General features: G+C 33.4%; 6 protein-coding genes and 1 long non-coding RNA gene across 9 annotated transcripts; 4 read left to right on the forward strand and 3 right to left on the reverse strand.

Moving 5' to 3' along the window:
* Positions 1-273: 273 nt before the first annotated feature.
* On the forward strand, positions 274-4018 carry LOC115962445 (E3 ubiquitin-protein ligase BOI-like). 2 transcript variants are annotated; one of them, XM_031081282.1, is made up of 4 exons: positions 274-649; positions 1493-1602; positions 2733-3118; positions 3346-4018. In XM_031081282.1, exons 2-4 carry the CDS (start codon positions 1497-1499, stop codon positions 3877-3879), a joined length of 1026 nt encoding a protein of 341 aa, XP_030937142.1. In that variant the 5' UTR covers positions 274-649; positions 1493-1496; the 3' UTR covers positions 3880-4018. The 2 variants fall into 2 exon arrangements, with proteins under 2 accessions (XP_030937142.1, XP_030937143.1); XM_031081283.1 differs by having other exon boundaries at positions 276-649; positions 2754-3118.
* Positions 4019-7684: 3666 nt separating this feature from the next.
* On the forward strand, positions 7685-13196 carry LOC115965623 (phosphoenolpyruvate/phosphate translocator 1, chloroplastic-like). Its single transcript, XM_031084885.1, has 9 exons — positions 7685-8230; positions 9516-9638; positions 9728-9880; positions 10242-10327; positions 10812-10896; positions 11069-11188; positions 11312-11380; positions 12562-12691; positions 12821-13196. Exons 1-9 carry the CDS (start codon positions 7820-7822, stop codon positions 12889-12891), a joined length of 1248 nt encoding a protein of 415 aa, XP_030940745.1. The 5' UTR covers positions 7685-7819; the 3' UTR covers positions 12892-13196.
* Positions 13197-16236: 3040 nt separating this feature from the next.
* Positions 16237-18388, reverse strand: LOC115964334 (transcription factor MYB98-like). Its single transcript, XM_031083668.1, has 3 exons — positions 17766-18388; positions 17141-17267; positions 16237-16971 (listed from the first exon to the last, which is right to left on the reverse strand). Exons 1-3 carry the CDS (start codon positions 18386-18388, stop codon positions 16294-16296), a joined length of 1428 nt encoding a protein of 475 aa, XP_030939528.1. The 3' UTR covers positions 16237-16293.
* A 13374-nt stretch (positions 18389-31762) lies between these two features.
* Positions 31763-35508, reverse strand: LOC115964335 (transcription factor MYB98-like). Its single transcript, XM_031083669.1, has 5 exons — positions 35484-35508; positions 33336-33621; positions 32698-32824; positions 32083-32527; positions 31763-32001 (listed from the first exon to the last, which is right to left on the reverse strand). The coding sequence occupies exons 1-5, from the start codon at positions 35506-35508 to the stop codon at positions 31850-31852; spliced, it is 1035 nt and encodes a 344-aa protein (XP_030939529.1). The 3' UTR covers positions 31763-31849.
* A 7213-nt stretch (positions 35509-42721) lies between these two features.
* On the forward strand, positions 42722-48826 carry LOC115966011 (basic blue protein-like). Its single transcript, XM_031085343.1, has 2 exons — positions 42722-43995; positions 48292-48826. The coding sequence occupies exons 1-2, from the start codon at positions 43821-43823 to the stop codon at positions 48528-48530; spliced, it is 414 nt and encodes a 137-aa protein (XP_030941203.1). The 5' UTR covers positions 42722-43820; the 3' UTR covers positions 48531-48826.
* Positions 44095-48186, forward strand: LOC115966010. The gene is made up of 4 exons (XM_031085342.1): positions 44095-46019; positions 46144-46956; positions 47105-47223; positions 47332-48186. Exons 1-4 carry the CDS (start codon positions 45083-45085, stop codon positions 47776-47778), a joined length of 2316 nt encoding a protein of 771 aa, XP_030941202.1. The 5' UTR covers positions 44095-45082; the 3' UTR covers positions 47779-48186.
* On the reverse strand, positions 48604-54689 carry LOC115966012. Of its 2 annotated transcripts, XR_004086254.1 has the most exons (4): positions 54417-54689; positions 52126-52542; positions 50184-50327; positions 48604-48770 (listed from the first exon to the last, which is right to left on the reverse strand). It is a non-coding gene; the product is annotated as an uncharacterized LOC115966012 (long non-coding RNA). The 2 variants fall into 2 exon arrangements; XR_004086253.1 differs by lacking the exon at positions 50184-50327 and having other exon boundaries at positions 54417-54683.
* Positions 54690-70999: the final 16310 nt, after the last annotated feature.

Below are 70999 nucleotides of genomic sequence, written 5' to 3' on the forward strand. Positions count from 1 at the left end.
ACCACAATTTTTTTTTTTTACAAACGCTCATTCTAAACTCAAAGAATCATTTTCTAATAGTTTATACAAATACACATTACACACAAATATAAAATTAAAAAGGGCAAATTCCAACACACACTAATAAGTTTCTCAAACTATTTCACCTCCCATTTTAGCCAAAAATTAATATGGGGCACGTTATACGCCAGACATAGGCCCAACAAAACAAGAGGTCCACAACAAAAGAAGGATACCAAAGTAAATTTAGGCACACTGAGCCGACGCATCAGTAACCAGAGAAATTAAGAAATGAAAAAAATTACTGGTGGGAAAACGAAAAGAAAAAAAGCTGATGAAGGCGATGAAGATTACAACACCAACAACAACAACAACACCAATACCAACACCAACAATTTCTCTTCGTACAAATGGAATCATCGGTTTTCTTAACCTTAACCACTCACCCCAATACAATCATCTTTTTCCACGAACCATTGTCCCTCCCAATACCATTAATTATTATTGCTACTATTATGCTTCACTTTCTCCTTCTCCTCTCTTAGCAAATATTCTCTCTCCTTTTCTCTCTCTTTCTCTCTCTCTATCTCTCTCACCCTCTCATTCTCACCACTCAGATCCGCCTTTGCCTCCATTTCAAGTTTTTTAGGTACTGATTCTGCGAACAATAGTAAAAGAAACTGATTTAAAAAAAAAAAAAAAAAAACTTATTTTTAGTTGTTTTTTCCATTTCTTCTTTGATATTGCTGATCTGGGTATTGCTTCTTTTTTTGTTTTGGATGCTATGATGGGATAAAGATTGGAACTTTTTTTTTTTTTTTTTTTTTTTTTTTTTTTTTTTATGGTTACCCAGAAATATATGGATGATTGTTGTTGTTATGCTCAAGTTGGAATTTTTATTTTATTTTTATATTAATGGGGGTGGAATCGATGACTTGTTCTGATGTGATGGGGTTGTTGAATCGAAATAGAGGCTTGCTATGGGTTTTGAGTTGTTGATATGTTAGGTTTTGAATTTGATTTTCATTTACATACGCTGTGGCTGATGTGAATGGTGTGGATATGAGGAAATTTGGAAAACTTCCTTGAAATGAGTTTTAAGGGGTTGTCTGTCACTCAGCCGAGTTGAATTTATTGTATTTTTTAGGTCCAAAATAATGAATGGTTGAACATTTCAATTTGAAGTTCTTGTCCCTTTGTGCTAGTATCTCTCTGTAACAAAATGCAGCATAGTGTATCTAGTTATTGGTGATGCTGTTTGTGATGTTCTAAAAGGTTCTATATATTTTTTTTTAAGTGGGTGCTCTTCAATTTGCTTGATCATCCGGTTCCCCTCATAACTATTGATATTTTGAGGTGCTTCATTGTGCATGATTTGGATTTTTTAGGAGATTCTTGAGCTTAGGTGCTTAATCATTGGTACCCATCATAATTAGTTTGGTAAGTTTGGTTAGTTTATGGAATGATAGTTGCCTGCCTTGGTTTCTTATAGGAATATGTTTGGAGGAGATAGTAGCAATCCTGTGTTTCCCACGTTCATTGAGGAAGGTCGGTTTCAATATGATACCAGTGGATTGCCTCAGCTGCAATTATTTGGAGATTGTGAGTTTTTCCTAAGAATTTATTACTCATTTATGCTATTTGATTTTCTTCTAGTTACAGATTTAGATTTTCTAATTCTGTTGTTTTGTTGTCCTAAAATGTTATTTTGATATTGATGTAGCTTTTGTACATGGTTCTACTCTTATTGTCTGGTCCTGTTATTGCTTCTGGACGGTTGTTATGTGCTTGGTCTCTCTATATTTTACAACTTTGATCAATTAGGATTTTGGACTAGGTTTCTCATTCAGTTTGTGCATTTAAGACTTTATTATTGCATAAATTAAGGATGATGTCTTTGTTGCCTGTGCCATAATTTGAACAAATAATTTGATTGTTTTAACTTAATACATGTTTGTAAGTCCAGGTAATTTCAATATATAAGCGGATTAGAGTTACTTAACAGATAATGATGAGAGGAGAAAATGGGCTATATATGCTTAAGGAATATGCATTTTCTTAACTCTTCCATTTTTGTATGAGTAGTTGGAGCTGGCATCATATGTTTTTGTGTACATATTATTGAAGATCAATTATCAGAAATGTGCAAGTAATTATGATTGAATGATGACTGGTTATTGGTAAATAAGCCAGTGTAGTTAGATTAATTTTTCTAGTGTTTTCAATGGGTCACCATATACTTATGTTTAGATGTGGGATGTAATGCTACAGCGCTGCTAGCACACAAGTTTGAATTCTATGCAACATTTGTAAAACATAACCACAAACGACAGTGGTCATTAAGCACCTGAACTTTGAGCATTTTACATCAGGATTAATAATTTTGACATTGTCCTGGACAGAAGAAAACATAACATATTCTCCATGTATCACCTCTTGTGACCCTGTCTCTTTGTCCCTTTCCAGTTTGTCCCATTACAGCAATCTTTATCCTCTACCATTTCTTGTGAGTTGTGACTTATCTTGTCAATACAATACCTCTTTTTTCCCCCACTTTCTTTCTTTATGTTATTAGATGTGATGTGTTATTTATTTTTTGATATACTTACATCTAAATTTAATTTTCTTTCTGTTGCTCTCATTGTTTATGTCGATTTTATATGGTTATAACTTTGTGGCATTTTTCTTTTTCATTTAAAAATATTTTCAGTGTCTTTTGTTTAATCTATAAGGTAACTTTGCAATATGTACAGTCCCAGTTGGATGCAACATTGGTCCTTTAAACTACATTGGAAATGACCAAACGACTCCTATGGAGCAGCCAATCAAAAGAGCCAGGGAAGCAGAATCTATTTCCAGACAGCAGCAAAAACGTCTTTTATCTCTAAATAATAACTTCTCTCAAGATAAAGCTGGTCATTCTGGAAGCATTCTGAATCCTAATCCTGTATCAACTGGGTTGAAACTTTCATATGAGGAGGATGAACACAATTCTTCTGTTACTTCTGCAAGTGAAAGTATGACAGGTGTCCTTCCCGCTATTTTATCCCTTGGCGATAATCTGAAGATAGAGATTGATCGGCAGAAAGAAGAATTTGATCGTTATATTAGACTTCAGGTAATAATCTAATTCCACAAACTAGCTTATGGTGTTGTTGTGTCAACATCTAACATCTTAACAATACCTGCAATTCTTTTTATGGTGAAAGAATCAGAAATAAAATTTTGATCCTTTTTATCACCACTTAGGAGGTTGACACCTAGACATTAGTTTGCGATAGATTTGTTGCTTCTTGTTTTATGATACCCTCTACAACCAATTCTTCATTGGTGTGTTTCAAACAGGAAGAAAACATACTCAAGGGTGTGAGGGAACTGAGGCAAAGACAAACAGTTTCTTTCCTGAGTGCCATAGAAAAGGGAGTTGATAGGAAGTTACGTGAAAAAGAGCTTGAAATAGAGAATATGAACCGCAAGAACAAGGAACTAATGGAGAGAATAAGGCAGGTCGCCATGGAAGTTCAGTCTTGGCACTATAGAGCAAAGTACAATGAGTCTGTAGTCAATGCCTTGAAAAGCAATTTGCAGCAAGTCATGTCTCAGGGTGCTATGCATGGGAAGGAAGGATGTGGGGATAGCGAGGTAGATGATGCAGTCTCTGGGACTAACGTGGATCACCTACGCATTGTAGGTGGGTCTGGAAATTCGGTCTTTACGGAGAAACAGTTGAATTGCAGGGCTTGTAAAGTTAAGGAAGTCTGTGTCTTGTTGTTACCTTGTAGGCATCTGTGTCTCTGTAAGGATTGTGAAGGGTTTATTGATGTATGTCCTGTGTGCCGGGAAATGAAGACTGCAAGTGTTCAAGTATATATGTCTTAAAAAAGTGTAATGGTATCAAGGCATATTTCTAGGCACTTGTATTCCTCATTACCCCTTTACTGCAATCAATTTAATTTATTAATGTTATCATGGTCACTGGATTTATGGGTTGTTAAATGGAGGTAGTGCTTAAGTTAAAGAGTTTTTAAGAAAAATTATAATGGCTCAAGTATCATTAATTTAACTAGTTTAGAAATCTCTGGAAAGGATTTTAAGCATCATCCATGTATAATATTAGTGGGAATTGTGTTTTCTTTTTTGTTGGCTTTTCTAAACAAAGTTAATTTGGTTTCTACTTTCTAATGCCATTTAAAATTGGGTATGTTCTAGACTTATAGTACTGTCATGGACTCATGGTCCCACTCGGATGTGGGATATAAACTGTTCCCAACAGATAAAAAGATGAGTGGAAAAGAGGGGAAAGCATGCTGATATTGGAGATATATAATTACAACTTTGATTTTGATATTGAAGGTAAGTGAGATGAATGAACCAGAATTTGAGATTACTGGGTTAGTTTTTAAAAACTGAAAGGTTTAAACTAGTGGAAAATGATATGCAAGAAAGGTTGTTCAATTTGTACAGATTTATGTAATAAAAATTGTGGTAACTGTCACTTCAAAAGGCCTAAAACGGACTTTAGAATGTACAAGGTTTCTTTCGAAACCTTTCAATACCCAAACCCTTTTATATATTCTAATTAAATGTGAATTTTGAAAATCTAATTATTAGATTACATGATAAGTATGGTAAACTTCCATTTTTAAAAATCTATTTGATGGGATCATTGTAGGTATGGTAAACTTGCATTTTTTACTACTGAATTAGAAAAATTAGAATGCCAACTGAGATCAACATCCCAACAAATGGTCTCAGACTCACTTAACTCAAAATGGCTGATGGGAATTATAGATACTTTCTCTTTGGGAGATCTGGTATCATTGTTTAATGCACCTCTGGGTTCATCTAACTTTGTACATCTTGTCTATCATTGGTGCTATCTATAAATACCATTAGATTCAATAGTCAAGAATATTTCCACTCATATATGCCATAAAAATATTCTGATTCCAGCAAAGTTGGAATGGCAAGCACCATCACCTAAAATTCATTATTGTCAAAAAAAAATTTCACAAATTTTTTTTTTTTGGGGGGTGGGGGTGTATCACTGTCACAGATCTAATCTAGCTACCTGCTAATCAATTTGCCGGTTGTTGGAAATGACAGTCCAAGCCTGGATGATCAAAGCCTTGTTATTTTCTTCCCATCCTTACCAATAAGTCAAAAATTGAATTTAATACACTTCCACTACAGATGGGATATTTTCCTTTCTTTTTTTGGCCGCCAAACAAATGGGACTTCTCCTCTTTTGGTCGTAAAGAAAAATAGATGGGACTTAAAAGAAATATTAAAAAATAAAATAAAACAAAACATCTATGTTACCTACCATTACCAAGACTTGAAAAGGAAATTAAGAAATAATCAAGAAATGTAAATTACATTTATCAAGTTGATATTTTAGTCACTGAATCATGGATTGAAAAATCAATTCGATCCATAAATTATGGATTACATCAATTTATTCCCTACAATTTAAAAAGGGTTCTGTATTATACTAATATGTTTCTGGTTTTACAATTTAATTGTTATAAAATTTTGAAAATGTAATTTTACAAACTTAAGGTTTTCAAGCATAATTATTAAACCTGGACCAAACGTTAATCTGGTCTATGAGCTGAGTCACTGGTTCAACTAGTGAGTCACCGGTTCAACTAGTGAGTCACCGGTCAAATAAAAAAATTAAAAATTAAAAATATATAAATGTAAGATTGAAAAATTATAACATGAATATGTAAATTAACTATTACAACTTACAATAATTAATTATTTAATTTTATACATAAAAAGATTAATATAATAAAAAAATTCTTAATAGTGTTTAATTTATATTTGGCTGTAAAGTTAAGGTCAGTTAAAGTCTAAAGCAATAAACAAATTCAAAGCAATAAAATAGTAAAAAATTCAAAGAAGAAACAATGGTCACGGTGTCACACACTCACATATTACACAGAGAAAAAAAATTAAACAAAAAAAAAAAAGATGCTTAAACTTAAAGGCAATAAACAAATAATGTATTAAAAAAAATCTAAACAAAGGAAGACAAATGAAGTTTTAAATGTTTGATGTGCTCATGTGGCCATCCTTGCCAACTGGTGGCTAACTACTGAAGTGAAAAGTGTTTAGACTTTTTTTTTTTTTTGAGAAAGTGATTTGTTTAGACTTGAGCACAGAAAACTGATGCACAGTAGCAGCCTCGCAGGTTTGGAGAACTGTGAAAAGTGATGGTATAGTGTGAACCAGCAGAGAATATGCACTTTTTTTTTTTTTTAGGGTTTTCTCTAATTTAAATTACTATATTATTACAAATTAAACCGCAAAATAGTCGATAGAGTGAACCTAATAATGTAATTTTATATAATTCACAAACTCAATCAGGTTGCATGGATTGCTTAAAACTCGCTAAATTTTGTCAGTTTTGACCGGGTCATATACTATTCCGATCTAATTGATTATCCAGCCCAAGTTAATAACATTGTTTCCAAGAGCTAAAGATAGAAACTTTTTTTTATCTCATATAAATATTATAAAGATTTAAAAGTTTTCACACTCGCTTCATAATAATTATTTATCATTATATCAAAACATTAATATATGTTCTTTTGGCATAAGCAAGATTCCACGTACCTAGTCTTAATAACAAAAGATTTCTTTTTTTTAAGAACCGAAAGACTTTATCATTTGACTATTTAAAGAAAAATTGACTAATTAAAGAAAAAGAAAAAGAAAAAAAAAGGATTAGGATGAAAATTTGATAGACGAAATTAATAAAATATCTGTTTGAATTTAACATCCAACTGTTAATTTAAAATGTATATATATTTTTAATAATTTATTAATATGTTTTCTTTTGGAATAGACAAGATTGATGTACTTAATCTTATAACAAAATACTCTCTTTTTTTTTCCAGATAGGCAAGATTCGATGTATCTAGTCTTGATAACAAAATAATTTTTTTTTTGGGAATACCAAAAGACTAACAATTGACTAATTAGAAAAGAAAAAAAGAAAAAAGAAAAAAGAAAAAAAGAGAATAGGACGAAAATTTTATTGACTAAATTGATAAAATTACGTGACTGTTTGAGTTTGACATTCTGATTTGAAACTAAGTATATTTTTAAATCTAATTTTTTATTCTAGTTACAAAATTTTAAAGTATTTTTATAAAAAAAAAAAAAACAGGTACACCAAATCAACACAACCCAAAATTTACAAACATCAGGTCAGGATAACAATTCTTCAAAAACCCACATCATTTGCAACAAAAAACTGAAATTGAAGCGGTCAACAATAATTTTATAATTTCACCTCACTACTACTTACAGATAATCATATCAAAGTCTAATAAATTGTAATTTTGTACTTTCACATATAAAACATTTACTCACAATCAATCGTATCAAAAATATGACACTAGTAAAAAATTGTGTAACCTAGACTTTCTCGGTAAGGATATACATCCAAATTCATATCTCATAATTAAAAAAAAATTCTTAAATTAAATATTAAAAAATAAAAATATTAATTAATTAATAATAATAATAATAATAATTTAATACTAATATTAGATACAAAAGAAAGAATCCCCAAGAATATGCGAGACATTTGCGATTCCGTTTATTGTTGTCGTTTATCTTTCTTTCTTTTTTCTTTTTCATATTTTCCACTTTTCTCTCTCACTACTTCGCTTCACCAACCCAACTACCCTCGCTTCCTCGACGGACTTTCCAACGCTTAAATATCTCTCTCTCTCCAAATTTATAAACCCTTTTCTTTCTTTCTCTCTCTCTCTCACACACAAAAGCTTTGAGGCTTTCGAAAATGCAGAGCGCGTCGTTCACACTCGCGTCTCCTGCGCCATCGCTCTCTCTCCTAAAGCCACGGAGGCAGTCTCCGAGCTTGAGCTTCAACCCTAGATTCGATCCCATTCGCGCTTCTTCGTCGTCTTCGAACCTCAACAACGATTATTTCAATGTGAATCTCTCTACTCGCCGATCCTGGTCTCTCTCTCCTTCTTCGTCTTCGTCGCCGATTAAACTTAGGCCTTGGAATGCGCCGCCGCCGAGTTATTCCGATGCGGAAACGAACCGTTTCGAGGTTAAGGCGACTTCGGTGCCCGAAGCCGCCGGGGAGAAACCCGAATCGAGTAGCTTGTTCAAGACCTTGGAGCTCGGTGCCTTGTTTGGCCTCTGGTACCTCTTCAATATCTACTTCAACATCTACAACAAGCAGGTTCGGTTTCGCTTCGATTCGTTTTCCAAACATTTAAGATTGAGAATTTGTGTTTTGTTTTTTTTTTTTTTTTGGCTTTTTTCTTTGAGCGAATGTGTTGCTATTTAATTTGGTTTTGAGCTTTGAGAAAATGTGTTGCTGTTTGTTTTGGTTATTGAAAATTTGAGGTTGAGGATTGTGGATTTGTGTGATTTTGATTAGGTTTTGAGTGTTGAAATTTGTGGAAAATTTATTATTAGATCGTATAGTGAAGGAAATGAAAAGAAACGAATTAAAGTGAGCTTTGTAATATACTGAAAACTCTTGGCCCGTTTGTTAACGTTGATCTAATAACGTTGTTTGTATTTTTTGGAAATATGAAAAAGTGTGTGGAAATTTGCATAATGTTGTATAAAAACTGAAAACATGTGTTTAAACACATGTACCAAAGATTTCTGAGAAAATTCACTTTGAAATCAAAAAGATTATTATTATTATTATAAGTAAAATAATTTATTTGAAGGAGTGATCAAAATGTGATCTTTCACGAACAATTACAAACAAACACCCATATGATCCAAAAAATCAACAATGGTGCGTCTTGGAACTCTGTTTTGGTGGGAAGCTTTCTGAGAAAAGTCACTTTGAAAGCAAAAAATTATTATTATAAGTAAAAGAATTTATTTGAAGGAATGATCAAAATGTGATCTTCCACAAACAATTACAAGTGAAACACTTGTATGATCCAAAAAATCAACAATAGGGCGTCCTCGAATTTTATCTGATATTCATGTCATGTACTTTGGTAGCTTTAATTTTATCGGAAGAATTATAATTAAAGTGAGCTTTGTAATGTGCTGTAAATTTTGTTTTTCTTGGAACTCTGTTGACGTGGGAAAGCTTTTTGAGAAAAATCACCTTGAAAGAAAAAAAAAATATTATAAGTAAAAGAATTTATTTGAAGGAGTGATCAAAATGTGAGCTTTCACAAACAATTACAAATGAAACACTCATATGATCCAAAAAATAAACAATGGTGCATCCTTGAATTTTATAGTTGATACCCTTAGCTGTGTTTATAGTTGACGTTGATTAATAATTAGACTTTGGAAATTACCCCAAAAAAATGCACTTTGGTAACTTTAATTTTATCAGGAAAATTATTATTAGTTTTTACTTGGGTCTTTAGGGTTTAGTTCAAATCAGGCTGCTGATTGTGAGACACTTGAATTTAATGTGTGTTAATACTTGACCAATAATTCAGTATGAGAATGGAGCTGATTTGTGTTACATGTTTTGATCACAGGTTTTGAAGGTGTACCCATACCCAGTAACTGTCACTGCGATTCAGTTTGCTGTTGGGACAGTAATTGTTTTTTTAATGTGGGGTCTTAATCTCTACAAAAAGCCAAAAGTTAGTGGTTCACAGGTATTTGATGTGGTGTGAAAGTTTTAGTATTTAGTGTACAGGTATTGATTTCATGTAGTGATTCTTATTTGTGAGTAACTTCTTGACAGCTTGCAGTAATATTGCCACTGGCAGTGGTGCATACTTTAGGGAATGTTTTCACGAATATGAGTCTTGGAAAAGTTGCAGTGTCATTCACTCACACGATCAAGGCTATGGAGCCCTTCTTCTCTGTTGTCCTATCTGCTATGTTTTTGGGGGAGGTGCGAATTTCCTTTTATATTTTGCCCCATTTTTTATGTCTTTGGATCACCAAGATTGGGTGGAGATGATTTTTTTTTAATAAGTAATGAAAATTTTATTGATATAAAAAAATAGAGTCACTCAAGTATACAACTAGGTACCATGCAATCAATCACAGAAACTGGGTGGAGACTGGAGATGAAACTGATTGAAATATATAATTCTGTAGTATGATGGCATTGATAGCTTTAGTTACCAATAAAGTTTCCTTTGTATTCTTAAGTTTTGTTGAAATGATTTCTATGCAAGAATTTCAATTTTATAATGAGCATCACTCATCAAGTTGTTTCGATTCTAACTATTATTCTCATTCTCATACAGTTGCCCACTTTTTGGGTGGTTGCTTCCCTTGTACCTATTGCTGGAGGAGTGGCACTTGCATCAGTCACCGAGGCCTCTTTCAACTGGTACAACATTATATCTGCATATAACATTATAAATCTTATTTGCTTATCAATATATATATATATATATATATAAATCTTGTTTACACAGATTAAAAGATATCCGCATCATGTAGTTGTTGATTTAGGATTGAATGGTAGTATGATACTCGAGGGGTGGGTTATGAGGTTCGACCCACCATAGATGTGGGATTTGTGGGTTTTATTGGACAAGGGGTATTTTCTATCATTCGGGAAAAAAGGATTCTAAAAATATGGTTGGGCTGTCAGTGAGCTCTAGCATAAATGGCACTTCTTCTAATGAAAAAAATGGATGGAGGGTGAGATTGCGGGTTCAATGCCACTGGGTGTGTTACTTACCAACAAAAAGAAAAAAATGTGACTTCATATAGGCTATTCAGTATCGTTGTAAAACTAAGGACTTTACTTGATTTGGTTTATCAGTGAAAAGAATAACATATGATCGTTCTGTTTTATTTTGGAGAAGGGCTGGATTCTGGAGTGCTATGGCTTCCAATTTGTCAAACCAATCTCGTAATGTCCTTAGCAAAAAGGTCATGGTTAAATCAGAGGTAATCAACATTTTCCAGATTCATATGTTCTTAAATCTTTTTGCCTTTATTTTTTTATTCATGAAAAAAAATTTTGGTGTGTCATACTACATTCTGCTGTTGTTATTTCTTTTCATTTTGTTTTTAGTTTGTATTTGAATTGGCACATAACCGGCATTTTATCCTTTCACAGGAATCTTTGGACAACATCACTCTCTTCTCCATAATAACAGTTATGTCCCTTATCTTGTTAGCCCCTGTGGCTCTCTTCATGGAAGGTGTCAAGTTTACTCCTACATTCCTGCAATCAGCTGTGAGTAACTTTTTTAAGAGCTAAAAGCTGCAACAAATTCTTTATAGTCTTGATTTTACTCAGAAAAGAATCTTTAATGTAGGTGCCTATCTGATTCATTTTATATATTTAATTCCATGACAGGGGTTAAATGTTAATCAAGTATACACCAGGTCTTTTCTAGCTGCACTCTGCTTCCATGCTTATCAGCAGGTGAGGCACTTCGCATGCTCTGGCTTCTCTCATTTCTTTTTCTTAATGTATTTGTTTTTCATATGTGAATTATGACCTTTCAAGAACTGGTCTTGAGCTTCTTATATGTAAAAGCTGCCATCTTTGTTTATCTTAAATAGTGGATATCAATTGTTGGACAAGTAGCTCTCATGAGCAATGAACTCTTGTTTCAAAATAGGTTAAGTTCATTGTTTAAATGATATATGCCTGTTATTCTACCGAACTATGTGACAAAAATTTGAGAAATTTGTACCATCTGTATGGAGACTTTTTGGCTCATTAGAGCCTATTATTAGGTTGTGATACATTGTTTGTCATTTATACTTGCAATGTCTTTATCTTTAAACTTGAAGGAATCTAAATACTGCTTTACTCATCATATATTCTTTTACCTCTCAATGTGATTTTCTTTCACGTGGTTGTACTGACCATGGTCTGGTGTAACCGGAGTTTTGAAGATTTTGAAAGGACCTGATCTTAAACTCTTCTTCAAAAACTTGTTGGATTGGTTGTCTGTAACAGGCAGTCATTCTATTTTTTTTCAGTTTTTTTTTTTTATTTTTTTATTTTATATATATATATATATATATATATGGATGCTTGTAATTTGTGTTTTTGATTGTTTCTTGTCCCTAGTGTATACTTCCTGTATACTTGGGTGATACTTTTTTGATATTTTAATAAAATTTTCTCATTACTTATATATAAAATAAAAAAAACCATGGTCTGGTGTGACTACTTGCAATCTGGTCAAATTGACTAGAAAATGATTATCTCATGAAGCCTTTTACACCTTGTTACACTGCTCACACTTCTGAATTATTGGTTCCATACTTCTTCCAATACTCCCATGGATTCCTTATGGTTGTTGAATTTTGTATTTGATGATAGTCCATTATTACTATGATATATAGGTTCTGATCAACTCAATGCTGAAGTGTCCAATAGAGTTAAACACGAGAGAGGGTAAAAAGTGAAAGTTCTAGTAGGAACAGTGCTAACTTAGGTCTTAAATTAGAAAGAGAAAAAATCATGGGAGGCAGTGTACCATTTTAAAGCATTTGGGACTTTACATAGGCCTGTGCTTCTTATTGTCATCATTTTTAAAACAGTTTTCCTTAGTAGGAACAGTGCTGACATTTATGGATTGAACTTTGCAGGTTTCCTACATGATATTGCAGAGGGTATCTCCCGTTACCCACTCTGTAGGCAATTGTGTGAAGCGGGTGGTGGTCATTGTTAGCTCTGTCCTCTTCTTCAAAACTCCTGTCTCGCCAATCAACACTCTTGGTAATTTACTTGCTTGATCTTTAGTTGAAAAAAAAAAGAAAAAGGTTTACATTGTTTGGTATTAGTTTTATATTACTACAGCCCTTCCTTTCCATTCATAGAGATATTTTTGTCTTGGACTTGATGCAGGCACTGGAGTTGCTCTTTCTGGAGTCTTCTTGTATTCACAGGTGAAGCGCCTTAAGCCAAAGAAAGCTTGAAATTTTGTGGAGAAATTTTTGCTCTTAATTTGATTTTTTAGATCTAAAGTTACGCATTCAAGAATTTGGTTTTAGGTCAGGTTGGTGACTGAATTAGAAATTTGGTTTTCCTTTTATGCTATTTAACTTATTTGGCTATTCTTTTGTGGACCAAGAGTAAATGATGCTGTTCCCCGAACCATCCTTCTATCACCTTTGTACTCTTGGTTGGGTTTATAATTGGAATTTAGAATGTAATTCCTTGTGCTATTTCACGTTTTTTTAATAATTAGATCAACAATACAACAAACACACCCAATTTTACAGCATGATGTGCTCGATTATAAGTGGTTGACCAAAAATGATGGGTCCATGTAAACAAGAGCATGCAGAAAGTGTATAACTCATAGTCAACTATTATAATCTGACTGGATGCATGGAGTACGAAGATTTACAGGAACATGTTAGTTGCCTCTTATATGCAGTATGGGTTGGTTCGGAAAAGGTCGGGTGTGGTAGTGTATCTCTCTATTATACCTGACTGCAAAACATTCACATATTTTGGCTATATCACTATTATTTACATCTTCTAACAAGTTAGGAAGTGTAGAGGGGACAACTTTAATGCTGAGAATCCTTAAAGAGCGAAACAAAAGCACAGAGCAGAAGGTTATTATCACTGAAAGCTTGATCATAGAAGAGATTGTGTTTCCGGAGAGCATCATAAGTATTACAAACATAATATGTAGCTATTGTTGTACTTGCTTTTTATATTAAAAGTAGTTTTGCAAACATTGTCAACATACACCTTGAGGTTTCAAACTTTCAATCATACACAACCCAAGCAGCCGCATCCCACACACCCACCCACTGCTGCCGCCAACCCACCACCCACCACCGACTCATCCATAGGAACCCACCCATAGGCCAACCCACCCACCAAGTTGAGATGCTAGACAATGCAAACCCAATAAGCTGAGATGCTAGACAAAATAGTAATGTTTTGCTCTGAGATGAACTAAACCGAATCAAGTAGCTTCGTTGTATGAGATAGATCAGAGAGGAGAGAGTGAAAAAACATGAAAAAAAAAAAACGGTGAAGGAGATTTTATAGGTTAGTGATGATGGAATTTGTGAGATAGTAGAGAGGAAATTGGGGTGGCTCATGAATGGGAAGAGAAGAGAGGAAAAGGGAAAAGGGGAGAACAAAAGAGTCTATGAGAGTGGAGAGGGTGAAGTAGTGATTCGTGTGGCTCAAAGTGAAAATAAGAAGAGATATTTTATTTGAGATGAGAGAAAAAAATGAATAAAAAATAATAAAAATCAAATGGCATTTCTTTTAGTACCGTCCTAAAGATGAGATTCTACTGTAGAAAATGCCAAAAATTTTTAGCGTTTAACACACCTCATGATAGTTTGATTTTGGTGTTTGGTGTGTCAAATGCTAAATATTTGACATTTGACACACTTGATGGGAATGCTCTTGTACATATGAGTATACGACATTATCATCGGTGTTTAAAATATGTCTTACAATTTCTTTGAAACAATAAAATATTAAAATAATGAACTCTCAAAAAAAAAAAAAAAAAAATTGGTGATAACTAAACAGGGAAAGAAAAAAAGAAGAAGAAGAAGATGAAATCTATAATCTAATCTACTTTCAGTACAGGCTAGTAGATACACAAATTTCTACTATTCTATAGTTTTCAAATGTACCCAGAAACATTTATTTATATGGATGGATTACTTATATAAACCAAATATTATACAGAGAACTTCACCATATAATAACGTTCATCAACATCTAAATTTTAATTGTATCAATAAGTTCATGGCCATCCTATCAGCAACAAAAAAAAAAAGTTTCATGGCTACAGTAAAAACATGCATATAATGCCATTGACCAGCATTTAAAATTTAATTCTTTCTTCTTCTCAAAAAAAAAAAAAAAAAAAGTTGTCTAATAACTCCACGACCACATGAAAAGTTACATGTCTGGTATTAATTAATTAGTAGAATCTGGAAAGGGAAAAGACTCAAAAGAGAAATGGAAAATTTAAAATTTGCAAATTTAGAAACCATACTAGCTCATAGTGCAAGTTATTATAGGCTAATTAAATTTAGTACTAATTAGTAATTACGAAATTTGACCGATATAAACAGAAAGGGTTTTCTAATAACAGTGTGGCTCTATGTTTAACACTTTCCCTTACAACTAGCTAATGAATATTAAACAGTCCACAAATTGTTTTGACTTCCAGCAAATTAACACCAACATGTATTAAGTATAACATCGAGTAAAAACTGTCATTAATGCCTACAGTATCCACTCCGTTACGCTTTTTTCTGAGTATTTATACTCCATTATTTATTACATTAACTTAAGGCTTCAATAGTTTTTTTTTTACTGATGATGAAAGATATACATGAAGCTTTCACATTCCTTGACATAATGTTTCTAAATTCTTCATTTATAGCAAAATTCCAACACGAATTGCTTATTAAGGAGGTACACACATTTATTGTACTTTAATATCATGCATGCTTACTATTAACATGTTGATATACTTGGAGCAAAATAACATAAAAGTTGTATATTAGATGAAGTACTCATACTGAAAAATTACGATCGAGGAGTACTTAATTAATTGCCATCTAAACATGTCCCTACGTATATCATCTATACATATACGTGAGATGCATGGTAATGTGTGGTGCATGCCTGAGTTTGACCTCAAAATGTTACAAAGCACTCTTTTTTTCTTTTTCTTTTTTTTTTTTTTTTTTTTAATTTCAATAATTACAATATGGTACGTATATCATCTATACATATACATGAGATGCATGGTAATGTGTGGTGCATGCCTAAGTTTGACCTCAAAATGTTACAAAGCACTCTTTTTTTATTTTTTATTTTTTTTTAATTTCAATAATTACAATATGGATGAGAGATTTAAATCCTAGAAGTTTTAGTTAAAAATACCAAAAAAGTATCAGTCAAGTTACATGATCATTCTTATCAAAGTCATTCAAATTATGTAAAAGTGATGATACTTAACAATGGACACACTAATAGCAAACAATACAACTCCAAATATATTAGTTGGAAAATAAATAAATAAATGTTCAAAATTTTTGTTCATAATAAGCCTGAAAAGACATTATACACTCAATTCCCTTACAGATAAATACAATTCCATACAAACAGTTTGAGTACATATGTCACAAGAATTCCAATAGTATTATTTATTTTATTATATATTATTATTATTATAATTTTATATGTATGTTTTCCCTTCGTGCATGCGTGTTACCCAACTATTTTCCATTCATTCTTGAATTCTTCCTCTCAAAGTAATTCAAGGAAAAAAACTTTCAGCCAATGGCATAAGAAAAAAAGGGAACTCTGAAGCCAAATTCCTAAGGGCTTACACATTTGGCTTCATTAACTTGAGACATCATCTCCACCAAATCCAGCTCCTTCTTCACATCACAATCTACCACTGGAGTCATATCAACTGGAATATCCATGTCAAAGTCATTCTCATCCACAACTACTGGAGGACAATGCAGCATATTCTCATTAACCACAGGACCACAAGGCATTTGATCATCAAAATTGTTCTCATCCATAATAGGAGCATTGTTAGGTATGTCATCAAGAAGAGAATCGATACTACAGCTCTCCTGAAACATGTTTTCGTCGAAACAAAAGTCCGGAACCTCATTGAAATCATAGTTTGGAACCAACCGAGCATTAGGGGAAAACTGGTCAGTGGACTGTGGCAGCTGAGTTGGTGTTTTAATGGTGGTGTTATTGGCTGTGGCATTACTAGAAGAAGTTTTTCTTCTGTTTTGCACCATGTTTGATGGGTCCAAGTTCAAGCCCTTGATGTATTCTTGTAAAAGAGAGCCTCTAGGGTACTTTGAACGACATTTTCGTTTCGAGTATTGCCTTCTTTTGGTTGCATTCCAATGGTTCTTGATGGAGTTTTCAGTTCTCCCAGGCAACCTCTTTGCAATCTCTGCCCATTTATTTCCAATCTCTGCATGGGCCTGAATTAGTACCTTATCTTCCTCTTCACTCCATGTATCCTTCTGCAAAGTAACGAAAGAATACGAGCAAAAATAAACGACATTTTCATGCATTGGTGTCTAGTGTTAAAAATTGCATATTTGTATCTCCATTTAATCAATGAATTCCATAAAAACATGTAGGGGTAAAGATAGAATAATATAGAATCAATCAAGAAGAAATTAATAAAACCTTGATGTCTGGTCTAAGATGGTTATGCCATCTCTCTCGGCACTGCTTTCCTATCCTCCCAGGCAACATTTGAGCAATATAAGACCATTTTCTCACTCCATATTGCTTAACCAGTTGAATCAAAATCCTGTATTTACATGGATCAATACATGATAAAGACAACCAAACATGGGGAATAACAAAAGAGCAATACTACAGAAACACAAAGTTTGACAACTTTTTCACAACTTGTTAATATGATAAGTTGTGATTGAAGTAATATTACTTTCATATAGGTTTATTACCAATATCACTTTTATTATACACAGATCATAATAAATCAAGTCAACAGTTGTAAAAACACGAAAATTTTGTGTTGCTAGATTTATTGATAACAAAAATACATAATTGATAGGATTTTGATTGTCTCACACTCTTAATATTCACACTCCATACACATTGGACAATCATATACGAAGTGTGGACATCAAGTATCCACATAGAATTCATATTTTCAAACTAATATCCAATGTGTATGGAGTGTGAATATTGAAAGTGTCAGACAATAATTTACCTAGATAATGTAAAAATTATCTATATATATATATATGTATATATATATATTGAGGAATGAAATCTTTTGTACCTGTCTTCTTCAACTGTCCATTGACCCTTAACAACATTAGATTTCTTACGACCTTTTTGTGGTTTTTTAGTTGTTGGCAATGCTCTATTTTTGTTCATGCCAATTTTTTTGTAGTACCCATTTTCCGCTGTTATGCATGAGACTTCATCTGGTACAACAAAATTCAGAGGTTTTATTATGTCTTGGCTAGTAAAGATCACATGACTCCGATCTGATCCCATAATATCAATGGGATTTCTCTGAGGGAGATTCAAGTATCCTCCACTCTCGAAATTGTCCATAACATGACCATGCCCACCATTATCCATAAATGGCTTACACTCGTAAATATCAAAATCAGTTGAGGTGCACCCATATGCCAAATTGTTATTCAATGTATCATAACACTGAGTTTGCACCCCAAAGATGGGATTTGATGAAGACCCAATAGTTTGAAACTGATCAAGATGGTGAAAATCTTGCAAGAAACCCTTTGATGAAGGAGCTTCAAAGGAGAAATCATCTTTCATATAGGACTTTAAGTAATTATCAGACAAAAGCATTGGTTGTGAAGCAAGATTTTCCCTAAATTTTGTGTCAAGCTCCATTAGAGAGAGAGGGAGAGATGAGGAGTGGTCGAACATGACCTTTAAATCTAATGGTGACCAAATTTTGCTTTTTTAAGACTTATTTGGTATTTCTGAGCTTTTGATGGATACTTAACTACTGTAATTAAGAGTTTAATAAATATGTAATAAGTATATTAAATATAATTAAGCAGTTACATATAGCATATGGTCAATGAAGGTCATGGTTTCAGACGTGAGAATAGAATTGAGTACGGTCCTTGTTGGTATAAATACTCTAATCGGACACATGTCATAAAGGCATTGGCTAGATTGATGGGCATTTTTGTCTTTCAAAATTTGTTTTATGGTTTCTTATTTTAAATAAAATGAAATTTACTCCACAAATTAATTCTGAGTGGAAGCAATGTTTTGCTACATGTAGTAAAGTGGTTGAACATATTTATGACCATCTTGACCTTGTTTTTACTTACTATATAATGCGGGAAAAATTAATATGCAATTTGATGAGGATTTAACCAGTAGTCTTTTATCAAGAGTCTTGTAACTAAATTGACACCTCATGTACAAAGTACTCGGGAGGGTTTAAGAGAGAAAGGGTTCAAACTGTGGGATTAGTAGCATGTTGTAATTATCTCTCCAAAAAAAAAAACTAGTTGTATTTAAGAATATGTTTAAGGGCTTCTTATTAAATAAAAAGAAAATTTACTCCACAAATTAATTTCGAGTGAAGGTAACTTTTTTGTAGCATGTAGTCAAATGGTTGAACATATTTATGATGATCATGAACTTTGTTTTTACTTACTACATATGGGACTAGTTAATATCTAATGCTGTGATAATCTTACTTATGTTTTTACTTACTACATATGGGAAAAGTTAATATTCAATGCTGAGGATTTAAAACCGGGATGCATTTGTTGTTTGAGAAATTGGGTCAATGGAAATTATGCAAATGTGTGCTAAGCAAAAATCTCATTTAATTACTTAAATTTGTAAAGAAAAAAACTTTAATTGTTTTAATATTGCAATTTATAAAAAAAATTTACAAGAATAATTTGCAATTGATAAACCTTGTAGAAGATGAGGAAACTGTAAAAATGCTCTTTATGACTTTAAGTTTGTAAACATTGGTTATTACCACACAAATACTTATTAGAGTTTGTGATAATTTATTTCGACACAAAGAAATCATAAGTGAGAATTTTTATTTATTTATTATTTAAGCTCACCCTTACTAAAATAAATAATTTTTATAATCATATCAATATATTATAGTGAAGAAAAACATCCTATATTCCTATAGCTAAAAATAAATTTAGGCTCTTGTTGCTTCAACTATTATTATTTCTTTGCACTTTTCGTTTGATTTTTTTTTTTTCTCTTATATACTTTCTTTCACATAATTTATTTGAAATGATCATATGACCATGCTGGTGTCATTACGCTAATCAAGTTGATTGTTTTTGACAAATATATTCAAGAATAAAGGCATCCTAATAATTTGGACAGCTTAGAGAGAGCTAGCCAATTAGAAGTATCCATCTAGAATAATGCTAATACCTTAACAAAACTTTTGCCACAACCAACCCACGTAGCAAGTTGTGAGCAATGGAATAAAAGTGGTGGGTCTATATAAGTCTACAACTCCACCACTCATAATATCAACACATGGGCAAGTTGTGGATTTTATTGGGGTATTGGATTCATCCATTATTCCATTTATCTTTCGTCGTCTCACCAAAAAAAAAAAAAAAAAAAAAACAACAACAACAACAACAACAAAAATGAATCTAATTCACTCTACAAATATCCCTTCAAACCACTTTGGTTCAATTTAGTTCATTTGGTCCAATTAGATCCATTTCGATCTAGTTTTGACCACTTCAATTCATTCAGTCCACTTTGGTCATTCGCTCTTTTTGGTCCATTCTGGTCCACTTCAGTCCCTTAGGTCTACTTTAGTCCACTGGGTCCATTCAGTCCACATTGGTCATTCACTCTTTTTGGTCCATTTTGGTCTACTTCGGTCCATTAGGTACACTTTAGTCCATTCGGTCATTTTGCTCCATTAGGTCCACTTTGGTCTCTTAGGTCCAATTCATTCGGTCCTTTTGGTCCACTTCGGTCCAATTCAGGTCATTTGGTTCAACTTCGTCCATTTGGTCTAGTTTAGTCCATTTTGTCCACTTTAATCTATTGTTCCCAAACAGACACTTAGCTGTTTTAAGCATGCCTAAGTTAAGTTGAGTCTAGAACAATTTGATTGAATTAGTAAATGATATGAATTTTGTGTTGTTTCATCCTTTTTAATAATAACAAAAAAAGGTGGATAACATATCCAATTTCATCCCTAAATTTTGAAGCAAAGTGCTAGTAAAAGTCATGTTAAAACTGTAGGGTCTCAATTTACAGTCCAAGCCCAAAAAGTATGGGATGTTGGCCCAATGAACCCAATACAATAAATTTATAGAGAGTGGGTTGAAGAACTAGGCCTTAATGAATTGAACAACAGATAGATTTAATTTGAACGACTGTAAAACACAAACAAGAGACTTGATCTTAATATATTTTCAATCCGAGGAGGTACTCCTTGTATAAATTAATCACAATTGGATACAAAAATAATTTAGATTACTACAATATTTTCTCTCCCCTTTTTTCCGATCCCCTCTCCATGAAGAGTCTTTCACATTATATATCCTCCTTTGGACCATCTTCATCCTACACCTGTTGATCATCCGAGCCCTTACTTGAGTACCTGTCCCGTCAGATACTCTCTTTGGTTTTCTGTTAGTTGTGGTAGACAAGGTAGCACTGTTCAGAGGTTTTCTCCACATAAATGTAGCCAGAAAAGTAGCTGCAGTGCATTTAATGCAGTGGTGGTAGCTATCCCTTAGATATTTTTAGGTTTCCTTCTTTCTCGTATGTTCATGAGGCATGTCCCTATCATTGGAGGATCACTCTAATTGCTGGAGTACATACTTTGAACTATATTTATCATGTCCGAGGAGGAGTTCCTCTTTGGACAATCCTTTCATTTGTTCCCAACTTATGAGACTTTAAGTGGGAACATCTAATAATTATTTGCTCCTCCTCGGACCTATTAATGTTCTCGGACAAAACCTAAGGCCCAATATATGATCTTGGGCCCCCACCCCTACAAAAACTATTACTAAAATCTCAAAAATTAAGTTAATATAAATCATAACAGAACAAAATTAAAATAAAATAGTCTTTTAACATAAACACGTAATGCAGGACTCACGTTCTTGATAATTTGGAGAATATATTATTTTTTCTCTAAAGTTTATATGGAATTCGTATAACATGCACGTTATAGAAATAAATAGATAAAAATTATCTAGAAATAAATAGAAAGTTAGAATGTGTAATGTGTAATGTTTTGAATGAACTTCATAAAAATTAAGGATGACAAACTAAATTAGCGTAAATTTTAGGAACTAAGAAGTAAGAACGTTTCACAAATGGTTAGGCCCAAGCAGAATACAATAGAAAAGATCATCCATATATGGTGGTTTGGGATATTGCAAGATCCTAGGAGCTGATGTAGCACTTCTCTGTAGTTGAGTTCAGTAGTTGTTACCAAGTCCTTGGGCTTAGGAAATTCTAACTTCTCAGCTCATGAATTAGAAACTAAGTTTAGGACAAGTATATGTTGTTGTTAAAGGTGCCCATAAATTGAGTTACAAGGCTCTTGACAATCATCTTTAGCCTCGTATTTCTATGCGTCCTTGACCATCCTCTCAATATCTTGATTGGGTATTAATCTTCCTTTTCATACCACAGGTCTTCTCTTCGGTGGAAACATTAAGTATTCCATTACATCAATGGCAGCCTTAATGTCTCTACTGAGGAGAGAATCATTGGTGTATATGAATGAATTACTCACCCTTGTATTAGACTCTCTTTTTGAGAGAAAAAGGAAATTAATCTTTGTTTGGTATTAGAGGAAATGGATGGCTTCCTTTTGTCCATGAAAGATTTTTACTATTACTAGTGACTTGGGGTAGAGTATGAGAAGTGGGTGTTGGAGTTGATGACAAACTCATGTATTGCAAATTATGCCATGCCATACTTATCAGATAGCAAGGGTTAGAGACAAGTCTAGTGGTATTTACTTTTGTGTTTATTTATTAGCAACTCTTTGTTTTGTTGGGTTTTCTATTTAATGTTTATCTAAACTGATAAAAAAATTTCCCCACTGTTTGGCCTGTTACATTTACTCTTCCAGTTCCAGAATGTAGATGCTTTCTTCTCTTCCCCAGTTTGAAAATAGCAAAACATTGAAGTAATAATGGCTGATATGAGTAGCAATAGCTTGGTACTTTTTATTACCTTTTTTGGTGTTTGTTGATGGCATTAGAATAATTTTGTAGTTCAATAATGTTTATTTGGGAAAGTCGAAGGGGTCCGAAAAGTTTGATAAAATTGTGCAGTCAATAGTCATTGGACTTTGGTAGTGGACTAGTTTTCTTGCAAAGGGAACAAGATCGAATAACAACAGCACATAATCTACAATATCAAGATTACACAAACTAATCAAAGTTCTTTTTTGGATGGAATCACACCCTAATTATCTCAAAGAGTTGTGTTTTACTGAGATCTGTCCAACTTACTTGGAGGGGATAAACATTAAACACTTGTAAAGATTAACTTTTTAATTTTAATTTTACATTTTGGATGATAAGCCTTAAGATTGTATATTAAACCCTTGATATAGTTTAGCAAAAATTAAAGAATTCCATGATTTGATGATGCTAATAGTTTTTGGATTTTTTTAGGTACCATCAATTACTCCTGAATGAATGCCTCCTCAACCATCCATGAGAGGGGGAAAAAAATTGTGGAGGTGGTTCTTACAAAAAAACATCAGATTTCACTTACAGTTGGAAAGAGAAGGATTTAATTATATTCACAAGGTTTCTGGCCCTGCATTCCAATTAGATTTCATCATTGTTTCAAAGCATAAGTGACACTAGTTGAATTACAACGCTCTTAATTAGTTAAGGTCTAATTAAGTATGTAAATGAATTTATCCAAAAAAAAAAAAAGTACGTAAATGGGTTCAAGTTATTTTAACCGATAAATATGTTTGAATAATCTATGGGTGATTAAATCCCACCTACATAAAATATAAATCAATTGATATCTTAACATGATGATAATAAATTGTATCCATATATTTCAAATTCTAGTTAATCTGGAATTTTTTTTTTTCTTCAGATACATGCACTCCAATGAAACTCACACCTTTTTAGTGAATACATGCATGAGTATTGAACATCACTCCAATTTTCTTCCTTACCTTTTAAGCATAATTACTTGTCTCTTGTGTAAGCTTAGGAAGGAAAAATTGGTGTGCAATTGAAAAATAATCCATTCAAAGTTGTGAGTTTCAGCTAATTTAGGAAGGTGATATTACAATATCTTTGCAAATATGGAGAATAAATAGGAACAAAGAACAATATAGTTATAGTTGTTGAGCATATCATGTCTTAATGAATAATATTTTACAACTTAGACGTTGCATATGAAAACAAACCTTCAGGCCTATATAAATTTAAGTGCAGCACCCATTTTAAACATTGCACCTAGTGAGTCCTAGAAAAGGAGTTAAACTAGAAAGTGAAAATCATGGAATACCCTTCTTTTTTGAAAATTTTCATCTTCATTTTGAATGCTCAACTTATTCGAAACATTTTTGGTTATAAGGAGTTTTGTACCAAAGCTGATCAAAATCCTAAAAGAAGGTCTTTGTTTATGTTAAGAGTATCAAGAGAGCTTTTTCTCTGAGGGAGAGATTCAAGTATCCTCCACTTTGGGAATTGTCCACAACATGACCGTGCCCACCATTATCCTCCAATTTTGGTTCGTGTTACTTAATAGGTGAGCTTTAGATGTCATTAATTGTAGTGGTCGATCATGACCTTTAAATCTAAATCATCCAATGGTGACCAAAATTTGCTTTGTTAAGACTTAATTTGGTATTTCTTAGCTTTTGATGGATACTTTAACAACTGCAATTTAGAATTTAATAAATATAGCATATGGTCAATGAAGGTCATGGTTTCAGATATGTGAGAATAGAATTGAGTACGGTACGTATCAAAAAAAAAGAAAAAAGAATTGAGTACGGTACTTGTTGGTGTAAATTAATATTAAATACTCTAATCCGACACATGGCATAAAGGCATTCACTAGATTGATGGGCATTTTCGTCTTTTAGAATTTGTTTTGTGGTTTCTTATTTTGAATAAAATGAAATTTACTCCACAAATTAATTCTGAGTGGAAGCAATGTTTTGCAACATCAACATGTAGTAAAATGGTTGAACATATTTATGACCATCTTGACCTTGTTTTTACTTACTATATGCGGGAAAAATTTATATGCAATTTTATGAGGATTTAACTCGTTGCCTATTACAATATGTTTAAGGGCTTTTATTAAATAAAAAGAAAATTTACTCCACAAATTAATTTTGAGTGAAGGTAACTTTTTTGCAGCATGTAGTGAAATGGTTGAACATATTTATGATGATCATGACCTTTGTTTTTACTTACTACATATGGGACCAGTTAATATCTAATGATGTGGTCATCTTACTCATGTTTTTACTTACTACATATGGGACAAGTTAATATTCAATGTTGAGGATTTAAAACCGGGATACATTTTAATAGGCCAAAAATATATTGACCCCTTATGATGATTTAACTAATTAATTTAGCCAAGTTAATTATTTAATCCGATTAACATGCAATACGCGTGGTAGCACAAACAAATCACTAAGTTAATATGCAGCGGAAAATAAAATTGATACTGTGATTTATTTACGAATGAGGAAAACCTCCAAGGCAAAAACCCAACCGGATGAATTTAAGGTCACTACTCCCAAGAATCCACTATTATCATAATAAGCGGTTACAAGTAAAGGAATCCTAATACCATATACCAACCAACAATTGAACCTTTACCCCAATACCCAATTAGACTTGTTTTGTAGTGACAATCTCTCATTTTCAATGCATAGCTCCAAGTGCGTGACTAACTAATCGATGCACGGATTTAAGTACGTGACTAACACACCAACTTGAGAAGGATGTTGGCTGCAAAGTTCTTCAGTTCATCCACATGATGAAGATCATGAAACTCTTTGGTTACACCCTATGGCGTACAAACACAACAGCTTCTTCAAGAGAAAGATGAACTAGGGCAAGTTCTGTCTCTGGTCACAATTTGCTTGAACAAAACCTTTGCATCAAGTTTCATAAACTTGCAACCTGTGTGACAGCCCTTAAAATAAACCTTATATATGTTTAGGGTTGTGAGACAAGAAAGCCTAAATAAGTATACACGGATATGTGTAAAATCAGATATGAAAAACTGATTTTTGTAAATCTTGATAGATAGGTTATCTATCGAGCAGCTGTCGAGCATCGGGCTAAACAGGCCTTTTAAATCTCGATAGATACTATCTGTTGAGCTTTAAAATACAGTACTTCTTCACTTGATTCTTGGACAGATTTGCATGGCTTTAACATTTGGACTTGAACTCTTGTTGCTTGAAGTATTAAACACATCCTAGATCTACCTAATTACAAGTAAAGTGCGTTTTCTCAAATGATTTGACAATTCTAGATGACATATGTTCCTAACATGATTCACATATATCCAAAAAATCTCCCCCTTTAGCAATCTGTGAAAAAACCACAACAAACAAATGAACATATGAGAGAAGTCATAAATCACTCAACTCATACTCACTTGTTGAATACAATAAAATCTATCATAACACAAAATTCTTGAAAAACTTTGCAAGAAGAGAGTTCATGGCAAGAGAGACTTTGACAACCTGTATTTCTAAAACACTTTAAACAAAACTCATCACGGCATCTTAGTGTGAAACAGAAATAGAAGATTGCATACAATTAATAAGAAGCATGTGCATAAAGAGAGAAAAGAAACACCACATGAAGAGATAGGTGAAACTGTAATAACAACCTCAATATATATATATATATATATATATATATCAATAATGAGTACAAGGTTTGCTATCACAATGTAAGAATAGTGTATCTAAAAAGTAAAGAAAAGAAAATATACAAAAAGTCCTCACTACATCTCTCATAAACAAAAACACTCCCCCTAACAGAAATATCTCTTATACTAACACTCCCCCTAAACATTGGTTATTACCACACAAATACTTTTTAGTGTTTGTGATAATTTATTTCGATACAAAGAAATCATAAGTTAGAATTTTTTTTATATATTATTTAAGCTCACCTTTACTAAAATAAATAATTTTTATAATCATATCAATATATTATAGTGAAGAAAAACATCCTATATTCCTATAGCTACAAATAAATTTAGGCTCTTGTTGCTTCAACTATTATTATTTCTTTGCACTTTTCGTTTGATTTTTTTTTTCTCTTATATACGTTCTTTCACATAATTTATTTGATACGATCATATGACCACGCTGGTGTCATTACACTAATCAAGTTGACTATTTTTGAATAATATAATCAAGAATAAAGGCATCCTAATAATTTGGACAGCTTAGAGAGAGCTAGCCAATTAGAAGTATCTGTCTAGAATAATGCTAATACCATAACAAAACTTTTGGAAAAAAATGGCCTTTGCCCTTTTTAAAAAAACAATACAGCATTTTGCCTCATTTCCCAAACTAATTAGGGAAATGCCTCCTTTTTGAAACTCGACTTTCTCAAAATCGAGTTAAGCCCTATAGTGGCGTTTTAAGGAGCCTATAGTGACGTTTTAATAAGCCTATAGTGGCGTTTTGTAACTCGAGCTCCATGAACTCGAGTTATAGGTAAAAAAAAAAAGGGAAAAACTTGCATTGAACTCGAGTTCATGAAGATCGAGTTACAAAACGCCACTATAGGTTCTTAAAACGTCACTATAGGCTCCTTAAAACGCCACTATAGGCCTCTACATTTTTTTTTTTTTTAATTTGATTTTGAGAAAGTCGAGTTTCAAAAGATAGGCATTTTCCTAATTAGTTTGGGAAAGGAGGCAAGATGCTGGATTGTTTTTTTAAAAATGGCAAAAGCCAATTTTGTCCCAAAACTTTTACCACAACTTACCCACGTAGTAAGTTGTGAGCAATGAAATAAAAGTGCTGGGTCTATATAAGTCTACAACTCCACCACTCATAATATCAACAAATGGGCAAGTTGTGGATTTTATTGTGGTATTGGATTCATCCATTATTCCATTTATCTTTCATTGTCTCACCAAATCAAAAAAACAAAAAACAATAATGTATCTAATTCACTCTAAAAATATCCCTTCAAACCACTTCGGTATAATTTAGTTCATTTGGTCCAATTAGATCCATTTCGATCCAATTTTGACCACTTCAGTCCATTCAGTCAACTTTGGTCCACATCGGTCCATTCAGTCCACTTTGGTCATTCGCTCTTTTTGGTCCATTTTGGTCCACTTCAGTCCCTTAGGTCAACTTTAGCCCATTCGGTCCATTCAGTCCACTTCAATCATTTGCTCTTTTTGGTCCACTTTGGTCCCTTAGGTACACTTTAGTCCATTCAGTCCTTTTGCTCCATTAGGTCCACTTTGGTCTCTTAGGTCCAGTCCATTTAGTCCTTTTGGTCCACTTTGGTCCAATTCAGACCATTTGGTTCAACTCAGTCCATTTGGTCTAGTTTAGTCCATTTTGTCCACTTCAGTCTATTGTTCCCAATCAGACACTTAGCTGTTTTAAGCATGGCCGAGTTAAGTTGAGCCTAGAACAATTTGATTGAATTAGTAAATGATATGAATTTTGTGTTGTTTCATCCTTATTAATAATAACAAAAAAAGGTGTATAACATATCCAATTTCATCTGTAAATTTTGAAGCAAAGTGATAGTAAAAGTCATGTCAAAACTATTACTAAAATCTCAAAAATTAAGTTAATATAAATCATAACTAAACAAAATTAAAATAAAATAGTCTTGTAACGTAAACACATAATGCGAGACTCATGTTCTTGATAATTTGGAGCATATATTATTTTTTTCTCTAAATTTTATATGAAATTCATATAACATGCACGCTAGATTCTTTATTAATTGTTAAAAATAAGTTTGACACTTTTCAGTTAAAAATTATCTAGAAATAAATAGAAAGTTAGAATGTGTAATGTTTTGAATAAACTTCATAAAAATTACGGATGACAAACTAAATTAGTGTAAATTTTAGGAACTATGAAGTAAGAACGTTTCACAAATGGTTAGGCCCAAGCAGAATACAATAGAAAAGATCAACCATATATGGTGGTTTGGGATATTGCAAGATCCTAGGAGCTGATGTAGCACTCCTCTGTAGTTGAGTTCAGTAGTTGTTACTGAGTCCTTGGGCTTAGGAAATTCTAGGCCTTATATGGTATACTCACTCAAAAACATGTTTTTAGTTTTCAAACAATATTACATGTATTTCTACACATTTTTCATTTACACGTATTTCCACACATGTTTTCAAGCACATGTTTTCAGTTTTTAAGTGCATGTACCAAACACCCCCCCTAACATCTCAGCTCATGAATAGAAACTAAGTTTAGGACAAGTATATGTTGTTGTTAAAGGTGCCTATAAATTGAGTTACAAGACTCTTAACAATCATCTTTAGCCTCGTATCTCTATGTGTCCTTGACCATCCTCTCAATGTCTTGATTGGGTAGTGATCTTCCTTTTCATACCACAGGTCTTCTCTTTAGTGGAAACATTAAGTATTCCATTACATCAATGGCAGCCTGAATGTCTCTACTGAGGAGAAGATCACTGGTGTATATGAATGAGTTACTCACCCTTGTATTAGACTCTCTTTTTAAGAGAAAAAGGAAATTAATCTTTGTTTGGTATCAGAGGAAATGGATGGCTTCCTTTTGTCCATGAAAGATTTTTACTATTGCTAGTGACTTGGGGTAGAGTATGAGAAGTGGGTGTTGGAGTTGATGACAAACTCATGTATTGCAAATTATGCCATGCCATACTTATCAGATGCTATAGCTCTAATATTAGCAAGGGTTAGAGACAAGTCAAGTGGTATTTACTTTTGTGTTTATTTATGAGCAACTCTTTGTTTTGTTTTTTTTTTTTTTTTTCTTTTTCTTTTTTTTTGAGAATTGTTGTGTTTTCTATTTAATGTTTATCTAAACTGATAAAAAAATTTCCCTACTGTTTAGCATGTTACATTTACTCTTCCAGTTCCTAGAATGTAGATGCTTTCTTCTCTTCCCTAGTTTGAAAATAGCAAAACATTGAAGTAATAATGGCTGATATAAGTAGCAATAGCTTGGTAACTTTTTATTACTTTTTGTGGTGTTTGTTGATGGCATCAAAATAATTTTGTAGTTTAGTAATGTTTATTTGGGAAAGCCAAAGGGGTCCCAAAAGTTTGATAAAATTGTGCAATCAATAGTCATTGGACTTTAGTAGTGGACTAGATTTCTTGCAAAGAGAACAAGATCGAATAACAACAGCGCATAATCTACAATATCAAGATTACACAAACTAATTAAAGTTCTTTTTTGGATGGAATCACACCCTAATTATCTCAAAGAGTTGTGTTGTACTGAAATCTGTCCAACTTACTCGGAGGGGATAAACATTAAACACTTGTAAAGATTAACTTTTTAATTTTAATTTTACATTTTGGATGATAAGCCTTAAGATTGTATATTTAACCCTTGATATAGTTTAGCAAAAATTAAAGAATTCCATGATTTGATGATGCTGATAGTTTTTGGATTTTTTTAGGTACCGTCAATTACTCCTGAATGAATGCCTCCTCAACCGTCCAAGAGAGGGGGAAAAAAATTGTGGAGGTGGCTCTTACAACAAAACATCAGATTTCACTTACAGTTGGAAATAGAAGGATTTAATTATATAGACAAGGTTTCTGACCCTGCATTCCAATTAGATTTCATCATTGCTCCAAAGCCTAAGTGATACTAGTTGAATTACAAAACTCTTAATTAGTTAAGGTCTAATTAAGTATGTAAATGACTTTATCAAAAAAAAAAAAAGTACATAAATGGGTTCAAGTTATTTTAACCGATAAATATGTTTGAATAATCTATGGGTGATTAAATCCCACCTACATAAAATATAAATCAATTGATATCTTAACATGATGATAATAAATTGTATCCATATATTTCAAATTCTAATTAATCTGATTTTTTTTTTCTTTGGATACATGCACTCCAATGAAACTCACACCTACATGCACGAGTATTGAACATCACTCCAATTTTCTTCCTTACCTTTTAAGCATAATTACTTGTCTCTTGCGTAAGCTTAAGAAGGAAAAATTGTTGTGCCGTTGAAAAATAATCCATTCAAAGTTGTGAGTTTCAGCTAATTTAGGAAGGTGATATTACAATATCTTTGCAAATATGGAGAATAAATAGGAACAAAGAACAATATAGTTATAGTTGTTGGGTTAGAATTTTTGAGCATATCTTGTCTTAATGAATAATATTTTACAACTTAGACGTTGCATATGAAAACATACCTTCAAGCCTATATAAATTTAAGTGCAGCACCTATTTTAAACATTGCACTTAGTGAGTTCTAGAAAAGGAGTTAAACAAGAAAGTGAAAATCATGGAGTACCCTTCTTTTTTGAAAATTTTCATTTTCATGATGAATGCTCAATTTGTTAGAAACATTTTTGGTTATAAGGAGTTTTGTATCCTAAAAGGTCTTTGTTTATGTGATAGGTGCTATATGGGTGTAGGTTCTGTTGTGTGTACGAATGTTGATGTGTGTGTAGTGCAAGTGCTGAAGAGGTGCAGGGCTGAAGCTGTGCACGTGCTAAGACTGTGCTGTGCTGAGCTGGAGGCAATTAAAGGCAGAGCTGAGTTGGAGTTAGGTAGTTATGGCAGAGCTGAGTTGGAGTTAGTTAGGTAGTTATTGTGATTAGTTGTTATGCAGTAGTTAGTGGATGAATCAGATTGTATAAATAGATTAGGGAATGAATTGTAAGGACCATATGTGAAATGTATAAACTTGTTCTTCTTTTCCTTTGTTTCTTCCTTATCTCTTTTTCTTCTTCTTTCCTTTAGCTATGTTCTTTAAGTCTTGGAGGCCTAGTTTCCCTCAAAGAAACTACCAAAGTGTTCTTGATTTCAATCATATTAGCAGGATCTTATCATTATGTTAGAGTATCAAGAGAGCTTTTTCTAACTTGGATCTCTCCTAAGCAACAGGTAACCAATCATGTTTTTGTTGTTCATTGTTATTAAAAATAATATTGAATTCTTCTAGTAAAAATGTTAGTTCTTTTGCTTTAAATTTGGTTTAATGTTGTTTCTTTTTCGTCTACTGAATATTGTCTTTTCTTGAATGTGGCAGGAAGTCTCTCCCTCTCTAAATTTGCTTAAAACCCCCTTACTATGAAGGCCAAAATAGTAAATTTATTTTTGTAATTGAAGTATATTGCATATACTGGCTTCTAAGGGCTTACACATTTGGCTTCGTTAAATTGAGACATCATCTCCACCAAATCCAGCTCCTTCTTCACACCACAATCTACCACTGGAGTCATATCAACTGGAATATCCATGTCAAAATCATTCTCATCCACAACTACTGGAGCACAATGCAGCATATTCTCATCAACCACAGGACCACAAGGCATTTGATCATCAAAATTGTTCTCATCCATAATAGGAGCATTATTAGGTATGTCATCAAGAAGAGAATCGATACTACAGCTCTCCTGAAACATGTTTTCGTCGAAACAAAAGTTTGGAACCTCATTGAAATCATAGTTTGGAAACAACCGAGCATTAGGGCAAAACTGATCAGTGTACTGGGGCAGCTGAGTTGGTGTTTTAGTGGTGGTGTTATTGGCTGTGGCATTACTAGAAGAAGTTTTTCTTCTGTTTTGCACCATGTTTGATGGGTCCAAGTTCAAGCCCTTGATGTATTCTTGTAGAAGAGAGCCTCTAGGGTACTTTGAACGACATTTTCGTTTCGAGTATTGCCTTCTTTTGGTTGCATTCCAATGGTTCTTGATGGAGTTTTCAGTTCTCCCTGGCAACCTCTTTGCAATCTCTGCCCATTTATTTCCAATCTCTGCATGTGCCTGAATTAGTACCTTATCTTCCTCTTCACTCCATGTATCCTTCTGCAAAGTAACGAAAGAATATGAGCAAAAATAAAAGGCATTTTCATGCAATGGTTTCTAGTGTTAAAAAATGCATATTTGTATCTCCATTTTAATCAATGAATTCCATAAAAACATGTAGGGATAAAGATAGAATAATATAGAATCAATGAAAAAGAAATTAATAAAACCTTGATGTCTGGTCTAAGATGGTTATGCCATCTCTCTCGGCATTGCTTTCCTATCCTCCCAGGCAACATTTGAGCAATATAAGACCATTTTCTCACTCCATATTGCTTAACCAGTTGAATCAAATGCCTGTATTTACATGCATCAATACATGATAAAGACAACCAAACATGGGGAATAACAAAAGAGCAATACTAGAGAAACACAAAATTTGACAACTTTTTTCACAACTTGTTAATATGATAAGTTGTGATTGTAGTAATATTAGTTTCACATAGGTTTATCATCGATATCACTTTTATTATACGTAAATCATAATAAATCAAGTCAATAGTTGTAAAAACATGAAAAAATTTGTGAAATTTTTTGTATTGCTAGATTTATAGATAAGAAAAATACATAATTAATAGGTTCTTGATTGTCTCACACTTTTAACATTCACACTCCATACACATTGAATAATCATTTACAAAGTGTGGATATCAAGTATCCACATAAAATTCATATTTTTCAAACTAATGTCCAATGGGTATGGAGTGTGAATATTGAACGTGTCAGACAATAATTTATCTAAATAATGTAAAAATTATCCATATATGTGTATATATATTTATTTATTGAGGAATGAAATCTTTTGTACCTGTCTTCTTCAACTGTCCATTGACCCTTAACAACATTAGATTTCTTACAACCTTTTTGGGGTTTTTTAGTTATTGGCAATGCTCTATTCTTGTTCATGCCAATTTTTTTGTAGTACCCATTTTCTGCTGATATGCATGAGACTTCATCTGGTAAAACAAAATTCAGAGGTTTTATTATGTCTCGGCAAGTAGTAAAGACCATTTGACTCTGATCTGATCCCATAATATCAATGGGATTTCTCTGAGGGAGATTCAAGTATCCTCCACTTTGGAAATTTGGTATTTCTTAACTTTTGATGGATACTTTAACAACCACAATTAAGAATTTAATAAATATGTAATAAGTATATTAAATATAATTAAGCAGTTACATATAGCATATGGTCAAGGAAGGTCATGGTTTCAGATATGTGACAATAGAATTGAGTACGGTACTTGTTGGTATAAATACTCTAATCATACACACGTGGCATAAAGGCATTGGCTAGATTGATGGGCATTTTTGTCTTTCAGAATTTGTTTTACGGTTTCTTATTTTAAATAAAATGAAATTTACTCCACAAATTAATTCTGATTGGAAGCAATGTTTTGCAACATGTAGTAAAATGGTTGAACATATTTATGACCATCTTGACCTTGTTTTTACTTATTATATGCTGGGAAAAAGTAATATGCAATTTGATGAGGATTTAACTCGTTGTCTTTTAGAATATGTTTAAGGGCTTCTTATTAAATAAAAAGAAAATTTACTCCACAAATTAATTTTGAGTGAAGGCAATTTTTTTGCAACATGTAGTCAAATAGTTGAACATATTTATAATCATCTTACCTTTGTTTTTACTTACTACATATGGGACAAGTTAATATCCAATGCTGAGGGTTTAATATCGGGATGCATTTGTTGTTTGAGAAATTGGGTCAATGGAAATTATGCAAATGTGTCCTGAGCAAAAATCTCATTTAATTACTTTAATTTGGGAAAAAAAAAACTTTAATGGTTTTAATATAGCTATTTATAAAAAAAATTACAAAGCATAATTTTCAATTGATAAACATTGTAGAAGATGGGAAACTGTAAAATGCCCTTTATGACTTTAAGTTTGTAAACATTGGTTTGTTCCATATTACCATACAAATACTTATTAGTGCTTGTGATAATTTATTCTGATACAAAGAGATCATACGTTATAATTTTTTTATTATTTAAGCTCACCTCTACTAAAATAAATAAATTTTATAATCATATCAATACAATATAGTGAAGAAAAACATCCTATATTCCTATAGCCATAAATAAATTTAGGCTCTTGCTGCTTCAACTATTATCATTTCTTTGCACTTTAAATTTTTTTTCTCCTTTTTTTTTTTTTTCTCCTATACACTTTCTTTCACATAATTTATTTGACATGATATAATCATATGACCATGATGGTGTCATTACACTGCTCAAGTTGACTGTTATTAATAATTTTGACTAGGTTAGAGAGACCTAGCCAATTAGAAGTATCCATCTAGAATAATGCCAATATCATAACAAAATTCATAACTTTTGCCATAACTTGCCCACCTGGCAAGTTGTGAGTGATGAAATAAAAATGGTGGGTTCATATGGGTCCACAACTCTACCGCTCATAATATCATTAAATGGGCAAATTGTTGGTTTTGTTGTGATATTAGATTCATCCGTTATTCTATTTATCTTTTACTTTCTCGTAAAAAATAAAATTAAAAACAATAATGTGTCTAACTCACTCTGAAAATATCCAATATTTAGTATTAAAAGTGATAATTTGTTGTAACTGAAGTTGAATTCTATACTCAAAAATCAACCCCTCCCTCTTGACGACAAATTTAATTAGCCATTAAGGATAAAATTTAATGGTAAATTTAGTGGTGGAGAATGAAACACAATGGAAACACGACTCATCTCATTTAATTAACCAACATTATTTACTAAGATATGTTATGATGAAAACGCTATGCAATTAATGAACCTCTAATTGTGCATCAAAAGTTCTTAATTATAGATATTCTTAGCTATTATAGCTAATACTTGTTAAATACCCCTACCTACTTTTTATTTTTGGGTCTATTAAATGTCACTTTGTTTTTTTGGTCTTGAAACAGAGCACAACTTCTAAACGAACCATTGAGGAACCTTATGTCCTCCATTAGTATGCCTTATACTGAATTTTTTAGTTTGTCCCTACCATATTATAATTTGAAACTTTTATGCGTCCACATTAACCAAAATAATAGAAATTCACATATATTACACTCAGTATTTATCTAACTACTAATAGTTTCATTTATAACTTGAGTTTTGGCTCTAAAAAAATTTAAAATAAATCATTCATGTGAGAATTATCTCAATAAATAAATACAATATTATGAATCAGCATATTTTTTGGTAGAGTTTTTTTTTTTTTTTTTTTTTGGTATAATTACATTAACTATCACTTAGTATTTAAATAAACAGCTTTTAATTTTTCAAATTGGTCTCAAATATTATATATTCACATAATGTGTGTAAGTGCGTGTATCATATATAAATTTTGCCCTCTCTCAACTCAAATCTTGGCTCCGCCACTAGTGAGAGATGAGCATACAGTGAGGCAAATGGCCTAATGTTTTGGTGCTAATCTCCTTTGTGTTCCTTAATAGGTGAGCTTTGGATATCATTAATTGTAGAGTTTGATTATGACCTTTAAATCTAAATCATCCAATGGTCAAGGTTGCCTAAGCATTTCTTTAAACTTGTGACCAAAATCTGCTTTGTTAAGACTTAACTTGGCATGTCTTAGCTTTTGATGGGTACTTTAGCAACTGCAATTAAGAATTTAATCAATATGTAATAAGTATATTTAGTATAACTAAGCAGTTACATATAGCATATGGTTAAGGAAGATCATGATTTTAGACATGTGAGAATAGATTTTTTTTTTTTTTTTTGGAGAAAGCATGTGAGAATAGAATTGAGTTCTGTGCTTGTTGGTGTAGAACAGTAATAGGACACGAGACATAAAGGCATTAGCTGGGGCGATGGGCAATTCTGTCCTTCAAAAATTGTTTTAAGGTTTCTTATTTTAAATAAAAGGAAATTTACTCCACAAATTAATTCCGAGTGAAAGTAATGTTTTGCAACATGTGGTAAAATGGTTGAACATATTTATGACCATCTTGACCTTGTTTTCACTTATTATACGTGGGACTAGGGGTGTCAATTTGGGTTAGCGTGTCGGGTTCGTGTCATGTCGAGGTAGGGTTATTAGACTAAATGGCTCAACCCTAACCCGACCCATTTAATAATCGTGTCAGGATCCTTTAACCCTAACCCGATTTATTAATAAGGTGGGTTGGCCTGACCCAACCCATTTGACACATTTAATAAACGAATTGTGTTAGGTTGACATGAATATAACACAACCCATTTCAACCTGCATAATATTAAATATAACATCTAAATTTTTGTTGTTTTTCACTAATGGATATACGGATGTTATGGATCCAAGGGTTATGAATTCTATAATCCGCAACATATGAAATACACTTTTTGTTGCTTTTCAGCTTTTGCATCTTAACGCATCTTTATAAGATGGCCAACAGGCATAATAATATAATATCAAGTTGTCTTATTATCATTCAAAGAAACTAAAACAAGTGGACCATATCATGCAATCAAGAAAAACACAAGGCACATGGGTTCAAAGTTTACTGTACAAAATCTGAAAAGCATCATGCAGAAAAAAAAAAAAAAAAAACATATTAGAGAGAGAGAGAGATAACCGGCTTGAGAGTTTACACTTGAGTTTGACTGTTGAGAATTAGCGTGAGAAGAATAATACGGCTGGAATAAAAAATAAAAATAAAAAGATATTTATAAGAAGGTTTAGAGGTTTAGGATTTGTAAGGTTTAGAGATTTATGGTTTGTGAAGTTTTAATTTTCAGTTATATCTCTTGTAAATTTTTGTAATTACTTACTTTTCTTTTTTAATTTAAAATATATTATGTATATAAAAGGTATTTGACAAATGTAAAATAAAATAATTATTTATATGTTATACGAGTTAAACGGGTTGTGTTAAGTGGGTTATTTCGGGTTTGACACAAATAAATTGACGTGTCAAACGTGTCTATTGCGGGTTACGCGGGTTGACCCGCTTATGACACGTTTCTTATCGTGTCGCTTTTGGGTTGACCCGTTTATGACCCAAACCCATTAAGGCCCAACCCTAACCCGAAAAAAACCGTGTTGGGTTCGTGTCGTGTTCGCGGGTTGGGTCGAACATTGACACCCCTACGTGGGACATATTAATATGCAATTTGGTAAGAATTTTGGGTGGAGCCATGGGTTTTTTGTTTAGTCAAATTTAGTAAGTCAAAATTCATTGTTTTAGGCACAATTTTCTTCAGTTGGCTTTTTATTTTATTTTTAAATGCACGGTTAAAAGTGGTTAGCTTAATTTAAAACCAGTAGCAATTTACCACTTAAGATTTATTATGAAAATATTGTGGACGTAATATTACTCTAAAATAAAATAATAAAATATCAGATTAGGACCCACCATAGCTAGAAATAAATATATTGTAAAAATATCGTGACTTTTTGTTGTGTTTCTAGACTTTTTTTTTTGGTTTATTCAATATGTTGAAATAAAATTCATTGTTTAATGCATAATTTTTTTAGTTTGATTTTTTTAACACATTGTTTCAAGTTTTTTTTTTTTTTTTTAAATAAAAATATAAAAACACACACAAATTGACGAAGTAACACTTTCCTTCTTTATATTCGGGGTAGTTGCATTCCCTCCTAAACTAAAGTTGAATAATTTCATCGCTTATATTTTGTAAATGAGTATATACCCCTATTGTTTCTCTCTTAATTAAACCCTAACAAAATCTTATAATTCCTAAAATATTCCATTGTGCAATGTCTAATATACTCCTACTAAATTTTAATGTCCCAAAAAATTTCTTTGTGTATTTTGAATTTTATGTGGTAGACTGGTAGTCATGCTTGAAAAGTTAGAATGATAATATATGGTGTTCTATTTATTACCTAGAGAACACTAATTTATTAGGTTTAATCTTCTAGACTTATAATTTTATCTAATAGAAACTTTGATGACATATGTCTTTTGTTATTTTGTTGTTTTTTTAATTTATTTTCCTGCTTAAAAGGGTATTCATTAAAAATAAGTAAGCTAAATATAGTAGTTAGACTCAAAAATAAGATAATAAAGAATGAAATATGAATAACAAAATCTTCGTTGTAGATGATTGTAAGTATTTAATTTAATAAAGATCTTCAAAAAAATTGTAGCATATATTATCATTCATTACGAAAATTTAAATATTATCCAAAGATGATGACATTCATTATCATTTTTTGTAGCATTTTTTGGTAAATAAATATTACATTTAGCAAATAAGTTGTAAGAAATTGTCATAGTACATATATATTCAAATAGTTATTTTAAATTTAATTACATGATTTCATACTTTTTCAACCAAAAAAACTATATTAATTTTCACAATAAAGGGCCGCACGTGCCTTGCCACACCATAGATATATAGATAAGGCAAAACGCTGAGTAAAGAAATTAAAAAAAAAAAAATTATATAACAGAGAGAGAGAGAGAGAGAGAGAGAGAGAGAGAGATCGGAAGGGACAGAGTACAGAGGGCTCCCCGAATCTCCTATCGGCCCGATCAGGTAAGTCTGTGATTAGAATCCTCAAGTTCCCATCTTGGCTAGTGGTCCAGGTTTATGAACTTATACTATGAGTCTTATCTTGTATTTTGTGTTCTCTACATCAAAACTTACCTTGTCATATGTTCCCATCACAAATCATTTACATTCATTCCTCTCCTTTTTTTTTTTGGGGAGAGGGCAGGTTTTATATAGGGGTGTGCACAACCGGACTGTGGCCGACCCAAACGACCGGCTCTGACAATACCGCACCGCTGCTGAAGCCGACCGATGGAGCCGAGTCCGGTGAGCCGAGTCGGAAAGCAAATCTGAAACCGATTCTTGCACCGAACCGACCGATAAATCTGCTATATATACATATCCCTCGGAACGGCGTCGTTTACCGTAGTTTTTCTTTTTATTTTTTTAACAGAACCCGTTTTGTGCACAACCCTAACCCTAACTCCCTAGGTATAAATTCATTATTTTCTCAGACCTTCCTTCTTAACTGTCTCAGTCTCTCTTTCGCCTATCGGCTTTGCTGGGTGCTGGCTCTCCTTGAGTCGTTGTCTGACATGTCTCTCTCTCACTGCCTCACCAGTCACCGGCTCACCGCCTCGCTGCCGCCAGCCACTCCGCCGATAACTCCATGTCTCCACTGTCCATCTCTCACCTTGCCATTTTAAAGATTCTCTCTCACTTTGAGTCCAACCGTCCAAGTCCATCTGTGAACTATGATCTGTCTAACGTTTTTTGTTTCTGGCATTTTTCAGCAATTTGATTTTTGGCATCTGTGAACTATATCTTTTACTCTTTGCTTTCATTTATTTATTTTATTTAGTTAATAAATTAAATCTGGGGTTTTCTCATTGTATTGGCTTTGTCATTGTTGGACCGATTTCCTAATTGAGTATAATTTGTATCAGTATGTGTTGGAATATGTTTTTGTGTATGGCAGGTTTTTGTGTATGTTTTTGTGTTGGACCGTTTTAATTTTTTAGGCTCTATCAATGATTGATATTTGACCGCTACCTATGTTTTTAAACCTGGTTTTGCTACTTTTAGACTGCTGTAATCTTGTGATTGAATCCTTAAATGTGTCGAGAGATATATATATATATATATATATATATTATGGATGCTTCATTCCAGAGCCAGATATCTTGCTCTAGAATGTCGCTGTGCTTGTATTAACGCTGAAAGCTCATGGCATTGGAGTTCACATTTCAACCTTTGCGCTAGTGATATGCTTGTTTATGGAAATTTCACTGAACTATATGAATACATCACATGTTTGTACCAATGATTGAAATTTTCACAACGCTTCCCTGCTAATAACCTGACTTTTGAAATTGTATCTCATAAAAAAATATCATTTAGGAATTTCTTTTCAATGAGTCGCTAAATCTTTTAATGGATGCTTGTTATCTCTATGATTTGAATAATCTTATATTTTAAGTCTATAAATGCAATGTAGATCTCTTTTACTCTTTGTGAAGTAGGCTAATTAGTTACCTTATTTAGAAGAGACCTTAATCAGAACTTCATAACTTTTTCTCTTCTTTTTCTTAGATTATTATATTTCTAAACTTCAACTGTACGCGACACTTCAGCTGAACTCAACCACACCTCAGTCACTACTAATTGGAGACTGCCATTTGTATCTTTTTCTGTCATTTCTTTAATATTCTCCCACCACCTCTTTTTATGTTTGTCTGTGATTTGGTATCTGCGTCCTAGTTGATGTATTAAGTTTGGCTTCATAAGTACACGCTTATCACATTTGTCCTTCTAGTCTTTAAACTTATTTTTAGTTTCGACTACCTTAATTAAACAAGTTTTAGGCCAACATGCATTTCACATTAAGAGGATTGGAATTTCAGAGGCTATTACTAATTTTGTAATTGCCATTTCCATTTTCCCAAGATGCTAAAATTTCTTTACATTTTCTGTCCTGTAAGGATCATGTTTGTAACACTGTCCTGTCGTGCTTACGCTTCTACTCTTATCAATTTTAGTTTTTTAGTGGTCAAATGACTCAAATCTTCATCATCAATTTAGGTTATTCTCTTCCTTTCTTTTTCTTAGTTCCCTTGTCATTCATCAATGCTGAAAGGCGTTATCCTTGAATTATTTTGTATAATAAAGGCCGTTTTATGTTCAATCTTTTGAGAAATGAAAATAGAATCTAAACATCTACTTTCATGCTTAGCCAACAAGTATTATGTGCTGTTGTTTTACTGTAAAATGTTATAAGGAAAATAATTTCAGCATTTTACTAGTTTTTGTTTCATTGTAAAATTTGGTTGAACTTCAAAATGTTTTCTATTAACTACAAAATCATTTTGATTAACCATTGCCCGTCAAGATTGTTTGCTCGGGTAAACAGAATAAGCTTATTATTCATTTCTATTTGTAGGCCAAAGTCTCCATTTTAGATCTAAAGAGTGACAATACATATCTACGCATATACACCATAACTATCCTTATATAAACTGTAGATCTTTTCAATGGAGATTGACCATGACCTCATCCATGCATACAATGGGCTACTTTCCTCAAACTGCACCATAAAGTATAATCTAATTGCTGTAAAAAAATTTGGTTTGTTGCACATGCATGCATTGGCCGCTTGCAATTTAGTCATTATAGTGCAGTTATGGACAGTGGTGATTGATTGGTAGAGCTTCATTTGTGGCGCTTCTTTGTATGCTATACGACAATTATTCAATTTACCATATACAGTTCTACATGTATTCACTTTATTGTTCTTTTTTTTTTTTCAAAACCCCATTACTTTTTACTTCACTAGATAATATTTCTGACTTTTAATATCTTTCTTTTCTATAGACTCATTGCGGAGGAAACCCGCAGTTTAATTTCTGCAAGTACATGATCCGTGCCCTTGAGAAGCTCATTTCAGGAAACTCATTGGAATAAGGTTAGTCACAATTATTAAAGACATTCCAAGTTTTTCATTACTGTACTGAATTAGCTCATGCAATATATGGTTTCATATATATAGTTTTATATAGCCTTAGGATTATCAATGTGTGCACCTGCCTTTTTTCCTCATTTTGTGGCATATTACTTGATGATTATCAATGTGTGCACCTGCCATAAAGGTTCTGCAAACACAAATCAGGCCGAAGCCTATAATTGTGGAAACTAGATAATTTACCTAGTTTATTACCTTTTTTTTGTGATGATTTCATAGTTAGGGGATGGGGGATTTTGAACCTAGACATCTCCATTGGAAACACTAAGAAATACCTAGACGTCGCAGGCTCTCGTTCGACCATTGGAAACACAAGCATGATGGTGGTGCACGTGTTTCGCATAGAGCTTCAGGTGCTCTTTCTCTCGGTGGAGGAAGGTAGGTCTACCTTTGGCATTATGGTAGGAATTTGGGCAAAATTTTAGAGGGTTACCAAAGGTGAGTGGAGTTGCCACCAATCATTGGGTTTTTCTAAGGTGTGATTGGTCACCTGTTTCTAGTTGATTTTATTACCGATCCTAGGTTAAGAAGAATGGCATTTTTCCTAATCTAATGTGAATGACAAGAAAATCTTGAATCTTAGGTCTGGAAGTTGGTTACATGTAGGGAAGGTGTTAAGCATCCCACAACGTCTATCCATGGACAGTCTTTTGTTTTGATAAAACCTTAATTTTTGAAAATTGGTAGTAAAAATATGATTTTGGCGTATATCATGCATAATGCAAGCACACAGAGTAGGAAAGTAAATGCCTACATCCCTAGAGCATAGTCCAAAATATAAGTGCAAGAAAATAAACAGGGGTTGTCATAATCTAGAGATGAGGACGAATGGTACAAAACCTCTAGGGGAGAAAGGGAGGAGGAAGAAAGGAGGTTTAAAAGAGTACATAACCAAAAGGAAAGGCTAAACTCTTAAACCTACTGACTTAGCCGCTTGACCCATATCCACATACTTGCGCTCACACCCTTTTTGCTTGTATTTGGGAGACCGTGCCCTAGCTCTGTGCCTCGCTCCATGGGTGTACATGCAAAGGCAAAGACGAAAAACCAATAGACAAGCGATGGAAGGAAAGGATGCAAAGAGTTTATGAAACGACATAAAGTAGATAAGCATAATAGGCATGGCAAGCAAGGAAAGGGTATGCATAGAGCGACCCGGCATCCGGAGACGTATCCCAAGTGGTTACATCCGAACGAGGCCTCATGGGCGTCAAGTGTAACCAAACAAGATCAAGCCCGCGGAGGGCGCCAAACATGGCAAAGCCTAAAATAAGAGAGGCTAACACAAGCATAAAGCATGGAAGCAAGTAAGCATAGACATGAAGGTAGGGTGATCCAAACCCTTTGATGTGGACCTCGGTGTATGGACGATGACAAAGACCATAGGGTCTAGATCGAGTCCGAACCATTAGGCAAAAAACACAAGAAAGAAAGATAAAGCGACGAAAGGGCTACAATAGCACATGGCATGACAAACATAGATTAGGTCTAGGCACACAAATATGGCATAGAGCGCACAAACATAAGGAAGATGGCATAAAGCACATATAAGCAAGGAAACAAGCATGTGAGCATGTGAATGTACATCTAAGCATGTAGGTCTAAGCACAGATGGGGTAAGAAGCATGGAAGCAAACATGTGAGCATGTAAACCTAGACTTGTCATTTCTCTGACTCAGATTTTTTCTAAGCTTAGTAATTTTGACTTTTTGTAATAAAATTGATACTGACTTTAGTATGATTCTTCTCTATCCCTAATGTTGCTCTATTTGTTGCAGAAATTTTATTAGCCAAATGGAGAAGGAAGTAGCTATTTTAGCTATTTTTGTTTTACCATTTCTATTGGCTTCGATACTTTACCCTGAGACCACTTTGGCAGAGACAGAAACTTTTCTTGTTGGTTGGACCAAAGAAAACAATGATAGTTGGTTCCCTAATGGAACGACCTTCTATGATGGTGATTCACTCGGTGAGTCTTATTATCTCTACTCATTGCTTGATTATACTTATATCCATATTCCAACTGTTAATGCAATCACACCAATCTAGAAACACATCAAATCAGTGTTGTTAAAAGTGCGCTTAAAGTGCACTTAAGCGCAAAGCGCAGAGCCCTTGGGGCTTTTTTCCTCTAAAGCGAAGCTCCCTCTCAAAAGCGCGCTTTAAGCGTGCTTTTTTGAGCTTTTTTATTAAGCGCAAAGCTCCTTTTTTTGAGCTTTTCGTATATTTTTTTTAAAAAAGTCCTGATTTGATTCTTAGCCATTAGATCTAAATATTTTTTATATAAGCCATTGATCTAATATATAAAAACTAATAGTATGGTGTGCTACCATACACCTAAGCCTATCTCTTCAGATATTTTTTAACTTTTAACCACAACCAATCAAAGTCTCAAACACACAAACAAACACATCAGATTCAGACACTCCCAACCCCACGCTCAAACAAACACAAACAAACAAATCAGACACTCCCAACCCCACTGCCAACCCCACTGCTCCCTCCCAATCACAGTGCTCTCTCGGTATCAAGCTCAAAGATTCAAAGGTACGTCTCTCTCTCTCTCTTTTATATTCTTCCTTTTTAAACCTTTCTTTTTTTTTACTCTTTTTGAAACCCAGACCTCAATCTTCTTCTCTTCCTCTTTCTCTCTTTTTTTTTCCCCTCATTCTGAAACCCACTACACAGTCACAACTCCTCTTTCTTCTTTTGTTTTTTTTTTTCTTTTCTTAAACCTGTTCCATTCTCTCTGTGTCCTCATTTTGAAACCCACGACCCAGTCACACAGCTTCTCTGTTTCTTCTTTTTTTTTCCTTAAACTTGTTCCATTTTTTTCCCTCATTAATGAAACCCGAAGCTCCTCTCTTTCTTAGTTGGGTCATTCATGAAAAAAAAAATGTATGAATGTATGAAATTATTTATATGTTAATTGTTTGGTAACTTACTTTAATATATGTCAACATAGCACTTAGACTCATATTGAATTTTTCTTAAATTTATTAAGTGATTAAATTATTAACTAATGTTAGTAATTAGTTATAGGGCATTAATGCATTATGGCTACTGGAGATTCAAATTCAAGAAAAGATATTGCATGGAAGTATGCGTATCTAGCTAATCAAAACAATAAAAATGATTTAACTTGCAATTTCTGTGGGAAAGTTGCAAAAGGAGGGGCTTATAGACTTAAGCAACACTTGGTTGGAGGTTATAGAGCTATTGTTGGCTGTCAAAAGTGCCCTGAACATGTGAAGGAAGAAGTTAATCAATATATGCTGAGAAAAAAAACAGAAAAAGAGCAAGTAAATTTGATGGCTGAATTTGATGATATGGCTTTTGATGAAGAGGAGGATGAGGTTGCTGAAGTTGATGGTCGTGGAAAACGAGTGCAAAATGTAGGTGGCAGTGGCACTAGTAAAAAGAAGCCAAGGCATGTAGGTCCTATGGATGCATTTGTCTCTCCTCCTAAATTAGCACAAATGGGAAAGAGTGGAAAGGGGGTTCAAACAACAATTAATGATGCTTACAAGAAAGAGTTAAGAGAAAAGGCTTGTGTTGATATAGCAAGGTTGATGTATGAAGCAGCAATTCCATTCAATGCTGTTAATTATGATAGTTTCAATGCTGCAATTCAATCCATTGGACGATATGGAATTGGTATGAAGTCCCCAAGTTACCATGAAGTGAGAGTTCCTTTATTGAAAAAGGAAGTGGTCCACACCAATAATATAATGAAGAGCCATAAAGAAGAATGGGCAAGAACTGGATGTTCTATTATGTCTGATGGATGGAAAGATAAAAGTCATAGATCTTTGATAAATTTTTTGGTAAATTGCTCTAAGGGAAGCATGTTTATCGAGTGTATTGATGCGTCTTTATATATGAAGACCGGAGAAAAGATGTTTCAACTACTTGATAACATGGTGGAGAAAATTGGAGAAGACAAAGTTGTACAAGTTATAACTGATAATGACTCAAGTTATGTGATGGCAAGTAAGAAGTTATATATAGAACTATATATCTTAATCTCATGAAATTAGAAAATAGTATTCATATTTTATTTTTATTTTTTTCTTAATTGTTACTAATTGTCATACTTATATTTTTACATTATTAGGACGATTATTGGAGGCAAAAAGACCTCATTTGTATTGGACCCCATGTGCTGCCCATTGTTTGGATTTGATGTTGGAAGACATTGCAAAGCTTCCTACAATCATGAGAACAATAAAAAGGGCAATTGAGCTTACTGGGTATATATATAATCGTACTGGTCTCATAAACATGATGAGACAGTTTACAGGGCAAAGGAACTTACTTAGGCCCGCTAAAACTCGATTTGCTACATCCTTTCTCACATTATCAAGTATACATAAGCAAAAGGAAAGCTTGAGAAAGATGTTTACTTTAGAGGATTGGACCCGTAGTAAGTGGGCAAAGGAGCTAACGAGAAAAAGGGTGGCTCAAACAATTCTAATGGCTACATTTTGGAACACTGTTGTCTATAGTCTTAAAGTGTCAGGTCCTATTGTTCGTGTGCTTCGATTGGTTGATGGAGAGAAAAGGCCTGCCATGGGATACATTTATGAGGCTATGGATCGAGCTAAAGAAGCAATTGAAAAATCTTTTAATGGAAGGGAAGAAAGATACAAAGAAATCTTTGAAATAATAGATCGAAGGTGGGATTGTCAACTCCACCGGCCTTTGCATGCGGCTGGCTATTTCTTGAATCCAGAATTTTTTTATGATAATCGCTCTGAAATTGAGCGAGATGAAGAGGTGATGGCTGGTCTATACAAATGCATACAAAGGTTGGTTCCAAACATTAATCAACAAGATAAGATTCTTGAAGAGTTGACATCATATAAGAGAGAAGAGGGTCTCTTTGGGTTGGAAATGGCTAAGAGGCAAAGAAAGAAAAAGGCACCAGGTATTTGCTTTGTTAGCTTTTGCCTTTTGTTAGTTGTTACTTGTTAGTTTGCCTATTTTATTAAATGGAAAAATTATTTAGTTCTTATAAAGTTTGAGTTAAGGGTTAAGACTTAAGAGTTAAGACCATTTTTTATTTTCCTTAACAGCTGATTGGTGGTCTGCTTATGGAGCTTCAACTCTAAGTTTACAGCAATTTGCTGTAAAAGTTCTTAGCCTAACTTGTAGTTCATCAGGGTGCGAGCGGAATTGGAGTATGTTTGAACATGTGAGTGACTAAAAAGTTAGGGACTTAATTGTGAAATTTATTTCATGATTTAATTATCATGATATCATCATCTATGCATATTAATATATGGCTATATGAATTGTGTAGGTGCATAGCAAGAAAAGAAATAGGTTAGCACAATCCCGGATGAATGATTTGGTATATATCAAGTACAATAGAGCCTTGAAGCGAAGATATAATTTGCGTGACACAATTGATCCAATCTCCTTGAAAGATGTAGATGATAGCAATGAGTGGTTGATTGGAAGAGTAGAAGAGGATGAAGTAGAAGAATTTGCTGAAGATGATCTTGTGTTTAATGATGATATTTTGACATGGGGCAATGTTACTAGAGCTTTTGGAGTTGAAGAAGAAAGATTCAACTTCAGATCAAGAATGGGACCATTAGGACAAGCTACAGGTTCAAGTTCTAGTTCACATCATGCTCCTCATGATGGAGATGAAGAGGATGAGGAAAATGATGAGGGCTACAAATCTTGTGATGAAAATGATGGTCCCTTGCTTGATGAGGATGATGATGATTATGTAGATTAGGATTTCATTGCATATTTGCATTGATTTTGTTAGGCAAAGATATTTTGTTAGGCAAAGATAACATTACTTAACATTCTAGTACTTTTTAGCCTTTGCCTTTTTGGTTCTATACTTCTATTTTGATTCAACCATGTTTTGTAATTATGACCATCAAATATCATGATTGCATATATTTTGTAAAGCACAATAGAATTATGTAAATGTCATATAAATTATATAAAATGTTTTATTGTAATTTATATGATTAATTGATCACTTGATTGTTGTATTGATCATTAATAATTTTTTTTTTAATTTATTAAATTTTTTTTTTTTAAATGTGCGCTTCACATCGATCAGGCGCGCTTGCGCTTTGCGCCTAGGCTCTAGGAGGCCTTTGCGCTTAAGTGCGCTCAGCGCTTTTAACAACACTGCATCAAATTAGATTAGTCACATAATTTCTGTACATAAACTAAATTGGTTTTGTCAGGAATACTCTAGTAAGAAAATTTTCTCCGTGTTTCTATGTTACAGAGTTTGTATTCAACCAAACGAATTACAATGTGGTGGTTGTAGACAAACCTGCTTATGAAACATGCCAAGCACCAGAAGCTGCTTTCGAATATAACAGTGGGGATGATACAATTCCTCTTAAGAAAGGGGAAAACTTTTTTATCTGTACTAAGCGTGAATGCTGTGAAAACAACATGAAAATGAAGATCGATGCAGTGGCAGGACAGAGACCAACAAAAAGGAAAGAGACTGGGTCCTGAGCAACCTTATATGTGCGATTGATAAACGGGTATGTCAGCAAATAATTTAAGGTAACAGCACATACCCGTTCAGTAAAGACAACACAGTAACAGCAATAAATGATATTCATAATCAACGGGATATACCTTAACAAAAACGAGTGATCAACAACACATTACTAAACGGGAATATATCTTTATCATATCTTCTTTCCTTCATGAGTGTTTTTAAGTTGAACATGGTCTTCGCTCATGATCCACCTGAAGAAAATCAATGAACATGAAGTTTTGTAAAATAGAAGGGACTATTTTTGGAACTATATTAAAGGATCAACGAGGTATATAAAGCAAGACAAACCAATACTGACATTATGATGCCTCTCAAAAAAACAAAAAAAAAAACTAACATTATGATGTATCTATTTAACATTATGATTACTGCTTTTCAAAGCATATTTATAGGCAAATTACAACTTATCCATTTGTGGTTTGGTCCGAATTTAAGTTATCTACCGGTGATTTGAAATTTGGCATTTTACACATTTGATCTATGCTTCGTTAGGCTTTCGTAACACACCTCTCAATTTTCTGCTTAAAAAACACATTTAAACATAAAAAAAAAATAAATAAATAACATAAACAAATTAAAAACTAGGGTTTAAATATCAGCACTTCAAACAGATACAAATTAAATATCAACACTTCTCTCAAAAAACGTTCTAATAGAAAACACTAAGCCTTTTGTGACAAACCCATCAAAATGAAGCATACTTCTGGTGTTAGCCTAAAAGAAAAACCAAAAAATATAAATAAAATTGAAAACATAGCACGAATCTTGGCTGGGTTTTTGAGAGAGAGAGAGAGAGAGAGAACTTGAACTTCAATGAAGACATGACAAGGCACTAGGGACAAGATGATACAATGAAGAAGTCAATATACTGTCTACACTTTTGGCTGATTTTGATTACGATTAGGATTCGGAAATAGTGATCTTGATTGCTGGGGGTGTGGAGTCCTTTCTAGAGGAGTATTTAATTTTAATGTCCACAACTCTTACCCATCTTCTCATCTTAGGATTTGGAAATTTGAGTACATTGGATAACAAGGGGTAACACCTTACCTCTACATTTCTCACATCACCTTCATAGATAATAATGAAGAAATCAATCAATATCTTGAGCCAAAATTGTAGACAAGATCCAACTTAATGTCGCAGAAGCTTGAAGAAAGCACTCAAAGCTCTCTTTGATGGATAGAAACTAAATTATTAGCTTCTGGTAGTAAATCTCAAATCTACAAAAGGTTTCCTTGAATTTATGAGGAAATAAATTGAAACCCACCAAAGAAAGAATTTGACAAAAGTTTATGTTTATTGATAATAGTCTAATTTGCATCTGACGACTACAAAACATATAAATACTGAGAAAAAGTTCTGAAACCCTAATTCGCATGAATTATTCGATTAGGTGTCAAAATACCAAAATTTACCAAAAATGAAAAAATTGAGTTAAATGTAGAATCATAAACTATTGACCTTAAGGGTCGTCCTAAAATAAGTGAGACTTTATTCCGACTTTTGAGCAAAAAATTACTAAGGAAACAAAAATTACTATAAACGGAAAAATTACAGTTTTTGGGGCCTAAATGAAGGAATTTGCTATTTTTAGGGGGTACCTTTTGGCAAAGTGATGACTATTGCTTTGAAGGTTATTCCACTTCAACCTATTAAGTGATTCTGACTCCAAGGCCCATGATTTCTACTAGTGCCTTGCGCGATGATTTCAGGCGCGCATGAGAGTCCGGAAAGGTCATGTCGATCTGTTTTACATCACAACCCATATGATATTTGGGTAAGATGATATAGTGTGAAAATTTTTCTTTAAACCCTAACCTTTTGATTTGTTTTATGTTATGTTTTTGTATTAAAATGTGTTTTTTAACTAAAGATGAAGAGGTGAGTAATTGAAATCTAACGGAGCATAGTTTCAAGTGGGTAAAATGCCAAATTTCAAATCATAAATAGATAACTTAAATTCAGGACAAACCACAAGTGGATAAGTTGTAATTAGCCCTTATATGTATTTAAAATATAGCATAATGTTGGTTTGTGATGTATTATGTGTCCTATTATAATCTTTGTACTTCTTTCTTATATGGTTGAATTAATATCTCATTTAATGATCCAATTTCTAGGCACTTCAACAATGAAATAACTATATTTTGGTTTGTGTTATAAATAAATTCTAATTTTAACCTTAAATGCTAATCTTTGTACTGGCTAACACGCGCCTTGCACGTGCAACCCAAACTAGTAAAAAATAAACACTTTGTTTATTTTGAAGTAAAATACATTCCGAAAAATGTTTTCTAATTTTCAGGTGTTTATTTGCAAATAAAATATAATCAAACTTGTAAAATATTTCCCATTAACCGTAAAATTCTTTATAAAATGTTGTAAAATGTTTTACTTTTGAAAAATCGATAAAACATTTTCCAAAAACACACAATAGCTTCCTCTCTCTCATCTAATGGCTAGGTCAATGGTCCAGTGGTAAAAAACATTGTTTTGACGGTCTAGTGTCTGGAGACTCTACTCCAGTGACCTATGTTGGTGGTTAGGTGGTCAAAGATGTCTTACCAGCAATTGGTGCTGGTAGTTTGACGGCCAGAAACGTTGCATTAGCAACCGGTGTCAGTGGTCCGATTACCAAATTCACCGCTTCGATAATAATCGTCAGAAATTTGGTCACCAAAACCACCACTCTAACTGTTGGTTCCGACAGTCCGATCACTAGACCTCTAGCACCATTGACTTCAATGGCAGAGCCATCAATTTTTATAGTTTGTTAAAAAATTTTACTTAGTCATACAAAACACCAAAAAATATTTCAATTTGAAAATATTTTATTTCAAAACAAACAGAATAAAAAAAAGAAGAAGAAAAGATGTGATTTCCATCTTTCCTCCATCTGGTTTGTAAGGGGTAGAGAGAGGCTTGTAAAATGGGGAGAGAAAAAGGCTTGTTAAAAATATATTAGAGCATTCTTATTAAGGATTCTAAAAATTTTAGCATTTAACACTTCAAAAACCTACTTTATTTATTATACCATACCACTTTAAGATATATCAAACATCAAAACTTCTATTTTTTTTACCATTTCATTTAAATAATATAAACTATTCATTAAAATAATAATAAAACAACTACACAAAAATCTAGCAACCGGCCAACCCCCTCCTCCACCACCGTTCCACTTGCCATAACCACCATTGTAGCAACCACAACCCACCACAACCACCACCACCACAAGTAACAGCACCACTGTGGCAACCACAAAACAATTCTGAAGGTGAAAAGCACTATAGATAGAACAAAAGCACTATATATTTTCCTTTCCTCCATTTTCTCGGCAAGTAAACAGAGATTCAAGGAAACTCTGAATGTGAAAGAGAACAAAAATTGAACGAACCCCATTATAATTGAACCCAAAAATCAATACATTAATATCTCAATTACCAATTTTGATTTTTCTTTCCCTCCATTTTTTGTGAAACCAAAACAAAGAGTAGTATTAACGAAAAAACAGAGTATGAAAGAAGAAACAATAGAACGAACCAGTGCCATTGGATCCAACAAGGAGGTAGCGATTATCGGAGTGAAGAGAGAGAGAAATCTTCGATTAAAGGAGTGGAACCTGACGGAGGATAACCCACGAACAATCAGACCCACGCTCCGACCCACGAACAATCAGACCCATGCTTCGATCCACCCTTCGATCCATGCTCACAACTGCTTTGATCCACTCTCCAAACCAAAAACCCACACTCTGACCCACGACTCCTTCAATCCACGTAGACCCACGAAGAGAGAACAAAGAACAGAGAACAAAGGGAGACCATCAAACCACAATGGACCATCAGACCACATCGGACCCATGACTATTAGACCACCATTGCCGAACTGGAACCATTGTAGGACCAGAACCATCGCCGGATCACATCCATTGGAAGAGAGAGAAGAAAGAGGAGAGAACTGAAAACAAAGAGAGAGTTGTGAGAATAAAAAACTATTTATTTATTTATATTTACAATTTAAGCTACAATAATACAAGCTCACTATAGCAGTATGCCAAAAATTTTACTATTTGAAAGTTTTGATGGAGTAGCTTTTTTGGTGTTTTGATGCTAAAATTTAGTACATATCCCTTTTAGCATCTTTAATGGGAATGATATTAGTCAAGTCATTTGACAGTATAAAAATCAAATATATCTGATCTTCACCACATCTCCGACCAATCTGGGCTGAAACCAACATGGTGGCCCACATAAATTGAATCACTGCATCTCCTCCTTTTTATTTTCTCTTGTTTCAACCAAGCAATGGAAATCAATTCTTTTCAAAGAATCCCATGCCCCACACTAATGATAATCTTTTGCCCTATCATATCGCAATTGGGGTTGGTTGGGATAAGCTGTCAACCACTAAAGTCTAATACATAAAATTAAACAATGGTAGTGGTCCCCCCAATTTATACCAATTCTTTATTAAATAGACCATATAATAAATATTTACTGTTAACATTTCCCCAAAAAAAAAAGTATTTGCTTTATTTTTTTTTATTTTTCTAATTCATTATTTCATTTTATTCTTCTCTTGTTTTTTCTTTTTGTCATTGCAGATTCTCCCTCTCACTTCCATTATTTCATTTTATTCTTCTCTTGTTTTTTCTTTTGTCATGGCAGGTCTCCCTCTCACTTTTTTTTGGGTCCTACCAGCTCTCATTTGTCACTAAACGTTTTTTACCCGCTGTTCTCGCTCTACGCTATCACAGAAACTCTCCTGTTCTCTGGTAAAGAATATCATTAAAAAACCGGAAATTAGATAAAAAGTAAGAAAAGCCGGAAACCACCGGGATAACCAGAAAACCGGAAACTGGTGCAGTTAAACCGGTTCTAGTAACTGAAAAAAAATAAAAAAAATAACTAAAACTAAAACTAAAACCAACCAAACTAGACAAACTTCTTATAGATCTTTACTAAAATGAGAGGGGAGAAAATCTCATCTGTTGGTAAAAGTAAATAAAAGAGATAATATGAGAAATCTATGCTTTAAGCAGTTTGACTGGAATTAGATGTTGAGGAAGAACTTGTTTAGAGAGAGAATGATGAGATGTCTCTTTGAGTCTGGACTGTGGAGGAAAGAAAACTAGGAAAATAAAAAGAATTTCAAATTTTGAATAGATCTGATGGTAATTCACATCGGAGGATGTTGAAAAAAAATAAATCTATTTTACATCTGTAAATATTATTTTATTTATTTTACTAACCCTTAACAATGCCCTCAACATTTCAATTTTAATTTTTACATAAAAACTCAATCAAATAATATAAGCTACATAATCAAATAATTTTACAAAATTTGTTTCTTTCTTTTCTCTTCCATTTATCTCTCTTTTTGTCTCTCCCTCTAATAACCATGTTCTAGGTCCGGTCCTTTTTCCGATTCTTTGACCAGTTCGATTTTTAAAACCATTCAGCCATAAATAGTATACCTAAGAAACCATGTTTGTTCCAATTTTAATAACCATGCAAGTAACAAAAAATTCTTAATGATTTATATCTGGCTCACTATTTATATCATTTTTTTTTTCTTTTTAAAGGTCATAAAAAAATTATAGATCTAAAATCTAAAACAAAATATGCAGAGCCAGAAACAGTAGCACAACAATAACAAAAATTCTCAATAGCAAAACTAAACAAAAAAAATTAAGTCCAACCAACAAATTTTCCCCAAATCAGATATTGGTTTATAAACTCAGTTTCCCCTGATCTCTCTTCTCTTCTCTCCTTCCCTAACAGTTTACTCCCAAAATATGAAATCTGAATATATGAAGAAAAAATATTTACCGGTTCAGATCGAGTGATTAGCCATATAACGTAGCTACACTGAACGCCACCTCCGCCCCTGCCACGTCAAACTTATCTCGGGTGTGGAAGTGTGGTTATGACGGATGCTACCGTAGCTTAGATCTTTTTTTTGGAAAGGAAAGGACTGTAGCTTAGTTCTTGTAACAAGAAATATTATTATATTCCTCAGATAATTGGCGTTGCTTTTACGTTTGGGTACTGTGTTTGTTTTCTTTTCTTTTTTCAAAAAGCCGAACTTTTGACTTTTCTCCCCGAATGATATACCGAATAATATACCGTGTATTGTTTATATATCTCACAAATTCCAACAACTTTTTCATTGAAAAAAACTCCACCGTACTATTTAAATTTAAAAATTATTTTAAACATACCAGACTACGGTAGCTTTAAGTCTTTTTTTGGGGTAAAGGAAAGGACTGTAGCTTAGATCGTCTAACAAGGAATATTATTATATTCCTTAGATAAGTGACGTTGCTTTTACGTTTGGGTATTACGTTTGCGTCCACGTCTGGAAGCAAAACACATTTCATCTTTTTTTTTTCTTTTTTTTAAGCGGAAATTTTTGACTTTTCTCTTTTAAATAGTAATATAGGTCCAACAAACTTTACTTTTTAGTAATTTTTTATTAAAAATGGGTTTCATAGTATTATTTATATATTTAAAAATTATTTTGCTACAATATTTTTCAGTTTTCAGCTATATCTAAAGAGATATTTGTAGTGGTAATTTTTTATTATTATCTTAATAAGTTGTTTATATATATATATATATATATTTAAATAGAACTTTTGATGTAGGTTGTATTGTAAAATAAAGTGTTAAAATTGATAAAGTGATTTTTTGAAATGTTAAATGCTAAAATTTTTGAAAGCTTTGATGGGAGTGCTTTTTTATCATTTTTATTTTTACTTTTTTAATTAATAATTAAGATTGAAAATTACTTTTGCAATTATCAATCCCAACCATTCATAGAAATCCAATAAAGGGTGTGTTTAGATATTATTTATTGTTGAAAATTAAAAATATTATAATAAAATAATTTTTAAATATGTGAATAATGCCGTTGAACATAATTTTATCTTAAAAGTTATTGAATTTCGTATTTGTGAGTCCTATAAATAACGTACAAGATAAAGAAACGCAACCACACTAAAAAACGCACAAAACACGCTATCCAAACGCACAAAACACGCTATTCAAACGTGCAGAACACGCTTTTCTTTTAATAACATATCATCACTTTTTACTTTTTTTTTGGAAAAAAAGAAGACTAAATGATGCCGAAAAAAAAAAAAAAAAAAAGACTAGATGATGATGTGACAAGTTATCATCACCTAGTCTTTTATTAAAACTCAAGTTATTCTTTTCATCTTTTAAATGTTTATCAGGGGACGGGCTCCTCTCTTGTTCTCTCTGTTTTAATATGGATGAATGCCACGTGGAAACAAAACAATCCAAAGGCCAAAAAATAAGCCATGAAATTCTCTCTCTTCTTTCTCCACTCTCCTATTACTTTCACCTATTCTTTCTCTCTCTCCTCTTTTTCCTCTTTCTCTAAACGGTCCAAACCTGAGTATCATAAGCATCAAAACAAAAGGGGACAAAAGAGTTTATCAAAAAAAAAAAAAAAGGGACAAAGGATGTGAGTTCTGTGCAACCCAAAGGGAAAAAAAAAAAAAAAAAAAAAGCCACAAAACAAATCCAATTTTTTATTTGATAACTTTTCATATAGAGCTGAGTTATCACCAAGATCAGAGCTTGCTGGCCGGAGAAAATCGGTGCTTGAGGAGACCAAAAAGGAGTTAAAGATCTCTATTCTCTCAAGGGAAGCCAAGAAAATACTGCTGTGTAATGTGGGTGTGAGATTACCATCCTTACCCTTATTCCCAACGTTCTATTGGGAGGAACCCAATCTGACCACTCTTGCCAAGAATGATAAAATCCCAAGCATAGCACTCACATCCTTTGTTCTTTTTATTTTGATGCCTTTGATAGTTTGATGCTCAGGTTTACTCTGTTTGAAAAGAGAGTTAAAGAGAAAAAAGAGGTGAAGTGATGGAGAGAGAGGCAAAACAACGGAGAGAATTCCGTGGCTTATTTTTGGCCTTTGGATTGTTTTGTTTCCATGTGGCATTCATCCATATTAAAACGGGAGAGAACTGGAGAGTAACAAACGAGAGAGAAGCCCGTCCTGTTTATCATCATGTTATCATCATCTAGTCTTTTATTAAAACTCAAGTTATTGTCTTTGATTTTTTTTTTTTTTTTGGTAGACGAAAAGAACAACGAAACTACGCAAACAAGGGCTCAGGCCTGGTTTGATACGCAAGTTTAAACACATGTTTTTAGTTTTTAAACAATATTACACTTATTTTTATACATTTTTTCACTCATATGTATTTCCAAAAAAATAGAAAACTGTTATTTAAACATACGTACCAAATGCCCTATCAGTAGCAAGGACGGAACTACCTTGGGGCTGAGGGGGACCATTGCCCCTCCCCCCGTAGCTTTTGAAAAAAAATTCCCTAGTATATATACTAGCATAAAAAATATACTTTTGGCTCTAAAATTAGTATACTTGGCCCCCCTCTCTCAAAAAATTTACAAGATGACCCATAAAACCAAAAAAAAAATTATCAAATCATCTCTTATCTGGTTGTCCCAAGAATATCAAGAAAAACATTTAGCTAAACATTTGGACAATTTACAAATCTGAACAATAAGGAAAATATACAAAACAATTCACATATTCAAATAATTTAAAAAAATATTTGGACATGGTCTAAGTAAAAAACAATTATAACAAAAAAATTATAAATCCTAGCAAAACAAATCACAAAAACCCAATAATCTTTACCCAATTTCTACCTCTCATTTGAGAGCTTTTTGTCCCTCTCAAATAACTCCACCTCATAGTCACAAAAACAACTCCTATGCTGCTAATCACCCCATCCACACACCAATTAGTGTCACCAATAACTTGGATCAGTTGGTGTCTTTAAATTAATCCATGAAAAAAAAAATTATTCTTTTTGAATGATAAAATTTTATTAATTTTTAATATTTTATTAACTTTGGGACACACTTGGCATGCATGCATAAATGTAATACACGTGTGAAACAATAACAATCTACTGTTTTGTGCCTTACCTAAATTGCCACTAGAGCATATGTGTGATTAGTTTTTTGGTTATAAACTTTGTGCCTTAACTAAATTAATGTAGTGATGGGAAAAATTTTATTATTTACCTAGTTGAAGACTCAAAATTACCATTCATTATCAAGTGATTGTTTAACAGATCTCTTTTTATTTTCTTTTTTTACTAATTTTTCAAAATGACAATTTTTTAAAGGAAAAGATCTCACATCTTTATGCTACCTCAACTTAACCAAGTAATTATAAATAAATAAAAATCCTTAACCAAGACACCAATAATTGTCTAACCCTTTTTTTCACTGAATATTAGTGCATGATATTGATTAACCATTATTTTAGTTGTTTTATTAAAGTAGTACTAGACATGGATTTGAACTTTTAACTATAGTTTTTGTATTTTCTTTTTTTTTAGAATCTTTTGCATAAAGCATTATGAAGTTATTAGGTATAGAATTATGTAAAAAGAATAAATAGATGTTTAAAAAAAATTTATAATGTGGATAGAATAAAGAATTTGTCTAACCTCAGTCAGACTTTGAAAATATCAACATGTGCCAATTGACTTATAGAATTCTTGATTATAAATATTTATTATTGATTTTTAAAAAAGAAAAAAATACAAAAAAGATTAAAAAATTAACATTAATAATGCATTGCTGTCAACTTCTAGTATTAATATTCAAACTTTTTAAAATTCTTAAACAAAGAATTTTGCCCCCCCCCCCAAGTTTGAATCCCGGTTTCGTCCCTGTTCAGTAGGGCAACGCCTACTTAAAATACAGCCCAGACAAGTCATGGTTAAGAGTAGAGAGTAATTCCATAGGAGGATAGTAAAAAATGCAAAAATCTACATTCTGTGTTGCACCCTTTCTTGCAAGAAAGTCAGCGCATCTATTAGACTCGTGGTAGCAATGGCTGAATCGAATTTGCGGGATTTGAGAAGCCAACTGTTTGCAATCATCCAGGAGGGGGGAAATGATGGGATTAGTCTGATTGACTTTTTGCAGAATATCTATAATGGCTTTTGCATCCATCTCAACTTCAATGGCTTGAAAGTTTTTGTCCACACAGATGGTTAGGCCATCCCTTAAAGCCCATAGCTCTGCTTCAAAGCTCGAAGTACACCAATATTTCTTGAAAAGCCTACCACCCAATTACCGGTCTCATCTCTTATCACACCTCCTCCACTAAGTAGTCCCAGGTTGCCTACAAAGGACCCATCCATGTTTAGCTTCCTCCAATCGCTCCTAGGCCTCTCCCATCTAATACACTTCATTGTAAAATTGTTGGTTTTCTTCCAATCTGCAGCACACCAATAAAAGTCACCAGCTTGACTGATTATATGAATTGCCAAATTTGGGTTGGGGTTACTATTTTGGAAAATTAAATTGTTCCTTTGTTTCCATATCATCCAAATGGCAAAAAGGAACACTATATTCCATGAAGGTTGGCTATGACAAATAGCTTGATCATTCATTGCATTAGAGGACAGCTAGGTATGTAGATCACTTATGAAAAAGTTCCTATCCGCCTCAGAGATGCTTAGTTGCTTCCAAAGCTCTTTGCTACTCCAACAATCTCGTAGCAATTGGACAATGGATTTCGGGTCTTCTCTACACTGAGGACAAATAGGATCAAAGTTGACCCCTCTTGTTACTAAGCAATCCTTTATGTAAACATTTCCAAACAAAGAACTAAACCCTTGGAAGGATTTTTATTTTCCATATCCAATGCCCCCTAAACTCATAATTGTCATTTCCTGTTGTTGTCAATTTATACGCACTCTTTAGATCAAAATTCCCATGGGAATTAGTTGCCCAAGACATTCTATCCACGCTCCTAGCAGCTAAAGCATAAGGAGTAGCCTGAATTTCCAGATTAATACTTGAGGGAAGATCAAAAGAAATTTTCGATCAATTCCAACCATTAGCTAATATCACTTCCTTCACTTTAAAGTCACCTTCATCCTTGGTCAAAGGACCTTGGACTAAGTTTCTAATTGGTCCTTGAAAGGACTAATTATCCATCCAAAACCTAAGATCGCTGTCTCTTCCAATGACCCATTTCATTCCAGCATTAAAAACATCTTGGCCTTTTCTCATTCCTTTCCACACTTGAGAACAAGGAAGTTTGTCGCTATTAACCGAGCTTATTCTCCTGTGAGTGCAGTATTTGTTCCTAAGAACTCTAGCCCACAAAGTTTCTTTTTCTGAATGGAACCTCCAATTGAGCTTAGCCAACAAGGAAGTGTTTCTCCCTTTTGCAGATTGTAATTCCAAACCACCCTCCTACTTGGTCCTTGTTACCTATTGCCAACCCGCCAAATGCATCTTTTTAGTGGCATCTGTTGAGCCCTATAAAAAATCCTTACTGACCTTGTCTATGCCATCCAACACTTTGAGAATAGTAGCCACTGCATGGTATAATTAAGAATAGTAGCCAATGAAGCCTAGATAAGAACTATTCTACCCGCCATAGACAAGAGATTTGCCTTCACCCCGCAAGTTTTTGCTTCATTCTATCCAAAATAAAATTAAAATCTTGTTTCGATTGCCCTTGATGCTTAATGGGAATTCCCAAATATTTCCTAATAGAAGAAGTCTATCCAAATCAACATTAGGCAAGAAGTACACCCTTGACTTGGACTCACTTACAGTCTGGCCAAATTTTTCATAAAAGGTATCAAGTACCTCATGGATGGCAATGCAGTTTCCTAGATTAGCTTTTGCAAAAAGCATCGAATCATCTACGAAGAAAAGATTGGAGAAACTCGAACCACTCTTGGAAGCTTTAATAGGATACCACAACTTCTCACTGCATTTCTCCTCAATAAGCTGACCCAAAAACTCCATACACAAGGTGAATATGTAAGGCAACAACGGGTCTCCTTGTTTGATACCTTTAGATGGTTGAATAGGCTCCAACATTCCCCCCATTGAACAAAATAGGATTGTGGAAATACAACTCATGATGATCTCCACCAGGTCCACAAGAAAATTGAAGCCTCTCCCTAATAAAGCCCTACTCCAGCTTGTCATAAGCTTTTTCGAGATCGATCTTAATAGCCATGAAACCCTCCTTACCTTTGGCCTTACTAATGGAGTGTACAAGTTCCAAAATGATAATCGCATTATCAATACCCTTATTACTTGAAACAAAAGCAATTTGCAGAGGGGAGATGAGCTTATCCAAAAAAGGTCTAATTCGAGCTACTATGATTTTCGTGATGGCTTTATAAACAATGTTACAAAGGCTGATAGGACGATAGTTTCCTATGGTTTCAGGGCCTTGAATCTTAGGAATAAGGGTAATAAGGGTTTTATTGAGATATTCTAGGATTTTCTTCTTGGAAAAAATTTCTTTAATTCCCTCAACCAAAGACTTCCTAACCACTGACCAGAATCGTTGATAAAAACCTACGTGAAGCTCATCTGGCCTGAGTGCTTTAAAAGGCTTCATCGACCAAAGAGCTGTCTTTATTTCCTCCTCTGTGATCTCAATGCTAAAGGATTCACATTCGTCCTTCAAGAGAGAGGCCTACCCTTGGAATAACGATGGTGGATTTATCTCTAATAAGGCTAGGGAAGAGTAGAACAGGCCCTTAAATCCCCCTCTGATATGCTCCATAATATCTCTCTCTTCATGAAGCCACTCCCCTACATTGTTCTTAATAGTTGAGATTCGGTTTCTGCTCCTTCTGACCAAAGTGGAAATATGATTTTCATCTTTTAATATTTTATCCTCTCTCACCTCAGAGCTAGTGGAATCAGAGTATATGCTTTTCTTCTCTCACAGTTAGTGGGACCCACCAGCTATGAGAGAAGAGGAGCATATCATTATGCAAAGCTCAAAAAACTCAATCTACGTTATAGTCTGGATGTAATTTATGGGATGGAAAAAAGGAGATTAAAAATTTATTAGGTATGTTTGGTTGGTCAAGTGGATTGGTGGAAAGAAAATTTGTAAGTATTTTTTCCTTGGGTTCCTCAAAAATCTTTTTCCCTGGAAAAAATTAGAGAGGAAAAGGCCAGTGAATAAAATGATGAAAAACCATGAACATCTATTTTAGTTTTTCTTCTTTGACATCTTCTCTTTTTATTGTTTCTTTTGATTTTTTCGTTTTATGTTATACCCACGACCCATCTAGTCATGACTTAAAAAACTGGTATGGTCAAATAACTGAACAATAGAGTGGTTACTAGTTTTTTGGTTCGACCGGAGGTTGAAGTAGTTCGACTAGAGGCTAGTATATATTAAGTTTATGACTAATAATATATCTTGTTATAATATAAGAGAATTCCCCATTTTCAACTGAACTTTTATGTGGTTCAAAAATAACATTATTAATGAAGAGTAACTTTATTTAGAAATAGGGGAAATTACATTTTACCACCCTAAACTATACCCTAGATTACACTTTGTACCATAAACTATTCAAATGCACAATTTGCACCATAAACTATAACACTTATTACACTTTGCATCCTGATGTTAGTTTTACTGTTATCTTAGACGGAAGTTTTATGCACATGACATGCACATGTATTTTGCTTAGGTGGAACAAAGTTAAAAGACAAAAATACTCCTCTTCACAATCAATTAAAACAAAAACTTCTTTCCAATTATTTTCCAGCTCTCTCTCACACTTACAGGTATAGCTGTACTGCCCTCTGTAACCTTATAGAATTTTTTCCAACTTTGTAATCTTATCTCAAGAACACTCTGGAGCTGTTACAGTGAATGTTAAAGAATTTGATTAGACCACGTATTATGTCCTCCTTTGAATTAGATAATACATGTTGAACGACCTGTTCAATTAGAGAAAATGAAAGTTGAGGATAGTTTCCAGAGAAAGTTGCTGTTAGTGTATGTTTTGATAAAATTTATCTTACCATTTGTGTTTCAATGAGCTTTAAATTCAGTTCATATTTACGCATGCCTTTGCTCTCAGTGAAATTGTTTACCAGGAGACTAACGCATGCTTAATAGAAACAAAAACAACAGGAAGAACAATTTATGTGTGAGAGATCTGGAAAAAAATATTTCTGATTTGGGGATTTAGGGTTAGAGGGTTTTGATTTGGGGAGATAGTTGTACTTGTACGTGTGAGAGGGGATTTTTTTTGGAGAGGGATTTTTTTGTCTTTTAACTTTGCTCCACTTAAGCAAAATACATGTGCGTGTCATGTGCATGAGAGTTCCATCTAAGATAATAGTAAAACTAACATCAAGATGCAAAGTGTAACAAGTATCATAGTTTAGAGTGCAAACTGTGCATTCGAATAGTTTAGGGCATTTGAATAGTTTAGGGTGCAATGTGTAATCTAAGGTATAGTTTAGGATGGTAAAATGTAATTTCTCCTTAGAAATATGATCATAAATGTCAAATAACAAATTTCATTTTAAATTCAAAAAGGAGAATTCTTAAAATTTAGGATTTTTTCCCTTTACATTCAAAATTATAGTTACTGCTTATCTCTAAAATTTATTATTGTTATTTGTTTGAAAAAAAAAATTATTAATTATAATAAATATAAATTATTAACATTTATCCAAAAAATAGAAAGAAGTTTTGAGCACGCACATGAGCGCATGCTCAAAGGCCAATATATATTAAGTTTATAACTAATAATATGTCTTGTAATAACATATAACAAATTTTTTATAAAAAAAAAATTAAGTGAGTTTTCATCTTTTATATTAAGAAAAAAAAATGTAACTCATCATATTAACATTACAATATAATCCTTAAAACAAAACAATCAGTGGCATAGATGGCCAACATTATAATGAAGTTGGACTCAACCATCCATCTTAAGAGCACTAGTATTGGGGTGTACACCCCCAGTTGCTATTTTAGCAACCAACAACCAAAAAATCACTAGCATTCGAGTATGGGTTTCTAAATATTTTTAGCACCAATGAATAGTTGGTTCTTATTTTTAGAACCTACTGTAGCTGAGGTTGTAAACAAAAAAACATTATTTTATTAAAATATCTCCTCATTCTCTCTTTTAGTGGTGCTCTACTCACTTTCATTTCTCATCTTTCTTTATCTCTCCCCTCTTTTTCTGTTTTGGTCTTTCTCTATTTCGTCTCTTTCAGATCGACACGGTGGGGGACGGCATGGGCTGGAGGAAGGCATCGATGACATGCCGATGTGTGGTTGTTTACAGAGGCCTCCTCTTCACTCACACCGATTATCTCTCTTCTCTCTTTCTTTCACTCTGATTCTCTCTCTTTCTCTCCCTCTGATTCTCTCTCTCAGATTGTGGGTTTGGATTTTGGTTTTGCTTTGATTTTTTGTTATGGGTATCGGTGCATCTGCAGGTTTATGGTGGTGGTGGTGGTGTGGGGTTGCTGTGGTGGTGGTGAGGATGGGTTCACTGTGGGTTTACGAAGGTGGCTACGGATTTGGGTGGCGATGGGTCAGAGTTTAGGTCTGTTTGAGTTGTGTGTGGGTCTGTGGGTGTTTTGGTGGTGGTAAGGATTTTCAGTGATGGCAGTTGGTTCGGTGGTTGGTGGTGACATACTTTTTTGTGGGTAATTTTGATGGTGACAGAATTGGTGTTTGTGGCTGAGTTTCGTGGAAGGTGCTGTCTATGCTTGCCGAAGAGAGACGAAAAAGTTGAGAGGAAAGAGAGATGGAAGAGAAGTCAGAGAACTTATGGTGTTTTCAGTTTTCAAAAAGTGGGTTTGATGGCATTTTGGTTATTATCTCATCTATGTGGGACCCGGTGGCAGTGTTTGGTTCAACTAACAGCACCTATAACCGAAAAAGGCAAGTGCTATTACAGGCTGTGGGCTGTGGGCTCCACCAAAAAGTGAAAAAATTGAAAACTGGAACGTGGGGCACTGTTTTGAGATATTGGAGCCAAACAATTTTTTTTTTTTTTAGTTTTAGGTTTTGAGTGAGATAGAGGGTCTATTTAGATACAATTTATTTTACTGAATTGAAAATTGAAAACTGAAAATATTGTAGCAAAATAATTTTTAAACGTGTGAATAGTATCATAAGACCCATTTTTAAATAAAAAGTGATGTTTGTGGGTCCGTAAACAGTTTACCAATACACTGTTTACAGTTGAAAAGTCAACAAAACCGGCTCTAAAAAAAAAAAAAAATCTGAAAATGCACAAAGTTGAAAACGTGAACGTGGATGTGCTATCCAAACTGCACCAGAGTTTTGAGAATTTAGTTATGTTTCTGAGTCACGTGTTTTGTGTTCAGAGTTTTGAGGTTTGAGATACTTCCAATCCAAATGCTCCCTAAATTTTTTATATTATTTATTGGTACAGTTTATATTATTTTGATGAATTCTATGTAAAAATATAAATTAAGATGTCGAGTTATAAAATAAGATGATAAAATAAATAAAGTAAATTTTGAGGTTGTAAAATAGAATTTTTTTGCATTTTTGAATGCTAATGCTCTAAGGGTCTGTTTGGTGGGAGGATGGAAAAGTAAGAGGATAAAATATGAAGGGAGAATGGAAAAGTGGGAGGATAGAAAAGTTTTTAGTTTTCTTCATTTGTGTTTGGTTGATAGGGTGGAAAAGTGGAGGGATTGAAAACTTTTTAGCTTGGTTGAAAATAAAGTTTGTGTAAATTTACCGTCATGTCCCTCTTAAATAAAACAAAAAGTAGTATGTTATACTTTTTAAAAAAATTGTGTACAAATGAAAGTAGACATTTCAAAAAATAGTATAAGAGCAACCATATCAATTCGTGTATTATACAGACCTATTTTACCGGTTCAGATCGAGTGATTAGCCATATAACGTAGCTACACTGAACGCCACCTCCGCCCCTGCCGCGTCAAACTTATCTCGGGTGTGGAAGTGTGGTTATGACGGATGGTACCGTAGCTTAGAGCATTCACATCAGCTCTTGCATAACTGTGTATAAATGTGTAAAATACACATTTTGACCATTTTTACACATTTTGAAACAAAAAACACACTACATCAGTCCAGCTAAAATCATGCATAATCATCTAAAATTTTCAACAAGTTACAGTACCTGTGTAAATTTACACGGGCACTGTAGCATGTGTATTTAGTTTTTTATTAATTTCCGTTCGCACCAATTTTTCTCTCTCTTCTCCGTGCACAACGACCTCAATGGAAAAACAAACAAACCCAAACGGAAAAAAAAAAAAAAAAGAGACAGATCGATGCAAAAAAAAAAAAAAAAACCCAAACGGAAAAACAAAAAAGAGACAGATCGGTGCTTAAACCAACATAGGGATATACTTGCTAAAAAAAAAAAAAAAACCCAAACGGAAAAACAAACAAACCCAAACGGAAAAACAAAAAAGAGACAGATCAGTGCTTATCGGAACGATCGGAGCTCATGGGTCTCGCTTGATCGGAGTTCGTGGGTATGGGTCTTGCCTGATCGGAGCTAGGAAGATACAATAATTGATCGGTGCTTGTGGATCGGAGCTAGGGAGATCTCGGTCAAATATGATCTAGTCGGATCTGATCGGTGCTTGGGGATCGGAGCTAGGGAGATCGGTGCATGCCTGATCGGAGCTGTGGATCGGAGCTAGGGAGATCGGTATAGAGATGATCGGAGCTAGGGAGTTGTGGATCGGAGCTGTGGATCGGTATAGACCGAGAGGGAGAGTTGATTCAAAGAGAGAGAGAGAGCTTTAACAGAAAAAATGAGAAAGAAAAATGGTTCACAGAGAGAGAGAGAGAGCGAGAGAGAGCTTTAACAGAAAAAATGAGAGAAAAATGGGTTGGGTTCAGAGAGAGAGAGAGAGCTTTATCAGATAAAAATGAGAAAGAAAACGGGTTTGGTACAAGGAGAGAGAGAGAGAGAGAGAGAGAGAGAGAGAGAGAGAGAGAGAGAGAGAGAGAGAGAGAGAGCTTTATCAGGTAAATGAGAGAACGCGCGCGGGTTTGAGGAAATAATAAAAAAATTGAGAATATCAATTATTTTAATAAAAGAGGTGTTAAAATAGATGAACTGATGTGGGTATTTTGTAAAAGTGAATGTGTAAAATAGAAAAAGTAGGTTTTTAGTGTAAAAATGGATGTGTAAAATGCATGAACTGATGTGGTTACTTTTAGATTTTTTTTTGGAAAGGAAAGGACTGTAGCTTAGTTCTTGTAACAAGAAATATTATTATATTCCTCAGATAATTGGCGTTGCTTTTACGTTTGGGTACTGTGTTTGCGTCCACGTCACGCGTTTCATCTTTTCTTTTCTTTTTTCAAGCCGAACTTTTGACTTTTCTCCCCGAATGATATACCGAATAATATACCATGTATTGTTTATATGGCTGTGTTTGTTTCATGTAAGTGATTTTCCGGAAAATACTTATTTTCCGGAAATACTATTTTCCAGAAAGGAAAATATTTTTAAGTGTTTGGTTGCATTTCAGAAAATGTTGTGAAAAATATTTTCTGGTGTTTGGTTGTATGGTTGAAAATGCTATTTTCCTACAAATTTTTCACACGGTAATTCAACTCACGGCAGCAAACTCCGGCAATCAAAAGCCACAACCACCAAAACACCACCACCACATAACCACAACAACACCAAAAATCAAAATCACACAAAACACCAAAACACAAATAAAACCCAGAAAAAAAAAATCATATTCCGGTCAAATTGAGAGAAGAAGGAAGAGAGGGAGGACGATCGGTTTTGGGGTCGAGGACGATCGGTTTTAGGGTGCGACCATCGCGATTGGGGACGACGAATCGGTGCTGCGACTGCAGCGATCGGGGACGACGAATCTGGGTTCGCGATCGGGGACGACGAAGGGTGCTTTCGAACGGCGATCGACGCGAAGGCGAAGTCGAACGGCTCTGGGCTCTGGGTTCGTTCGCTTTCTGGGTCTGGATTGTTTTCTCTCTCTCTCTCGCTGCGTTTGTGCGCCTCTTGTGTTTTGTTGTGTTTTGGCTGAGTGTGTTTCTCTCTTTTGCGCGTGCTACGGAAATGGTTTGAAGGTAAAACAAGTATGTAAAATGATTTTCGGGTCAACAAGTGTAAATTTTGGTCAAACGGAAATGATTTTCCGAAAAATCTATTTTCTGTCGCTGCCAAACGCGTGAGTTTTACGAAAAATCATTTCCGAAAATGATTTTCAGTCGATTCAAACACAGCCTATATCTCACAAATTCCAACAACTTTTTCATTGAAAAAAAATTCCACCGTACTATTTAAATTTAAAAATTATTTTAAACATACCAGACTACGGTAGCTTTAAGTCTTTTTTTTTGGGTAAAGGAAAGGACTGTAGCTTAGATCGTCTAACAAGGAATATTATTATATTCCTTAGATAAGTGATGTTGCTTTTACGTTTGGGTATTACGTTTGCGTCCACGTCTGGAAGCAAACCACATTTCACCTTTTTTTTTTTTTTTTTTTAAGCGGAAATTTTTGACTTTTCTCTTTTGAATAGTATATTATATAATGTTTATGGATCCAACAAACTTTACTTTTTAGTAATTTTTTATTAAAAATGGGTCTCATAGTATTAGTTACATATTTAAAAATTATTTTGCTACAATATTTTTCAGTTTTCAGTTATATTCAAAGAGATATTTGTAGTGGTAATTTTTTATTATTATTTTAATAAGTTGTTTATATATATATATATTTAAATAGAACTTTTGATGTAAGTTGTATTGTAAAATAAGGTGTTAAAATTGATAAAGTGATTTTTTGAAATGTTAAATGCTAAAATTTTTGAAAGCTTTGATGGGAGTGCTTTTTTATAATTTTTATTTTTACTTTTTTAATTAATAATTAAGATTGAAAATTACTTTTGCAATTATCAATCCCAACCATTCATAGAAATCCAATAAAGGGTGTGTTTAGATATTATTTATTGTTGAAAATTAAAAATATTATAATAAAATAATTTTTAAATATGTGAATAATACCGTTGAACAGAATTTTATTTTAAAAGTTATTGAATTTCGTATTTGTGAGTCCTATAAATAACGTACAAGATAAAGAAACGCAACCACACTAAGGGTGTGTTTGGATAGAACTTATTTTGCTGAAACTGAAAACTGAAAACTGAAAACACTGTAGCAAAATAATTTTTAAATGTGTGAATAGTACCGTGGGACCCATTTTTAATGAAAAAGTTGATAAAAAGTGTAATTTGTGGGTTCGTGAACAGTGCATATGTGCACTGTTCACTGCAGAAAGTCAACAATTGCGGTTACTGTTCATTGAACAGTAACCGCAATACTCCAAATGAAAACGCGTGAAAAAAAAAAAACAGAAACGCAACGCAACGCAACTTAAGTCCAACCCAAACACACACTAAGGGTCCGTTTGGATACAGCTGAAAACTGAAAAACACTGTAGCGAAATAATTTTTAAATGTGTGAATAGTATCGTGAGACCCATTTTTAATGAAAAAATTGCTGAAAAGTGAAATTTGTGGGTCCGTGAACAGTACACGATGTGCTGTGATTGGTCCAAAAAAATTTGAAAAGTCAAAGTTTGCGGCTACTGTTCATTAAACAGTGCATGAACAATAGCCGCAACACCCAAAACGCTCCAAAACGCGTGAAAAAAAAAAAAAAAAAGCAGACAAAACGCAAACACAGTTTTTTTCAGCCGAATCCAAACGCTCTCTAAAAAACGCACAAAACACGCTATCCAAACGCGCAGAACACGCTTTTCTTTTAATAACATATCATCACTTTTTACTTTTTTTTTTTGGAAAAAAAGAAGACTAAATGATGCGGAAAAAAAAAAAAAAAAAAAAGACTAGATGATGATGTGACCAGTTATCATCATCTAGTCTTTTATTAAAACTCAAGTTATTCTTTTCATCTTTTAAATGTTTATCAGGGAGGGGCTCCTCTCTTGTTCTCTCTGTTTTAATATGGATGAATGCCACGTGGAAACAAAATAATCCAAAAGGCCAAAAAATAAGCCATGAAATTCTCTCTCTTCTTTCTCCACTCTCCTATTACTTTCACCTATTCTTTCTCTCTCTCCTCTTTTTCCTCTTTCTCTAAACGGTCCAAACCTGAGTATCATAAGCATCAAAACAAAAGGGGACAAAAGAGTTTTATCAAAAAAAAAAAAAAAGGGACAAAGGATGTGAGTTCTGTGCAACCCAAAGGAAAAAAAAAAAAAAAAAAAGCCACAAAACAAATCCAATTTTTTATTTGATAACTTTTCATATAGAGCTGAGTTGGCACCAAGATCAGAGCTTGCTGGCCAGAGAAAATCGGTGCTTGAGGAGACCAAAAAGGAGTTAAAGATCTCTATTCTCTCAGGGGAAGCCAAGAAAATACTGTTGTTAGAGCACCCACACTAGATGTGGGATATGTGCCAAATGCTAAATATTTGGCACATATCCCACACCAAACCCAATTTTAGCCCATTTAGTAGATGTGGTAAATTTTTTTTTTTTTTGCAACATTGAACAGTACCGTGGCAAATTTGCCACGGTACGGAAGAGATGTGGTATATTGTTTTTTGTTTGTTTATTGTGTTGATGTGTAGTAAATATTATTTTAATGTGTAGTAAATATTATTTTAATGTATAAAATTGAATTATAAAACATCTGATAAATGAGATGTTGTAAAATGATGTGGTAAAATAATAAAGTAGGCATTTGATGTGGTAAAATGGCATAATTTTTAGAACATCTGCTACGGATGCTCTAAGGTGGGTGTGAGATTACCATCCTTACCCTTATTCCCAACGTTCTATTGGGAGGAACCCAATTTGACCACTCTTGCCAAGAATGATAAAATCCCAAGCATAGCACTCACATCCTTTGTTCTTTTTATTTTGATGCCTTTGATAGTTTGATGCTCAGGTTTACTCCGTTTGAAAAGAGAGATAAAGAGAAAAAAGAGGTGAAGTGATGGAGAGAGAGGCGAAACAACGGAGAGAATTCAGTGGCTTATTTTTTGGCCTTTGGATTGTTTTGTTTCCACGTGGCATTCATCCATATTAAAACGGGAGAGAATTGGAGAGTAACAAACGGGAGAGGAGCCCGTCCTGTTTATCATCATGTTATCATCATCTAGTCTTTTATTAAAACTCAAGTTATTCTCTTTGATTTTTTTTTTTTTTTTTTTTTTTGGGTAGAGGAAAAGAACAACGAAACTACACAAGCAAGGGCTCAGGCCTGGTTTGATTCGCAAGTTTAAACACATGTTTTTAGTTTTTAGTTTTCAAACAATATTACACTTATTTTTATACATTTTTTCACTCACATGTATTTCCAAAAAAATAGAAAACTGTTATTTAAACATACGTACCAAACGCCCTATCAGTAGCAAGGACGGAGCTACCTTGGGGCTGAGAGGGGCCACCGCCCCTCCCCCCCTAGCTTTTGAAAAAAAATTCCCTAGTATATATACTAGCATAAAAAATATACTTTTGGCTCTAAAATTAGTATA

The sequence above is a fragment of the Quercus lobata genome, chromosome 10 (assembly GCF_001633185.2).
Source record: "Quercus lobata isolate SW786 chromosome 10, ValleyOak3.0 Primary Assembly, whole genome shotgun sequence".
Classification (NCBI taxonomy): Eukaryota; Viridiplantae; Streptophyta; class Magnoliopsida; order Fagales; family Fagaceae; genus Quercus; species Quercus lobata.

What these genes read in the sequence shown, in the direction of transcription:
- LOC115962445 (XM_031081282.1), top strand. Translation starts at nt 1,497, where the DNA reads ATGTTTGGAGGAGATAGTAGCAATCCTGTGTTTCCCACGTTCATTGAG. An exon ending in GCTGCAATTATTTGGAGATT is followed by an intron (nt 1,603 to 2,732) that starts GTGAGTTTTTCC and finishes TTAATCTATAAG; the next exon opens with GTAACTTTGCAATATGTACA. An exon ending in ATCGTTATATTAGACTTCAG is followed by an intron (nt 3,119 to 3,345) that starts GTAATAATCTAA and finishes TGTTTCAAACAG; the next exon opens with GAAGAAAACATACTCAAGGG.
- LOC115965623 (XM_031084885.1), top strand. Translation starts at nt 7,820, where the DNA reads ATGCAGAGCGCGTCGTTCACACTCGCGTCTCCTGCGCCATCGCTCTCT. An exon ending in CTGCTATGTTTTTGGGGGAG is followed by an intron (nt 9,881 to 10,241) that starts GTGCGAATTTCC and finishes ATTCTCATACAG; the next exon opens with TTGCCCACTTTTTGGGTGGT. An exon ending in GCTTCCATGCTTATCAGCAG is followed by an intron (nt 11,381 to 12,561) that starts GTGAGGCACTTC and finishes TGAACTTTGCAG; the next exon opens with GTTTCCTACATGATATTGCA.
- LOC115964334 (XM_031083668.1), bottom strand. Translation starts at nt 18,388, where the DNA reads ATGTTCGACCACTCCTCATCTCTCCCTCTCTCTCTAATGGAGCTTGAC. An exon ending in TGGACAGTTGAAGAAGACAG is followed by an intron (nt 17,268 to 17,765) that starts GTACAAAAGATT and finishes ATGTAAATACAG; the next exon opens with GATTTTGATTCAACTGGTTA. An exon ending in ATCTTAGACCAGACATCAAG is followed by an intron (nt 16,972 to 17,140) that starts GTTTTATTAATT and finishes GTTACTTTGCAG; the next exon opens with AAGGATACATGGAGTGAAGA.
- LOC115964335 (XM_031083669.1), bottom strand. Translation starts at nt 35,508, where the DNA reads ATGGAGGACATAAGGTTCCTCAATG. An exon ending in GGACATAAGGTTCCTCAATG is followed by an intron (nt 33,622 to 35,483) that starts GTTCGTTTAGAA and finishes TCAAAAGTTAAG; the next exon opens with AAATACCAAATTTCCAAAGT. An exon ending in CGATTCTCTTCTTGATGACA is followed by an intron (nt 32,002 to 32,082) that starts TACCTAATAATG and finishes ATGAGAATATGC; the next exon opens with TGCATTGTGCTCCAGTAGTT.
- LOC115966011 (XM_031085343.1), top strand. Translation starts at nt 43,821, where the DNA reads ATGGAGAAGGAAGTAGCTATTTTAGCTATTTTTGTTTTACCATTTCTA. An exon ending in CTATGATGGTGATTCACTCG is followed by an intron (nt 43,996 to 48,291) that starts GTGAGTCTTATT and finishes TCTATGTTACAG; the next exon opens with AGTTTGTATTCAACCAAACG.
- LOC115966010 (XM_031085342.1), top strand. Translation starts at nt 45,083, where the DNA reads ATGGCTACTGGAGATTCAAATTCAAGAAAAGATATTGCATGGAAGTAT. An exon ending in CTCAAGTTATGTGATGGCAA is followed by an intron (nt 46,020 to 46,143) that starts GTAAGAAGTTAT and finishes TTACATTATTAG; the next exon opens with GACGATTATTGGAGGCAAAA. An exon ending in ATTGGAGTATGTTTGAACAT is followed by an intron (nt 47,224 to 47,331) that starts GTGAGTGACTAA and finishes TGAATTGTGTAG; the next exon opens with GTGCATAGCAAGAAAAGAAA.